The sequence below is a fragment of the Argiope bruennichi genome, chromosome X1, assembly GCF_947563725.1.
Source record: "Argiope bruennichi chromosome X1, qqArgBrue1.1, whole genome shotgun sequence".
Classification (NCBI taxonomy): Eukaryota; Metazoa; Arthropoda; class Arachnida; order Araneae; family Araneidae; genus Argiope; species Argiope bruennichi.
The window spans coordinates 43,402,222-43,474,310 of NC_079162.1; the positions used below are offsets into that span (position 1 = coordinate 43,402,222).

At 27.8% G+C, this 72,089-nt stretch overlaps 1 protein-coding gene across 1 annotated transcript; it reads right to left on the reverse strand.

The window, feature by feature from the left end:
- Positions 1-3,984: 3,984 nt before the first annotated feature.
- Positions 3,985-46,948, reverse strand: LOC129958863 (glucoside xylosyltransferase 1-like). The gene is made up of 7 exons (XM_056071584.1): positions 46,565-46,948; positions 22,359-22,521; positions 15,011-15,145; positions 11,535-11,727; positions 10,409-10,558; positions 7,165-7,337; positions 3,985-4,764 (listed from the first exon to the last, which is right to left on the reverse strand). The coding sequence occupies exons 1-7, from the start codon at positions 46,816-46,818 to the stop codon at positions 4,627-4,629; spliced, it is 1,206 nt and encodes a 401-aa protein (XP_055927559.1). The 5' UTR covers positions 46,819-46,948; the 3' UTR covers positions 3,985-4,626.
- Positions 46,949-72,089: the final 25,141 nt, after the last annotated feature.

Below are 72,089 nucleotides of genomic sequence, written 5' to 3' on the forward strand. Positions count from 1 at the left end.
TGAAAAAAATCCAAATTAATGAAGAGTTTCGCGTTGCGGGCAGATTTTCTTGGCGTAAAGATGCCGACTAAAAAGACCATCTCCAGTAATAATATAATAATAATAAAACACCTCATCTGTCCACAATATCATACTCAGAAATGTCTTTCTTCGATATCTCTTTGCAAAGGTAAAATGTTCCCCGCTTTTGGAAGTCTGAAATCCGTAATTCTTGCAAATGTGTAAAATGGCATGGGTGATACTGGTTTTCATGCAAGATTTTCATCACTGTACTTTGTGAAGTTCCAACTTCTCTAGCAAGTGTATAGGAACTATAGATGACGGATCGGCGATTCTTACTTTTTTCAAATATCTTACTAAGCTAACCAGTTCCCCTTTGCCTCTTGTCAACTGCGGAAAATAAAGCAGGTGTATAACGATTTGGGTAAAGTAGACAATACTCTTCCTGCGTACACAAAATGAATATCTGCGTACTTTGTTTGTAAAAACGAGACATATCCGTTTTGAGGCAAGTAGAAATGTGCACAACATAAAAAAAAAATCGATCGAAAAACAAACACCAATATGTCAATCAACAAACATCTAAAAGGTTGACAAGCTAATAAGATTGGTTGTCAGTGGTTGTCATAATCAGTGGATTGTCCGGCCTTTTGTATCCGCGTGTGAGATGAACACATCTGCATATCCGAAAACGCTCGTAACCGCGTATTTACATACTTTCCATATATACGTTATTGTTTTGCTTGGTGAATTTTTGTCGAATGTCTCTTTCATTAACACTGATTTCCTTAATGTAATGCCAACGAGACTTAATTTTTTCTGAAATATATAACACTTATATAGTGTAAGGTGGGCTCATTCGAAAGTCGATGGTATGGACAAGTTTCGGGTAAATTTGACAAATTGTAGCTTGAACGGTATCTTCTTAATTCAGAATTAAAAATGTTGGCGACAATTCGATTTTGAATTTTGTCAGCGTGTCGGTATTTATTTCTCGGCTTTAAATCCATGTATTTTCGTGAAACTGGTGTCATCTAAACGATTTGAACTGTTTTTTTCAGAAAAAGTGCTTACCTTTCGTGAAGATGTGGCCCCATTTTTTTTATTTGGATTTTTTTCAAGAACTTGTGCAAAATTATTGTATTAGCCATATTTTGCAAACGATTGGAGAAGGAATTGGAATAAAAATAAGTAAAAATAAAAGTGTTGAGTAATTCTAATGTTTAGACACACATTCTGACAAATATTTTTATTGAAAATAAATTATTTTAACCTCTCAAAGAGCATTGACACATACGAGTTAGTTTTTTTAAAATTTTATTTTAAATAAAGTTTAAACTTTTAAAAATTCATTGAATAACAAGTTAGAATAATCAGTCCAATGTTCATGAAATATTAATAATAAAAAATTAAAAAACGAAAGTGAACAAAAAACATTCTTAAATATTTAAATGATTTAATAAATAAGTAGATTTAATAATTAAGTTTTAAAGATTGAAAAGTAAGTAACTGAAATGATTTTTAAAATATTAGAAACAGACACATTCAGCACAATATTCTACTTTCGATATTTATTTAACTAAATCAGGAAGCATTCGATCATAAATTTATTTCTACACAGTATTTATTCAGCAAGAGGATATAATAGGGGAAAAAAAGCATTCACAACGAAGAATTATCTAAATAATCAATGCAATTTTTTTTATCTTGAGAATTCTGCAGTTTGATAAAGTTAACTGGAATTAAAATACTGGAAAGTTGGTATTCAGCCAAGAGCAGCAAAATATTCTATTATTTTGATATTTTAACTAAGTTTACATTCATTAATTAAAAACAGATGTGAATACCAATGAAATGATAATTCAAAATAAAGAACAAACGAATAGTAAAAATTTATGAGAACAAATATATATTATTACAAAGAATAAAATACAGATGAAAAAAAAATGCTTCACAGATTTGCAGTCATGTGTTAAGCTGAAAAATATAATTCTATTATTTAGTCTATAGTATTATTAATAAATAAGATAAATCAAATGGAGAGTCAAGATAAAAATAAATTCTTTTTATTAACAAATTTATAAATTTGCAAGAGAATTAAAATATTTTGCACATAGGAATGCCTCCTTTCTTAATGCTTGCATTTAGCCATATGAAACATAAAATAACTAAGGAAAGTATAATATGATATTACAACTAATTCATCAACACTTTTTCAGAAAAGTAAATAAACAAGATAGCCAATAAAACTATTTTCACATAGTAAGTATAGTTATTTAAACATGTATTTTAAAACTGCCCAAAAATGTTCATACAAAAAATATACGCACACAAAACAGAGGCAGAGAACAAATAGCAATGCAGGCATTCTGATTAGATAAATCTAAAAGAATCATTTAAAATGTACGGAAAAAATAATTATATTTTAAATATATTTGAACTCGATCGCATCAAAAGATAGAATATGATTTCTTTTGAGAACAGATAACTATGACGAACTACTCCAACTTGCTCGTACCGGTTATGGTAAAGCAACGCAAAAAGGAGGTATCTCCCATTATCAGTAGGAGGAATCCCCCCCCATACCATTTTTGAACCTAACAGAGCAGTGAGAATCAACCGGTATGCTTAAAGCTTCTCATCTCCATTTTCGAGGAATCCTAGGAGGTTTTGAGAACAAATAAAAAACAAGCATGAATAATTATAATCATATAAAGTGTGCTTAACTTCATATTGACACAAATACGTTGAAAACACAAATCGATAAAGCTATACAATATTTTCATTCGTTACGGAAGGTTTACAATTATTTTTCTGTGTGCTTTTGCTTTATTTATTTCAAAACTAAAAACATATTAACAACTAATTATAGATTTTTTTTTCGTTTTCCAGGAAATATTCTTACACTTTATAGATTATAAACTGAAAACCGTGAAAATATTAATTTAAACATCTTAAAAAACTATCTGCTTGGTTTAAACTCTATATTTCTTTTAATATCATTAAATGATTGTTCACCCCAAGGCACTTTTAAGTTGTTCATAATATTTTATGCTTATTTTTATGTATTAGTTGTAGCTTTTTTAAACTTAAAATTGAGCTAAGCCACAAATACAATTGCTAAATATATTATTTCAGGGATTAAGATGAAGCTCATGAAATACATAAGTGCTACCTTTCCATAATATTCAACTGGTTCTCAAAAGAGTAGTCTTAAGCTGCTATAAATGCATAAGTGTACACACAGAAAATAAAAGCTACAGTACATTTCCAAGGAAGTAAATAAATTTATTACAGATGCATTGTTTATTGGAATGAGTTGGAAAATATTGATTAATTTTATATCATATTTAAATAAATTTTTAAAGTGTTTGATTAGGTTAATATAAGTGAATTGACCTAATATTCAATTAACTTGATTAAGGTTTAAAGAATTAAAAAAATTCAAAATCTTAAGATGAATAATCATTTATAATTATAAGTAATACAGATGAACTCCCAAATAGAAGATTTAAATATATCATACATTAAAAAAAAACATAAACATACATACAGTAAAACATATAAAACATACATACAGTAAATTTTAAAAAAACATCAAATGCACAAAATAAATTGAATTATCATATTACATATATATAACAAAAATTCAAATATTGAATAGAAAAAAAAATGAGAATTCAAAAATACTGCAAATAAATAATTAAATAACTATGCAGCATAATATTTTTTTAAAAAAATCTTGTTTCATTCACATTAGTGGCTTTTGATATTTACATATTCAAATTATTCATATAATAAACTCTATAATGCATCTCATAAAAAATTAATTTTTACTAGCAGATACCTCATAATATATTTAAATTCTTTGTATCTGACAGCTATATCATGAGTTAAAACTATAATATAATAAAATAGTATTATTTCAGATCTTGAAAAATATTTTTTGAAAAAAATTCTACAAGGAAAATAAAAATAATCAAGTCTAGGTCATAAAAATAAATTTCCCAATACAGATTCTATGTATTTTATAATTAATATATATGAAAATTCATTATATTTCAAATCCTGGATTATAAAATTAATTGCAACTTTCTTTAATATTAAACAAAACACATTAGCATCATAGAAAAGTTTTATAAACGGTACAAAACATAACTCTACATATTTGGCAATGTGTGAAAAAATATTTAATTAAATCTTCTTGAACATTTAACAAAATAGAACCCAACTATATACAAGAAAACAATGAAAATGCAAATGAATGTAAATACGATGGATTTCAACATATTAATGAAATCATTGCTTCAATGAACACAATCTTTTACAGATTATCAACTAGGTGGGGCACAAATTTATAGAAAAAGAAGAGGTTTATGAGATTAAATCATCAAAGCATGACAATATTACAAAAATTATTGTTTTACCAATCAGAATTATAGAGGAATACTGTCATATCTTCACTTTACTGCCAGTAGGAAGACATGAAACAGGAGAATCAAACAAATAGTCACATTTTTTGTGAATAGACTTCTATACTTTATAGAAAATATTATTAATGTATTTGATATTTAAAATATATACAATCCACAACTTCTATATAAACTATTCGGCAAAGTACAGTAGTCAGCTGTTTCTTATCCGCTGTTCCATCTTAGATAATATAGAAAATAAATGTTTGCCACAGTTGGTATTCAGTGTTTCTTTAAGTGACGATTTCACTTGTTCAATAAGCTTAACCTGTATATCTCCACCTAAATCATACTAAAAGAAAAAACCTTAATTAAAAAAAAGCAGTAATATCTTATTATTAAGAAACACTTTTTCCCATTTTTATATTATACAGGGTGTCCTAAAAAATGGAATAAGCAATTTTCTTAACTACTGCAATTAGATATATACTCTCATTGCCAAAATTTCTTCAAATAAAATACCCAAATATATGAAAAAACTTTGTTATCTGTAGTGGTTGAGGATAAAAATTTAAATTTTACATTGCCTCGATAGTGGAAAAATGTCAATGAGTAAAATGTTGTTTATTTACTCATTTATAAGCGCCACAGAGTTTCATTTTTCTCTATATAAAGTTCATTGGTCTATTAAAAGTCAAATTTATTTATTTAAATGATTTTTCCAAGTCTCGAACTAGTATTTGAATGAGGCTTTCGTTGTCTTTTTCTAGAATATCAAAAAGTTTACTAAGAGGGTGGCATTTGCCTAATGATGTATTTACTAACTTTCATTAAAACTAATCAAATTAATCAATTTCTTGAAATAATAATACATTAACTGAAGTGCTTAAAAACTTGCTCAAAATGAGCACCACCCACATATATAAAAAAGTTGCATTCAGTTAAATATTTCTAGACTGATCATTCTCACTGGATCATACAGATTTTTTTCAACTTTTGGGTGGGATTTAACTTTCCAATATAGGACAACAGATCATTATCGGTCACTACATGCAGACTGTTTCATGCATTCTTATCTATTTCCTATTTGGTATAAACTTTTAAATATTTACACAAGTATATGCATCGAGTAGCATTGAAAATTTTCAGATAAATCCTTAGAATCCAGACCTATTAGAATTGTCTTTCAATTACAAAATTCTCGCTTGCCGAAATTCTTTAAGCATTATGCGAGCTCGAACTTATATTTCTAATCTTTATCATCAGTCCTTTCCCAAAAGGAATTTACTGAAGTGAAGGGGAAAAAAAGTAAACCGTAACAACTGCAGCAGAAATATACGGTGAACAAAAGGAAATTACAGTCAAAAATTCATAACATGGAATATAATGCAAAAATTCGTGATTTGTGCAAAAGGAAATTAATAAATGGTAATCTTTTGCAAAGAAAAAAAAAACTATTAATACATTATGACCTATTGAGGGAAAGCTACACATTCAGTCAGTACCCTTAATACATTAAAATGCAAATAATCAAGTTCTTTGTAAGGTAAGTCAAAACCAAAGTTGACACGGTTCAAATCAAAATAATTTGGTAGCAATGCCCATACAGCATTTTATCCAGAATATCTTGCATTGTCAATAATAAGGGAAATTCTACACTATAAACATCAAATATCCTTATAATCTATTGATCTTCTGTAAAAATGCGTAATATCAAACACATTTAAGGACACGTTATATTTTTATCGCATAATTTAAAAGATTTATTGATTTTAACGCATTCAACATATGTGCTACTTTATCACAACTAAAATGTCCCCATACACTTTAAGATTCTTATTATTGAGCAATTGTATAAACACAACATATTTATAATTATATATGACATACAAGATACCCAATTAAATCCCTTAACTTCAGTACCACAATAGTTATAGTCATTAAAGTAGCGTCTAGGTATAATAATATGGCTATGAGTTACGTGAAGAGATTATTTACAGATCACCTTGTGGAAAGTTTTGGAGTTTGCGTTCCTATTTCAAAAAACGTACAAGACAGGGGGAAAATGTCAATTACAAAGAGACATCTCGTATACATTAATACTAGAAACAAAGCGCACATTTGTTTGTTCACATTTTCCCACATTATAAAGTCAAAAAACATGTATAAAAAGATAAATTTTATTTTTCGGATTAAAAAAATGAAATCAATCTACTTTTCCATAGGGAATAACTCAAACAGCAAGTATATGCAGCCTTTCTACAAAATGACTTTTCATGATGTACTACTGTTGCGTGTGCTAGCATACGAACTGATATGCCGAAAGGTACGCAAAGTGAAAATCAACCACTGGTACAAATATGCATTATAGATGGCGGTGAGAAGTCTGAACATCAAAAATCAAGATGTGATAACTAGTTGCCTTTTCCCTTTTCACCACGTTTTGTGATGTCACGACAGTTTCGAAAAGCATGAAAAAACAAATGTATACTCTGAGAGTTTTATTCTCAGCATTAATGCGTATCAAGCGCTTTTTGCATTAAATCAAAAAGCCTCTATAACTTTATAATTGACATATCCTCCTATATTGTACTGTTTTTTGCCATAAGAGGGCTAACTCCATAATTTTCGTTAGGTGGAACTGTAGGCGGTACCATAGTAAATACTGTCACTCGGGAAGTTAAGGGAGAATATAAGGAATTTAAACGGCATTCTGTACATATTTATAAAAATATTTTTAAAATGTAGCTACCTGAGTCATGGCTTTATAAATAGCCTTAAATGCCGGTTGTTTATTGTTGTGAAATACACCTCTGTTACCATGAATGACGGATATGCCATTTTTTTCAGCTGTTTTACAAACACTAGAATACATGCAATGGTCTGGACGATAATTCCATTCACAAGGAAGAATATACAGTTTTTCTAGATAAAAATAAGAGAAATGGTCACATATATTATTGTGTATAATAATAAGGAAATTAAAACAACAACATTTTCAAACAATATAAGAAAGAATTCTTTTAAATAACACAATAATAGTAGATGCAAAGCCTTTTTTTATTGCCAACTCAAGCTTTGCTTTTTAGAGTAAAATTTATAAAACACCAAACAATCAATAATTGTAAGCCATCATCAATATTAAAACTGACATTTTAAACTAAGTTTTAAGATTAAAGCTGAATATATTCAAGCAGTCTTTTACCCATAAACATAAAATGTTAAATCCATGATTGAACTAGAAAAGTAACAAGCTGATTATTAATTTTTTTTCTGTGTTCTATATTTTTAAAATTTAGATACATATAAAAAATAAATGTAGCACATGGGCAAACAAAGCGCACTTGACAAAACTGTAGAAAAAATAGTGCAAATAGCAACATAGGCTTTCAGAGTTTTAAATCACCTGACTACCTTGGCCTTTACTACTGCAGAGAAGACTGGTACTCTATTTTAAATGTCCAGAAAATCTTACTTCAGAACACCAATAAGAAAACAACATATTTTCAAAGTTAATCAAAAACAAATTGATATTTTTTCATTTCATCATTTCGCGAAGTTATGCATTTTATTGATTTCTCAACATCAAAAGAAAATTCTTAGCAAGAAAGAGAATTAAGTAATGGGAATTGTTGTATTAGTATTTTTATCTGTTAACTGAAAACAGATTATGATCAGCAAGACATTCTGATACGTAAACTGATTTTTATTTTGTACTTTAGTATTAAAGCCTGAATTATTCATATTAATCAAAGCTAGAGATGGAAAAAACAACAACCGATAGCAGGAAGAGAAGGGTGCATAAAATGAAAATAATTTCGACAGCAGACCAGCTATTTCTACCTGTATTACATGCTAAAGGTGGATGTAAGTCTTATTAATAATAAAGAATCATGTATTTTTTTTGCAGTATGTCCATTATTTTGATAATCATATTAATATAAATATATTAACATGCATTTACTTTTTTTACAGAATTGTAAATTAAAATACAGAATATCTATAAAAAAGGCAAATACAGAATTTTGAACTTGCAGCTGGAAATATCTGCTCAAATTATTAAATTTGAATTTTAAAAAAGAAAAAGGAAGCAATTTTGAAATATACAGGGTCAAATCACAACTTCTAAAACAGAAATTACACATCTTTTTTCATTTCCTTTTTATTAAACAAATATAAATTGATAAAAAATGCGCTAATTAGAATTAAAAAACAAATTCTGAAGCATGAAATCAATAAATCATAACACTTTTTAAAAACAGCCTACATTTTCTTTTTCGTACCATTTGGGTTAGTAAAATTTTATAAAAAAATGTCAGGTTTTTTTTTTATTAATCTTAAAAAAAAATTAATTCCTTTTAAAGCTATGCCAAATGATCGTGGTTCACAACTCTAAGGAGTTCTAAAGAGCTGTCAACACAGAGGAGAAAACAAAGATATGAAAAATATTCTTTTAATAAAAAAAAAATAAATGTTATCCTAGAAAATAAGTAAAAATATACATAAGTGATACAAACCAGGGCAAATAGTCAAGTTTTATCTTAAAAAATAATAAATAGCACAATTAGAGAGAGAGAAAAAATTGAAACCAATACTGAATATTGCAATTTTAATTGTAGAACTAGGTATCACAAGAAAATTCGCTAAGCGGGCAAGAAAGTATTCATCTTTGAATAAACATTGAATATTACCAGTAATTTATGAATATTTTTCACTTTAATTGAAATGGAGATTTTAAAAATATTTTTGTGTAAATTTTTTATGAATAATCTTAGGTATTAAAAAGCTTTCACTGCAATCTAAAAGAACTTTACAAAATTATAGTAAGTTGTATATAAGAAGGTTAAGAGCATAAGTAAATATTGGGATATTAAAATCTGCAAATTTTATTGATTAGGGAAACTAAGTTTCCTGTTTCCCTTCAGAAATTTTGCGACCCAACTTTTTCAATACCTCAGTTTTTACACTAACAGTTTTTCCAAAGACAACTGATCTTTTTAATAAAGACAAATCTCTGACTTGTTCCTATTTCTGAAAAAGTGCATCAGTTTTACATTCAATTCCAGCAATTTCCTTTTTTATACATAGATCAAGAATTTAAATTCTAACTTTCCTTCCTTTATGATATTGATAGGAATATTTTTAGCCCTCTGTTCCTCAAAAAGTAGCTGATGAATGGGCTGATATTGCTGACGTTTACAATTCTTTAATAATGCTTATTTTTAATTTTTTTTCCAGTCTTCATCATTCAGTGAATTTACTACTGAATATCTATACCAAATTGAATACTAATTTTCCCAATATACTAAAAAAGTTCAAAAGATTTTGCACAAAAATTACTTGCATTAAAAAAATACTCAAATAATATTAATGTTGAAATATATTATATAAAGGCTGCAAAAAGTTATCACATGTAGAAAAGGAACAATGTGGTGAAGTCACTTAAAAACAAAGTCACATCATTTCTGGGAATACATAAAATTATCCCTGGAATAAACCTCCTTCTCTCTACTTAAGACAAGCAAAACGCGATAAAAGAAAAGTCAATTTAATGACAGGGATATATTTACTCCATAATATTATCATTCCTCTAAACTGAGATGAAATTTTTTACACTGACCTTAGGGCTCACTGGCATTTCGCGAAATATAAAAGAATAGACAACACAAAGAAAATTCATTCATATAATTTGACAAAGCGAGCGCGGGGAAAATGCTTTTCTTAAAATTAAAACCTTGAGAAAGGAAACAGGCACCAGGATTTAAAAAAAAAAAAAAAAATGCACTTTAAAGATCCTTATCTAAGACCTTTTAATAATGGTATGCACCAGGCAAAGCACTTTGGTATAAGTTGTTTACTATTCCTAAAACTAGTGGTTTCCTCAAAGTTGATCATATAGAACAAATATTTTTTTTTTTCTTATTTGAAAGTGGCATTACAAATTTCAGCAAATGATAACTAAAGTGAAAATTAAGAAGAAAAAAAAAATTACCTACCTGCATGAAAATGAAAAATTATATTTATTATATCTTGATCACCCCAGACAATATTCAATTTATATTCTTTCATGATTGGAGTCAGATATTTTTCCCACTGAAATGCTCTCATTCTTGTCAAATTCATAAGCATTACTCCAGAATTGACACCTATGAATACATTCAAGTTATATATACTAAATAAATCAAATATTCTAAAAACAGATCTAAATCTATAATCCAATTTTATTTATTTTCAGAAATGTTTAGGACTCTTTTTGGAACTAATATTAAAAAAAAACCTACAATTACAAACCAAAAAGTCAAATTTCTATAAGTAACAAAAGGATTTTAAATCACAGAAATTTCTTCAATTGCTTTGCACTAACTTCCAGATTTAATGAAATTCTCCTATTTTCACCCTATTTCTAAGTTTCTGGCAACAAATTATAGATAATTTTATGATAAAAATAAAAGTTAATCTTTAATTTTATGAGTAAATTCATTTAAATGGGTATCATAAGAAGTTTCTGCACAAGCTAACTGAATATTCCGATACAGAATTATTAAAATGCCGAATCATTATATGACTTAATTTGTTCAATTAATTTTTAATTTGAGGAATTAAATAACTGCTGGGTAAATTTGCAATTTAAATCTAAAAATTCAAGCACTTTGTAGAAGCAAAAAATAATTACCAAACACACTCGATTTATCATTTTAGCAAATACATAATTATTTTGCAAGAAATGGTTAAATACAAGCTCTTAGATGAAAACAAACAAACAAACATATAAGGTTGAAAAATATCACTAAAGATTAAAAGTGCATATAAAATCTAAAAATACATACAAATAAAAAGTTAAAGCAAACCAAATGTATTAATAATAACAATTTACTAACTAAAAAATGTGTTTATTTTAACAAATCTTTTTGGCAACACAAAAATCTCTAGAAAAGGCTCTGGAAGGGTAGTCCCCATTTTTTTTACACATAAATACAATAGTTTATAATATTTATTATTAATTATGACTTTTGATAAAAAAATGGCATAAGCCATCTTATGGACACAAAATTTATTGCTTCTTAAATGTCATGCTATTATAAAACATTTTAATATAAATTTTGAACATATTTGTTTACTTACCAAGGGGTTCATAGTAAGGATGTCTAGCAAACCGATTATACCAGCCAGTAGCAAAATCTTCGTGTTCAGGGCATAATGCTGCTATATGACTATTATTCATTTTATAAAAATAATGCCAGAGATCTTCAACAGGTCTCATGAAAAGAACATCTGTATCAATGTACATCAGTGAATCAATGTGCTGTAACACGGACTAAGAATGGAAAATAACAAAACAGTTTTATTTTAGTAAAATAAAATAAATAAATAAATAAAACGGTTCAATTAGCAATTCAGTAAACAAGCCACACTTTAGAATATTAAAAATATTCTTGTATTAATGATTTATTTTTATTTTTCTTCAACATTAAGAAATTTTATGCAAAGAAAGCAATTATCTATGACATTTTATTTCACTGAGTTCATTACAGCAAGAGTTCTTTTCCTTTTTATAAGGAGGGTAAATGATGAAGTCAAAGATAAAACAATAACAATAAGCTTACCTCCAATAATACCACTATTTCCCTTATTCTTAGGGAAGTACCAACGAAAGTGGTATATTTGTTAAATTACATACTAGAACCATCCTCAAACTTTATCACTCAGAAAATGAAAACATATAACTGTATAGTGATTCAAATCTCAGAGAACAAACTTTCAGTGAAATTATTAAACTTAAAAAACGAAATAGGGAATATACAAAGGAATATATAACTGGATATCCCAATGTGATCAACTGGAAAATAAGCGAAGCAGTATCTCCACAAAACACAGAAATGATACGCCAATAATGGAAAAACTCTATTTAATGATACTTTAAACTGGGACAAGTTAAGTTTCACAACAAGAATTCAAAGTTCTTATTATCCACTGTTATGCTTGCCTCACAAATGATAGGGCATGCACTGTCTAGCCTATTCAAAAATACTAAGCATTTTGCTGACGTTTGCAGCCATGACGGAGATTTTTACAATGAAATTGGTGTCAGAATCAACAATGGTCGTGCAGATTACGGCTTTCAGGATCTCCCACAAAAAGAAATCCAGGTTAGATAAATCGGATAATTGTAGTGGCCGTAGAATGGATCTACTGTGCTAGCTCCATCGAAGTATAAATGTTCTGCTCAAGTAATCAAGTACAGCAAGAAGAAAATGAACCGGAGTCTTATTTTGTTGGAATCACACTACATACCAAGTGGATTCCAGAAAAATGCAAGTGATTCCTGTAGTATCTGCAGCAGAAAAATATATTTCCGGCCATCCAATCGGGGTGGTTAAGAGATATGAACTAATTAGGTAATCACCAATAATACCCATCCATACGTTCACATAGAATTGTTACGCAACATGTGGGTGTATACTTTGTGGATTGCCAACACTACACACATGAGCATTGTGCTGAATAAAGATCTCTTCATGAGAAAAATCAGCTTCATTTATGAACAGAAGGAAGGTTGGAAACATCAGTTCACATTGCATTTTCCTAAGTACCAACACACAAATTTCATGGATCAAGGATAATCCGCAGGATGCAATGATTGGACTTGTTGAAAATAATATAGATGCATACATTCCATGTGCAATGTGCATTACAGACCAGAATGAGATGCCGCAACATCACGTCCAGTAACTTTACTCAAAACATAGGCACTTCTTCGAAACAATTTCAAGGTAAGATTTTCTTTCACAGATATTTTATCTTCAAAGTCTCTAGTATTCTACCGTATGTTTTCCATGTTTTTTTAGGAGGATTGAGGAAGGAGGTTGACAAAAACTGCATCTTAGCAATCTATGAGCAGAAGTCAGTGAATGGAGAGAATCAGAAATTATCATTTATATTTATATCAGAAATTTATGGCTAATGTTTTATTTCTTTAATTATTTAAGTTAAGGCCCAAGTCTCCTCCTGGCAGCAAGTTATGTTTTGGTTGCTAGGTAGAAAAAGTGGACTGAAATGAAGTGATTTTTCAATTTTATCTACATTGCTTCAAAACACACTCACTGGTTTGTGAAAATAAAAATCTACATAAAATGGATATAGTAACATTACATATTTTGCAACAAAAATATAAGTGCTATTTAATATCAATTTTATAACAATTTTCCAGTTTTTTTATTATTTATTTATTTTAATATTACTACTAAATGATGGCACATGTAGTTGAAGAAGAAATTTAAACAAAGATTTTTGCAAAAAATGTTTATTTTTATATGTATGTACATATGATGGTGGACCAATTATAGAGTATGAATAAAAAGACTGACTGGTTTCAGGTAAGATTACTTCCAAATTAATTGATCACAGTTCAAAAATATGAGATAATTACAAACAAACTATAACAAATTATCTTCCAAGTAGATTCTGAATGGGGTATTAATCTAATTATATTAAACTAACATCAGACAATCTTAGCAAATTCTCGACTGTTTTTTAATTTGAATTGAAAAAAAGTAAGGGGACATAAATTCGCTTAAATGTTTGTGAATTCAAGTGAGAGGAAGTGCGATGATCATTGAGTTTTTAGAAAAGAAACAATTTCTTTAAATCTTCAAACATAAAAAATAGTTCAGATGTATGAGAAAACATATTGAAATAAAATAGTTAAAGCAAAATCTCTTCTAATTAAAAGTGTAACATGATTGCTTTAAAAAAAAATCATATCTAATTATTAGAAATATATATGTTCCATCTCTGAAGTTTGATCCAGGCATATTTGCCATAAATTCAAGTTGGTTAGGTGATTCATTCTTTAGTCATGGGCTAACAATAACTAAAATGAAATCTATTTATTTAAATAAAATTATATACAAGATTTAACATGCATTGCGATAATCACAACAGAATGTTTCATAGATTTTATTTGATCCAAATTAAAAATTCAGGGAATTTTTACAATTCCTATCTATCTCCCCCCCCCCCCCATCCAGAACTACTTTTAGAAAATGATAAATTTTAAAAGTTCGAAATAGGTTTGAATTTATATTTCTCTGCTTCAAATTGAATCAGTCTTACCAAACTGAAAAGATTTTGCACTTGCATAGTGTTGAGTAAGAGGTGAATCTGGTTTGTACTAACCTTCAAAATGGTCAGATTCCAGAAAAAATTCATTATAATTTTAAAATCCTAAATACAGAAGAAAAATCTTAAAAAAGAATTCAAATTTTGAAATGTAGAAGAAAATTACCATGGTATGTATGGAATTAAATATACCCTAAATTGAAAGATTATGAAAGCACGCTTTTTAATTCTAATTAAAATTATTTCATTTTTAATTCATTAAAAGCACCTTACAAAAATATTTTTAAATTTTTCAAAGAATTGTCTAAAAAATATCCTCTTAAAATAAAGAGAAAAAAACAATTTTATAACGTAGAGATATTATAATGACTATTTTGAATGAAAAATGTTCTAGTATAAATTTATAAGAGTAATTGATATACAAATTCAATAACAAATAAAAGCTTTCCTTCTGTTCAAAAATATAAGGCCAAGCTTACCGGCAAAAACAGCCTCTGGCAGGCACAAAGTTTAAAAAGCTTCTTCCACTCCTCACCTTCACTACCCTCCGGGAAACTGATTGGGTGAATTTCAAAGGATAAGCGATCAAGAACACTGGTGGGCCATTCCAAAATCTGTAATTGATGCAAAATATCAGAATAAAAATTAAACTATAGAAATTCATTAACATCAGGGTGCATAGTGAGAAATTACTGCAAATGTAGTAAATGTAGCACCTTTGTACATATATGCATATGTAAATTTGTGTATTTTCTAAGCAAAAGATGTTTTCGGCTTTATAATAATACATAGTTTTTATTGAAAATTTAAAAAAAAAATTAATTTTAAATATGTATTCTTTAAATTGTTATGTTTATTTCTGTAATTCCACAACGTTTTCTATTGTAAAACAAATGGTGCCTTTTTGGTTTTGACAAAAACATAAAAATGATAAAACTATCAATACCAAAACTTGAGTTAACTTATCTCTTCCCACATTTCTTAAAATTAACAAATTACCAGTTCATTTAAAAAACCCAATTTAATTACCAAAATTTTGTATTAGATTTTTATACATGCAACAAAACACAAAATTTGACATGATTCAGATGGAAAATATAAATTTCCTCCTGCACTGACTCAATATATTTCGTAATTTTATTTGCAGCCTGATAAAGCTAACAACTAAAGCATTCCGGAAAGGCTACCTTGATAAGACAGGTAAAACTAACACGAAATTGACGACAGAACAATGTCATGTTCTAAATGAGTTCCTAGGGCTATTTTTAATAGAAAATAACGGCGCTCAGAAATGATTAAACAATAAAAAAAATTGTCTTATCGCTCTTTACTTCTAAAGTTTAGTGACGGCTCTTTTTTTTTTAATGCTTTGAAAATAAATAAGATTATTATTTTATGTTAAAAAGAAGTCACCTCTGCAGTTAGAAGTAAAATGAAAAATGCCAGTCACATTTTCAATATATATATATATATATATATATATTAAATTAAATACTTAATGGAATTATATTTAATTAAAATTAAATTAAAGGTAGGAAAGCGTTTTTGTTTCCTTTATCAGGACTTTAGCAGCGGTAAAATAACATGACTCAACGAATCAAAAAAACAATGATGATGATTTGAATTTCATTATAATAAAATTCATTGTTACAAATTATGCTCAAAACTAATTTTCAAAAATTACTAAAACTAAAGGAAAAAATTCATGTTCCAAACTTCAGCGGTTTATGCTGCGTTTTGCTCTGTCAATTTGGACATACTTTTATACGTACAGACATATTTCAATGGGAAAAAAATTTCTATAAGAGTTATAAAAGGAAAAATGGAAAAATCCTTATAAAATGATAGAATCTAATCCCTGAAGAATAAAAATTTCGAAAAACCCTTTTATTTATTTCTTTAAAGTCTTTAAGCGCCAGATCCAGCTGGGTGTTTTTCCTCCTAAGTAAAAACAGAAATTTGGCGAAATTGCTCCAACAAATAATTTTCAAATAAATGGAGACATTAAAAAAACAATGCGAAAGAAATTACGATAACTCAAAATTTATGATTGCACGTTAAAATCTCATCATACTAGATTTTATGCGACCGACTAACGTAATTACATATCGCAATTAAATACAATTCAATATATCACAGTAAAATTCCTTTAATTGGTCGTTCAAAGGATTCTCCAAAACGAAATATTAATAAGAATGATGATAGAAAGTATAACAAACTATTAAGAGGCTTCACTGTAAGTGATTTTAGAGAAGCTTCTCCCATATTCGATAGATTAAATTAAAAAAAAAAAATAATAGTCGCGTTCACAAATGATCAGACAAAAAAGAAATTGTCTTATCGCTTCTGGATGGAATAAAACGAAGTTAAAAATTCAAAATGTCATCTCTGTCTTCGGCCACAATTCTGCTTAAAAAATTATCTTTATATATATATATATATCTTTATATATATATATTCTAAAGAACCCCTCTGTTTCCCTTGTTAAGGTCGACACGTGTGGGAAATTCCAATCCATAACGACACGTGTTAGAAATCTCATGTTATATAAGACCAGGTACAAAATGTTCAGTTGGCCTTCATTTTTTTTCTTTTCGCTATGTGTCGTTCTATGTTGTGAGAGTGTTCATCGTTCCTGCTTGTACATGATTTGTGCATCACCTGGATAAAATAAAACGACGTCAAAAAATCGAAAGTGTCTTTCTTCTCTATCGTCGAGCCTGCCTTCTGCTTTTGAAAATTATTATGTTGACATATATATATATATATATATATATATATATATATATATATATATAATGGCTGATGCTGCGCGTTGCTGAGGACAAACCATTCTACAGGATGTTGCCGAATTCGACCGACAAATTCAGAGGGGTGATAGTAGGCATCAAGAGGATAAAGAATCACCTTACAACATGGGGGTCCATAACGACGTCTAAAAGGTGAAAATCGCAAAAATATAGAGAATCGGAGAACTATTGCAAACTATTAAAAATTAATAAAAAAATAAAAAATGGTGCTTCAACTATGAATTTTTTCTATGTGAAAGCACATTCTTAAAAGTTTTTTTTTTTTTTTTTTTTTTTTTCATGCTGGTAACATGCGGATTTGATGATCTAGAGTGACGTAAATTACTGAAAACGAAAAAGTAGTTTAGAACTCATATTCGCAAAAATATTAAAACTTGAAGAAAAATAAAATCTTGAAAATGTAAGGAATTTTATATTCTATAATTTAAGTGTGAGAACTGGGAGTGTAAAAAAAAAAAAAAAAAAAAAAAAACCTAAAATGGGAACCAGAAAACATTGCAACATCAGCACCAATGTTTGCAGAGGGCGTTGTCAAATTCGAAAGACAAATTCAGAGCAAGGATAATAGGCATTAAATAGATGAAAAATTACAGGAAAACATAGGGGCGCGGGTAATATTTAAAAAAAATCACAAATCGGGTGGAGTTCACACACTAAATGTTTCATGCCACACAGGAAGATGCACACTTTTCTGCTAGAGTTTTATTCTCAGATGAAGCTTGCTTTACGAGAAAGTGTCTTCAACACGCACAATGCGAACATTTGGCCATTTGAAAATCCCCACATCACGTTCTCATCGAACGTGCAACACACATTTGATATTAACATCCGTGCAAAGGCGTCTATTTGGACCGTATCTTCTGCCCGAACATCTCAGCGGCACAAAGTACCTTGTTTTTTTCCAGCACGTTCCTCCGGATTTACTGCAAGGAACATCGACAATTGTACGACAGAACATTTGGTTAATGCATGATGGAGTGACAGCACATTTTAGTTGCATCTGACTTGTTGTTTGCGAATGAAGTTTAACGACCACCAATTCTACAATGCTCATTAATGAATACTTGCTCTCTGCTTTTATTTTTCTCGAACGAATGAAAAATTTATATACGAGAAGGCTTCTACTCGATTACCTTGTTTCTAATCCTCGCATTCATAGGGCCATTCTATTCACCAGACTCATTGTCTTTTCGACATCTGTTTTTGCGATTTTCACTGAATTAACGTTACCGGCGACCCTATGTTTTCTGGTAATTTTCCATCTACTTAATGTCTAATATCCTTCCTTTGAATTTGTCTTTCGAATTTGACAGCGTTCTTTGCGAATATCATTACTGATGTTACAGCTATGTTTCCTGGTTCCCATTTTAGTTTTTCTTGAATATCTTCAAAACTCCCCAGTTCTCACATTCACACCCAGTTCTCACTTATATCAAATTATAGAATATAAAATTCCTTACATTTTCATGCTTTCATTTTTCTTCAAGTTTTAATATTTTTGCAAATATGTGTTCTAAACTACTTTTTCGTTTTTCGTAATTTACGACTCCCAAATCATCAAATCTGCATGTTACCAACATGAAAAGAAACTTTTAAGAACGTACTTTCACTTAAAAAATAATTCATTTTTCAAACATTATTTGTTATATTTTTATTATTTTTTTACATTTTCCAACAGTTCTCGGACTCGCTATATTTTTGTGATTTCCACCTACTAAACGTCGTTTGGGACCCCATGTTGTATGGTGATTCTTTATCCTACTGATGCCTACTATCACTCCTCTGAATTTGTCGGTTGAATTCGGCAACACCCTGTATACTAAGAGAAATTTCATTGCAAAAAAATTTCTATAAGAATTATAAAATGAAAAAATATCGTTATAAATTACAGAATGCAAACCCTAAAAAATAAATGTTTTAAAGAACTTTTTTTATTCTTTAAAAAAATTTTAAACACCAGATACAGCAGCTTTTTTTTTCCTTCCCCCCCGTTGGTCAAAACTAAAATTTGGCGAGATTGGTCCAACAAATAAAAAATTTCAAATGGATGGAGACATTCAAAAAATACCTCGAAAGATATCACGATCACTGAAAATTTATGGTTTCATCATTTTATCATACTAGATTTTATACGATTGACTACTGTAATTACATACTGCGATTAATTAGAATTCAATATCGTGCAGTTGAATACCTGCAACAAGGCGTTCAAGTAATTGCTCCGAAACGCCATATTAATGAGAATGATGATGGAATATGTAAGTCTTTTTAGAGCACTTTCTAACATGTTCGATATATTTTTTGGCGCACCAAATTTCCCTTGCGGTTTTCTTATTTTTTGTTAATCGGACCCATCTACATATTATTCTTTAACAACACATAAAAGTTGAAATATATACTTATCAGGCTTAATTTAAATAAATTCTTCAACATCTAAAACATTAAACATTGAATTTCGAATGTTTTTCGAATCGCAACAGGCATGACAGAGAACGTATTTCTACTGCCATTTCCGGATTACTATTCTAGTATTTTAATAAATGGTGATGCACATTGTTGAAGAAAAATTGAGCAAAAAAAGAAAAGAAAAAGAATCATTAAACGTTATCTTAACATTTGCTGGTACTCCTTGCTTAGCAATGCTGAGTTAACTGGGCTATCAAAAATTAGTTGAAAACAGATCTCACAAATTTAATAGTGATTCCTAGTTCATGCCAGATTCCATCCGGTTCATCGACAGAATTTTGTATTTATTTATTTCAAATGAAATTGCAATTGTTATGCAACTATGCTGCTGACCTTCATGATGTTTTACTATGAGCATATGCAAGTTTTATACCATGCTTCTTTCAACTCAGAACTCAATCAGCTATACACACACGTGAGGTTATCTTGATCTCTGTCAAGCACGTAAAAATAATTCAGCCTATTTATTTTGGTATAAAATACATGAATTAAAACTTGTAAATTCATCCTTTTAGGAATTTGTTTATTTCTAATTTGAACTACAATTGTAGCGTATTTTTTATATTTTATTTCTTCTTAGTCATTTCTTTCATATTTTCTTGCTACAGATAAATATTTAATTTCTAATTATTAAAATTAAAAATTATTTCGAAATTAATTTTTGTATTAATTCTTAACAAAAACACAATAACAAGTTAACTTGGGATAATTCTTTAATATTTATTTGGCATTATAAAAATATTAAAAAATAAAAAAAAATTATTTGTAGGATCTATTATGCCTTACTGCACTAATTAACAGTTCACAGGGGAAAAAAAAAAAGGTAATTTTTACATGGAAATTGAAAAATAAAAGGTAAACAAAGGAAGTAAAAAGTGTTTAAAATTTTAAGAGCTCCCACAGTTTCATATTCTGAGGTACAAATCGTAATGCCCTTACAGAACAGATGTTTTTTCCTAAAAAATAGCTCCAATTTTAACTGAAGAAATTATTTAAAAACATACAAATAAACAGTTGGGTATCAAATTAAGAGTTAAAAAAAGCTGCAAACTTATTCTTCAAGTCTTTGAAACATTTTGAAAATATTGTTAATTTAGATATCACTGTCAAAATTGTAAATTTCATTAGCAACATTGTGATTATAAACATACGATGTACACGAACAGACAAGACACTGGACGAAAAACAATTTTTTCATTAATTCTCCAACATTTTTTTAAAAGTAATTTTCCAAATGCATAGCAGTTATTCACTCATCTACCTAGTTACTTTAATAAAAGAAGAGCGGATCAAACCTGAAACTCTAGTCTAAAAGAATAAAAATTAAATATTATTTTTGAAAAAAAAAAATCTATTTATCACAAGACAAATCTTGCAAATAAGACAGCAATTTTTTTTTTTTTTTTTTTTTAAGAAACACGGTTTGATCTGAAAATTTTCTTTTTTCATTTCTTAGCTTTCTTTAGCTTCTAATTTCTCAAGAATTCTTCAAAAGTCACAAAAATGTAAGCCTTTGACAAAGCTTCATGGGGTTTTGATTGTTATGAGCAGTAGATATTCTCACATACCTTAACATTTTTCTTGATATATCAAAGTAAAGTAGGCACATAAATTAATAATAACTACACTTTTATCACATTATCATAACTACACATAATAACTTTTATCATAACTACACATTAATCAATTATTATTTTAATATGATACAGCTGGCATTAAGCTTTCAATGGCTGAATTTATGGACAATGGAATAACTTTTGTAATACTAGAATGATTATGGGCATGCCACATTTGATACTATACATAAGAGGCAAAGCTAAGGAAAAAAAGCAAATAAATAGCAATTTAAATGAATTTTTTTGTTACATGAATTAAATTTCTTTCTAAAATGCCCCAGTCTTAGTCCGGAACACTGTAGGAGTAATGAAATCACATTTGCAAAAAATATATATAAAAAACTTATTATTTACAAAACTTTAAATTTAAAATATAACTTTGAATTTAACTGAATTTATTGAATAAATTACTAAGATTTTATTGCTTAATTATTTGAATAAATTACTAAGAAATTTAACCTGTTAATATCCAAATTTATTCAAGACATAAATTTTAGTATAACTCTAAGATTAATATAATTATGAAACAAAATTTTTGTCTAAAAAATCTTTTTAAATGGTTAAAATTAATTAAAAATCACTTTAATGTATTTTTTAAGGACATGCATCAAAAAAATTTCAAAATATAGTAAAATATCAAAAATTCGATTACTTATGAATTATTTTCTTTCTCTCTCTCTTTCTTTTTTTAAAGAATTATTTTGAAAATAAACCAAAAGAAAAAATAATTTCAAAATATGGCTAATGAGTATATTGAGAATGGTATATGACCATTAAAACCTGCTTAAGAGTTTTAGAATACAAATCAAATTTTTAGAAAAAAAAATTAAAAAACAATGGAGTGGACAGACTTTAACTACAGAAATGCTAACTGACATGAAATGAATATTTTGGACATAAAGGGGTTAACTTATCTATCAAGACCTTAAACAAACCTTATTTTTTAGGACTTCATGGTTATTGTCATCAACCACTAAAATAAAGTGAAGGCTTTCTTTTGAGAAGACTTGAGCAGATTTCAGAGTAACAAGTGTTTGATTTAATCGGTCACCACATAAAACTGCAGCAATTTTTATCTCTTCTGTTCCACTTCCAAACCTTAAATAAAATTAAACAGAAAATAAATGTACTTAACTTAATTATTCAAAAAACATTCAATTCTTAAAAATAAACTATATTACTTAATACAAAAAGAAATCTGCATTTATTGATACATTTTTTAAAAAATTTAACAAACCTCTATGTAATTAAATAATAAAATTTCTTTTCAATTGTTCAATGGTTGAAAATCATTTGATAACAAATAAATTAAAGAACACACTACTAGCTTAACACACAGCAGGAAAGAATTTGAACTATTTGTTGCTCTAAATGTTATTTTTTTTATATCTATATGGATTTAGCAAATAAAGCATATGAGCTTTTAATTTAGCACATAAAAAAGTGTTATATCATCAACATATTTGAAACAATCATCAATACATTATTATTGGCTAACATGCTAATTTCAAAAACTTAAATTACTGCAGAAAACATTTCAATAATAAACAAATTTTATTAAGGGGTAATTTTTTTCTTGGGAGATGTTCAGAATTATGTGTCTCCCCATAAAGCATGCTAATACTTTATATATTGAAATGGCATATAGTATTTCATAATACAATTATCAGCTTCAAATTAATATAGAAAGAATACAAAGAAATTATTTTTTTAATGTTTATTAAAATAAAGATAAAAAGAAAAAATAACTATATAGCATTACAAATCTTTAAAAAGCTTTTATTTTCAAATTAAAACAAAAAATGGATGGAATTAAACTATCTAATACAGAACTTTTCATATGTTAAACCATCCCAGCTTAAATTCAGAAATAATCATGAAATAGAACATGAAAAGAGTTCTTGAGCACTCTATGCAACTTTATTATGAAATACAAATATTCTATGTTTAAATTACCATGCAAACAATTAATAATAAACAATAAATTGTTTAATTTTTGAACTGCAACACATTAGAAGTTACACAGACAATAAATAAAATACTAATCCAACTACATGGCAATGGAAACAATGATCAAAGACTCAAAGTAAGCAGGACAGAACATTATAAATTTTTATATGAACCTGAAAGGAAACATTAAAACCCAAATACTAAGTATTTTTCTTAACATGATTATATAGAAACCTATGCAATAATATATATAATGTTTAGAATATCAAAATAAGCTAATATTATAACCACTATAAGTTAGATTAATATTAAAATCATTGGTGGATACACTAAGACCTCCTCTCCCCCCACACACACTCAAATCTTAGATAATATTTTACAGTCTGGAAGAAATTTTGTTATAAGGCTGATTGCATTTGAACAGTTAATTGGGCTTTATACAACTGCTTGAATTTAAAAAAAAAAAAAAAAAAAAAAAAAAAAAAAACTTGATCAATGAACAGTCAATTTGCCGTTGTAAACGTTAATGTAAAGTTACTATTATGAATACTAGATGTAATACATTTCATACAGCTGAATCAAGATGGTGTGTCTATAAAAGAATATCATATATTACTATCAAGAAAATAATATATTCTATATATTACAAATATATACACTATAGAATATTGTATAGTCAAAGCTTGGGATAAATTAATAGTTTTCTGGCAATCACAGAAGTTTAATATAATGATTTCAGCTAATATTAGTAGTATATAAATGCCTGTTCTGGCACACCTTAAGAGCCATCAATAATTTTAAAATAACCTCAAAATTTAGAGCAAAAATAGTGTAAAAAGGCCATAATTAGCACACCTTAAAATCCATCAATAATTTTAAAATAACCTCAAAATTTAGAGCAAAAATAGTATATAAATGCCTGTTCTGGCACACCTTAAGAGCCATCAATAATTTTAAAATAACCTCAAAATTTAGAGCAAAAATAGTGTAAAAAGGCCATAATTAGCACACCTTAAAAACCATCAATAATTTAAAAATAACCTCAAAATTTAGAGCAAAAATAGTGTAAAAAGGTCATAATTAGCACACCAAATAACATCAATAATTTAAAGTATCAAGTCAAAATTTAGAGCAAAAATAGTGTAAAAAGGGCATAATTAGCACACCTTAAAAATCCATCAAATAACATCAAAATTTAGAGCAAAAATAGTGTAAAAAGGGCATAATTAGCACACCTTAAAAATCCATCAAATAACCTCAAAATTTAGAGCAAAAATAACATTAACAAATAACATCAATAATTTAAAGTATCAAGTCAAAATTTAGAGCAAAAATAGTGTAAAAAGGTCATAATTAGCACACCAAATAACATCAATAATTTAAAATATCGAGCCAAAACTTGGAAAAAGTTAACAAATTAACCGAAAGGCTATCGTCTTAAAATCAATATAAATTCATGCGTTGTTCACATTATTATACACATAAAAAGAAATAAAAATATAAGAATAAAAATATAAAAAAAGAAAAAATTATTCATAAATACTGCACGCACCCCATTGAAAAAAATCTTTATGTTCTGTTAAAGGTTCGCCGTTTAATTTTATACATTGAAATCTAAAACCATATCGATCTACTTCTGTTATTTTAACAATAAAAGGTTCACCATATTTACAAATAGGTGTTACAGTTATTACAGGATGAATTCTAAAAGTTTCTGTAAAAATAACGTTTATTCGATCACTAGTACAACTACCTGTTGATATCTTTGTTTGCTTACCACCCATTTATAAAGATTAAAAAAAGAATTATTATTTATTCAAACACGTTCTTGCTATATACCATAATTTCATCCTTCTATAAAGTTTATTAAATTCTTCATCTGAAAGTTTCAGATTTCTCATAACTCTACAATCTGTTATTTTTTCAACATGTTTCATTATAAATTCAGAGGTTAAATTTTTCTGATATGAATAAATTTTATTCCAATTAACAGTTGTTTCTAGTTTTTCGATTATATTCATACTCATTTCATCTTGATACTGAGAAACTAAATCCATATCTAGTTTTCCAACATTTTCAAAAATAAATTTATCACTTAAAGTTTGATATTGTGAAATTGCAGGCCAGTGTACTTTATGATCATGCATTAAAATAAATTTTTCTGTTAATTTTTGAAATTTCGATATGATATCCCATTCAACTAAATGTTCATTTTCACTTATAAATTTTTCTGATAATTTTTGATAAGCTGATATATTTTTCCAATCAACTTTATCTTTAAACTCTAAAATGAAATTTTCTGATAATGTTTGATATCTAGAAATTAAATCCCATTTCACTTCATCTTTTAATTTTCTAATCAAACTTTCAGGCATACCACGTTCTTTTGAAACTTCATCCCAATTGACTTTTTCACTCATTTATTATAGGATGAAATTCTCTAATTAAATCTTCACTTAATTTTAGTTTTCGGGATATATAATACCAATCTACTTTATCTTGAAATATTCTTATGAAATCTTCACTTAATTTTTGATGTTCTGATATACCTTCCCAATCTACTTTATCTTGAAATATTCTTATGAAATCTTCACTTAATTTTTGGTGATATGATATACCTTCCCAATCTACTTTATGTTGAAATACTCTTATGAAATCTTCACTTAATTTTTGGTGATATGATATACCTTCCCAATCTACTTTATGTTGAAATTCTCGAATAAAATCTTCACTTAATTTTTGATTTTCTGATATAAGTTTCCAATTAACTTTATATTGAAATTCTCTTATAAAATCTTCACTTAATTTTTGATATTCTGATATAAGTTTCCAATTAACTTTATATTGAAATTCTCTTATAAAATCTTCACTTAATTTTTGATATTCTGATATAAGTTTCCAATTAAATTTATCTTGAAATTCTCTTATAAAATCTTCACTTAATTTTTGATATTCTGATATAAGTTTCCAATTAAATTTATCTTGAAATTCTCTTATAAAATCTTCACTTAATTTTTGTTTTATTGGTTTTTTATAGTCGGAAAGACTATCGTCTTTAAAATAGTTAGATGAACTCATTTATTTAGAAAAATTTTATAAGTCGAAATCTAAAATAAAAAATCAAGTTTATCTTGAAATTCTCTAATGAAATCTTCACTTAATTCTCGATATTCTGATATATAATACCAATCTACTTTATCTTGAAATTCTCTTATAAAATCTTCACTTATTTTTTGGTGACATGATATACAGTCCCAATCTACTAAATCTTTAAATTCTCTTATAAAGCTTCACTTAATTTTCAAATCTAGATTTTTTGACTTTTCTGCTAATATTGGTTTTTTATAGTCTTTAAAATAGGTAGATGAACTCATTTATTTAAGACGATAGTCTTTCCGACTATAAAAATTTTATAAATCAATTTCAGCTAATTTCTCAATATAAAGATAAGATTTCAATAACATATTAGACGTATCTTGATTATTATTAAATAATAGACGTATTATCAATTGAGAGTCAATTTTACCGTATGTTATAAAAATAATAGGATTTAATTTACCAATTTTGTCACCATATATGATATCAGTTGATTCATAATTTTCAATACTGATTGATATGTAAGGATTAAAATTAAATCTCTTTAAACAAAAGGTAATTTTTACCAGCATATCTTTCGTAAATCTCAGATCAGGAGTTAATAATGATGAAGTGAATTTATCAAAAACAATTGTAAAACTTTCGGGATAAGTATGATATTTATATTCTTGAGTTGCTAAGAATGTTTCAATTTTATTTAAGTTAGGAACATATAATCCATCATGGTCTCTAGTTAACATATTGTCAGTTTTTTTATCATTTATTTTTGTTTTTTTATCAACGTATTGTTTAGTAACTGCATCGTTTTTATCTTGAGGATTAGAAAGATTTTTATAGTCGGAAAGACTATCGTCTTAAAGAAATACCTTTCAAATCATAAAATTCTTCAGGTGGAACAGTATTCTTTTGACTTAAAGTTAAAGCATTTTTTTCGAAATATTGCTTATTGACAACATTCAAGTTTTTTATAGGATCTTTCACATTTCCGATAATTTTACCTTTAGCATCAAAATCACCATGTTCTGAATGAATTAAACTTCTTTTTTGCAATTCTACAATATCTTCTTTTAGTGATATTTGATTCAAATCAACATAAGATTTAGTAGCTGCATCACTTATATCTACAGGTTCATCTACATTTTTTAATTTCTTCTTTTCCATATCATAATCACCATTATCTGTTAATTTAGCTGAAAGCTATCGCTTAAATCCAATTCCTGGAGGTCCTATACGTCCTTCTGTCATTTCATCATCAAAAAGTGGATAATAAGCAGCCATTTATTATAGGATGAAAAGCGACTATCACTCTGAATGATCTTTTATACTAAACGTAAATTTATTCTCATACATATTTAAGTAACATTTATTCCTTTCCTTCAAAATAAAATAAAATATATAATCTTTTTGGGTATTATTTTCTAATTTCCAATGAAATATTAATTCTCTGGAAGATACAGAAGTAAGATTCTTATGAGCAGATAAATCTATACAGAGAAATGGATATAATTCTCCAAAATCTTTATATCCAATCATGCAACCTGTTTCTGTATTATTAGCATTATATCCTTCTTTTAAAAGAGCTGTATATGCATTATTATAATTTTTATCCGAAAAATTTACTTTATAATGATATTCAGGATAATCTTGTCCATTTACAGTAACCCAATATTCAACTATCCCTAAATTATCAAATATTAGATTATTTTTAGTATAATCTCCATTTCTATCATTATATTGGGGAATTGCATAAAATGCTGAGACTTCATCCCATTCAGTTGAAAGTTTATATGATCCATATTTTACTTTTAAGTTTATACCAGATTTTTCTATTCTATAATGATCCCAATATATATCTATATATGAATTTAAAACTTTCAATTCTGTAAATTTCAAATTTGCGGCATTTCTAAACTTTACATAAGGTAAAAATAATGATATTTTCTCAACTTTTACTTTAAAATCAGGGTTTGCATCATCTGTAATAATCATATCCTTACTAGTATTTCTCGTAAATTCCATTCTAACATGAAATCCAGTCAATACTTTTCTGTATTCATTAAAGAAATCGAATATATATTTCAAAGGAATCCATATATTAACGGTTTTACTATTTTTTGTGAAATAATACCTTTTATCAAAGCCTTTGTTATAATTCTCATTTATTTTTAACTTATTAAAAAATTCAGTTATTTTAGTTGTATCTGTTAAAGTTCCATCATATTTTAATATATTTATATCCTTCGTATCTGCTGTATCTGAGTAAAAAAACATATTTTGAGCTTCAGATTTTGAATAATCACTTGTAAAATGAATATGTCTTAAAACTTGATCTAGAATTGAACAATTTTCATTAATCGATTCGAGTGTAGTTGAGCCAATTTGCAGTTTTTTACCCTTAAAAAAACCTCCTCCATTCTCAAAAGTTGCTTTTCTATTTCCAATATTTAAATCATTTTTATCAGTAATTTTCATTTCCAGATGAATATAGGCTCCTGAATAAAATATATTATCATTTTCACCTCTAATACTAAACTTATACGTTGCATTTTCATCATAAGCATAACTTGGATTTTCACATTCTTTTTCCTGATATTCAAATTGTTCGAGATCATTATTTTGAAAATAATGAGTATCTGTCAAATCATAAATCTTTTCCATTTATTAAGGATGAAAAGTGTAAAGGTCACTTGGAATACTTTTTAAAGCCTCCTCCAATTTTATTCTTCGATAAAATTTCTTCTACTTTATCATGAAAAATTTTCTTTGTTTTATCTTCTAATACTGGTTTCACTCCTTTAATAGCTGCTAGAAACAAATCTTTAAAAAATCCTTTTCCTTGAATTTTTTCTCTTTTAGATGAAAAGCTATCTCTTTTACTTCTACGATATAATCTATGTTTATTCATTTATTATAGGATGAAAAGACATCTAAGTGGATAATCTTTCATGCATCAAATTGTAAATTTTCTTTAAATAATTTCCCTCTTCTTCATCATATACAGCTACAAAATTATATTCAACTCTTCCTTTATTCAAATCTATTAGTTCATTATTTTGATTAGTAATTCTCATTCTTATTCTATATATATTCTTCTTTTCCACAGCTGAAAATATCCAATTATTAAAATCTTTAGTTATATTACCACCATGAGGAATTTTACTAACGAATGAATGAATAACATCTGAATCACAATTATTAATTAATGAACCTTTTACGATGTCACAATGAATATAAATATTATCGATTCCATGTGTAATATCTGCAATATATTCACCAAATTGATTTTCCTGATCTAATATTTTAGATTTAAAACCTAATAATTGATGAAGATTTCCTTCTGTTAAATCCATTTTAAAATTTTTCTTCAAATTAACAGAAATTAATTCTCTTTCTTCAATAATACCAAATTTAATGGGTGAATCTATTCCGAATAGTTCAATCATATAACGATTTAAACTTTTAACAGTATAACTACCATTTGGAATTTTAATGATCCTTTCATTGTTTCCTTCAATCAATTTAAACTTATTATTATTAAATTTTTCACTTATGTTATGCCAAGTCTTTTTAATAGAAAACGACTCTAAAGCTAACTTTTTAATCTTCAAAGGAGGCGAATATTCAACTGTAAAGTCTTCAGATTTTTCATAATTATCTGATGTCAATTTTAAACGACTCATTTATTATAGTCGAAAAGACTATCGTCTTATGGATGAAAGTCGACTAATTTCTCATTATAAGCACTTGGTTCTTGAGTAAATGAATATAAAACTTCAACAGGTGATTTTCCTTTATTTCTTTCAGTTATGTATTTCATGCAAAATAAACCACATTTTACAGAAGTAGGTTGTTGTAAAAAACTAGAATTATATCTGATTTCTTTCTTAGATGTTTTAAGATAATTTACAATATTTTTAGGAATATCACCTTCTTTGAATTTGATCCCTTCATATTCATATTCACCAAAAGAATCAAAATATTCAACAAATTTATATTTAGGATCATTATAATAACAGACCCAATGAGTTCCAGATCCAGTTGAAATATCAAAATTAATTATCCCATTTTCAAATTTTCTCATTATTTTGGGTAATGTATCTATTGTAAAAACTCCTCGAAATCCTTTCTCTTTTATCATATTTTCATTAATCATTGCATCGGATATTCCCTTGGTAGATATACTCCCTTTCCATTCTTTGGTTTTCGATTTTTTTTTTTAGGGTGCCAACCCTTCAGTCTAGGATTACCAGAGCCTGTTACTTTATCTAATACTTTTTTAGTGCCCCAAGCTCCTAATCCTGTTGCTGCACCAGTTAAAAGAGGAATAAGAAATTGTAAAAATCCCCCATTTTTATTCAATTGAGCTTTACTGATTGTAATTCTTTTACCTTCATTAATTCGATTAATATTTGTTTTTGTTAAATACAATTCATAATTCGGTGATTTAGATTTATCGATTTGTAAGGTAATTTCCTCATTTTTTCTATAAGCCGATTTTAATTTATCTTTCTGCCCATCACTTAAAAAGACTTTCTTTTTAATATAACTCATTTATTAAGGATGAAAAAAAGCGTAAAGATGTTAATTCCTTTTATAAGAGAAATTTATGATAATATCGTATTACTTGATCATTAGTCATAAATCCTTCTTTATGTAATCTATCTATTAATATAACAACTTGATTATATATTTTTGCAGGAATATCACTTTTAAATTGACAAATTTTATCTGTTAATTTATCTAAAAGCATCTTTTTATCTTCTAAACCTTCTCCAATATAATCTTTACCTAAGTTTATAAGACTCAGTGCTTTTATGTATTTTTTCATATTATTCATCTTTTTATCTGCATCTTGTATTTGATCTGTTTTCCCATGTTTAGACGCATTTCCTTTTGCTCGTTTATATTCATCTCGTCTATCTTTTGCTTTTTTTATTATTGTATTCAGTTCATCTGCACTTTTATTTACTAATTCTGACGGTAATTCAAAACCTTCATTTTTAATAAAAGATGTATCTAAATCTTTATTAAAATGCATCTTAAATATATCGTCAGCTCTCTCAAACATATTTGTAATATCTGACGAATAATCAGGCTCAATTTCTAAAGGAATTTTGGATGATTCATGCTGTGGAATGATTGAAAAATCACTTACAATATTTTGTATAGCTCGTATTTGCTCTTTCGTATTTATTTCTTGTTTCTGAAATTCTTCTAAAATAGGCTTATATTTTTTCTTTAAAGATTTTTGTATTCCAATTTCTTCTTCTAATTTTTCTTCATTTATTCTTCTTTTTTCTTCATCTAATTTATTTATATGTAATAAATCTCTTATTTCTGAACTTTTCTTTAAAGGGGTAATCTTTTTATTCGTTCTATTTAAAGGTTTAGATACCTTTAAGGTGATAACCTGTCGGTTTAAAGCTTCTTCATTTATTCTTCTTTTTTCTTCTTCTAATTTTATGATACGTTTTAAATCTTTCAAGTCTTTTTCATTCATTTATTATTGTTGAAAAACTTAAGATTTGCAACGAGCAAAAGAATATTTGCAACGAGCAGAGCCATATTTGCAACGAGCAGACCTTTACGCTTTTCATCCTATAATAAATGATAAAAATCAAAAATTATAGTGAAGAAGAAGAATTTACAGATGAAAACCAAAATCCATATATACCAAAACATCCATTTCGTTTATTAATTACAGGAGCATCTGGTTCAGGAAAAACGAATTTATTATTGAATTTAATCTATGATTATTTAGATTTTGATGCTTTATACGTATGTGCTAAAGATTTATTTGAACCTAAATATTCTAAATTGCAAGAAAATTATACATTGTTTCAAGATCTTCAAAAAGAAGATATTATTAGCAATATTAAAAATCATAAAAAAAGGGAAAGGTTATTAAAATTGTACAACAAATTCAAAAAGAAAGAAGTCTTATTTTCATCTGATTTGAATGAATTTATTACAGTGGATGATTTAGATCCTGCTATTAAAAACTTGGTTATATTTGATGATTGCGTTACAGAAAAAAATCAAAAATGTATAGAAGATTTATTCATAAGAGGAAGGAAAAAAAATGCATCAATTATTTATTTATCACAATCTTATTATTCTACACCAATCAATATTAGAAAAAACTGTAATTATTTCATTTTTTTCAATCTTCAACCAAGAGAAATGAAACAAATTATTAGAGAAATAGATGGTAAATTAAACACAGAAGAATTTAAACAATTATATAATAAGTGCATTCAAAAACCATATGATTTCTTTATGCTAGATTTAGTGAATCCAAAAATGAGATACAGACAAAATTTTGACTATATTAAATGGACGAATATTTAGAAAAACGGATCTTTATTTACAGAAAGAGCTATAATTGCTTTCACAAGATAAGCATTTCTTTATCTGTCAGTAAGTTTATTTTAAGTGGAACAGGCTTATCAGCATTTGTTTTTATTCCTTTAGCAGCATTAAGTTTAAGTGCTGGAATTGTTGAAATTATTGAAAAATCGTTAAATATTTTAGAAAGAAAAGAAGAATATAAGCAATGTTATAGATTTTATAAACAATTGTTAAATTTATGGAAAGCTAAAGCAATTTCTGAAGAAGAAATATATCAAAGAGAACAAGATTTTATTAATAGTTTAAACTATTTTCCTGTCGAAAAATATGTAAAAAAGACTCAATTGAATGGATATAAATATGTTAATAACGTATGATTTTTTATCCTTAATAAATGGTTTGTGATAAGAAAAAGACACCTTGCAGCTGTAAAAAATTTGTTATTGAAAAAATATCAAAAAATGGAAAATTTAAAGGATATTGTCAAAAATGTGAACAACTAATAAGTAATCCGGAATCAGTTAAATATGGAAAAGGATTTATAAATTCAGCTATAAATAATTTACCATTCGAATTGCATTTACCAGGTCATAATTTTACTGGTCCTGGAACTCAATTATTATGGGGAAAACATAGATTAAATCCAGATTTATCATATAAAGATTTGAGTAAACCGATTAATAGAGTTGATAAAGCTGCTTATAATCATGATGTTTGTTATTTAAAAAATAAAGATACAAAAGTAAGAAATGAAGTATGTGATTCAAATATGTTGAAAGAATTGGATGATATTGAAAAGCCAACTATTAGAGAAAGAATTGAAAGAGCAATTGTAAAACCTATTATTAAAACTAAAAAAAGGTTTGGAATGGGAGGCGTTTTCATGATATATTGTGTAAAATGTAAAAAGGAAACAGAAACTAAAGATATGAAAGAAACTGTTACTAAAAATAATAGACCAATATTAAAAGGAATTTGTATACAATGTGGATCTAAAAAGTGTCGTTTTTTAGGGCGCTAGCCCTTCAGTCTAGGGCTCAGTCTAGGGCGCTAGCCCTTCGGTCTAGGGGGCAATCTAGGAAAGGAGAAAAAGCCTTAAAAGGAGAAAAAGCCTTAAAAGCCTTAAAAGTCCTTGAAAAAACATATTATAATCCAGAAACTGGATATTGTGGAATTAACGAGATAAAAAGAAAAACAGGGATAAAACAAAAAGAAATTGCAGATTTTTTACATTCTCAAGATGTTTATACTAGATATAAACCTGTTATAAGAAAATTTAAAAGAAGAAGAGTATATGTTTCTCATATTGATGATCAATGGCAAGCAGATTTATTATTCATAAAAAAATTTAGTAAATACAATGATGGAACTAATTATTTATTAACTGTCATTGATATTTTTAGCAAATATGCTTGGGCTATACCAATTAAAAGAAAAACAGGAGAAGAAGTTACTGAAGCATTTAAAAAGGTTTTTAAAGGCAGAATTCCTGAAAATCTTCAAACAGATAAAGGAACTGAATTTATTAATAAACATACTCAAAAGTTATTCAAAGATAATAATATTCATTGGTTTACAACAGAAAATGTTGAAATTAAATGCTCTATAGTTGAACGGTTTAATCGCACTATTAATACTAAAATAAGAAAATATTTAGCAGCTAACAATACTAAAACGTATATAAATGTATTACCGAAATTACTAAAAAATTATAACAATTCTTACCACAGATCTATAAAAATGACACCTATAGAAGCAAGTAAAGAAGAAAACGAATCATTAGTTTATAAGAATTTATACCAACAAAAAGTGATTAGAAAACCGAAATTTCAAGTAGGTGATAAAGTTAGAATATCTAAATATAAAGAAACTTTTACACGAGGTTATGATCCTACATTTACTGAAGAAATATTTCTAATCTCAAAAATATTAAAAACTGACCCAATAACATATAAAATTAAAGATTTAAATGATGAAGAAATTAAAGGAACGTATTATGAATCTGAATTGGTTAAATATAATAAAAAAGACAATGACTATAAGACTATAAAATTAAAAGAAAGGAAATAATCCGAAAAGATTTAAATTATTAGAAAAAATCGGAGGAAATAAAATTAGTTATGGAATTGGAGATAATATATAGCATCAGAGAAGCTTCTGGAGCGATGATAAGAAACCAGGAAGTTACGTAAATATGAATGAAAAAAGGCGTCCTTCAAGACTTTGAAGGACTTTTACAAGGTTCGTCAAAAGCTTTTGAAAAATATTCGTCTTTGATAAGAGTGCAATGAATGTAACACTGTTTAGTGGCTTCATCTTTTGGACTTTATATTATTTCTTTTTAATATCTGATAGGTTCAAAAAATTCCACGTACACTAAAACAGTGAAAACCTAATAAATGAATACTAATTTTTTAAAAGACTTGGAAGAAGATATTTCTTCTGAATTATTTGAAAGTAGTTAAACAAATAAAAAATAAGGAAATGTGTTATTTTAATCATATGAAAAGAAAACACAATTTAAATTTTACTAACGAAGCGGATGAATTGTTTTTAAAATTTTTAGAATTTGCGAATTATGCAATATACCACACACTTTAAAGATGACTAAAAATGAAAAGATCTGGAATGATTTTATGAAAAGCCTTAATAAAAATGTGTCGTAATAAATGGAAGTGCTAAGAACTTGTACATACTGTCGAATTGTAAAACCATTAGATGATTTCTATAAACATCGTAATTATGGTAAATTTAATCGAGATAATATATGTAAAACATGTAAATCTGTATATAATTATACAAAATATGATTGTGAATGTGGTAAACAATACTCTATGGGTCATAAAAAAAGACATGAAAGTTCAAGATATCATATTAGTCGTCTAGCGCAAAGTCCTTTAAAAAATGTTTCCTAATAAATGGAGGTGCAGTTTAAGTCAAAGACTATCGGTGAACTTAGAAAAGCTGTAAAACAGTTAAAAATTAAACAACCTAGAGGTTGTAAGAAAGATGAATTGATCAGATTATTAAGGAAATACATTAAAGAAACAGGTGAATATAAACCGGTTTTGGTAGATTTATTAAACTTGGATGTTACTGATTATTTGAATAAATGTAAAAGAGATAGCTTTTCAGCTAAAAAAATATTTAACAAAAAACCAGAAAAGCGTGATAAGATTAAAAAAATATTTGATTCTTTCGTAAAAAATTTATATGATTTTGATAAAGGTGAAATTGAAGGCCAGTTTAATCTTGATAAGTTATTTACATTGGAAGAAGATAGAAAATGTCATATATGTGGAAAATATTACAAAATCGAAGATATAGAGGAGCATATAAAAAAAGACTTAATGAATAAAAAATCAAAAAAGAAGAGAAAATGTATGATTTGTGGTGAATATTATAACATAGCACATTTAAGTAATCACATATCAAGTCGAAAACATCTAAAAGCATTATCAAAAATAAAAGATGGAGAAATTATAGAATATGACACTGCTTTTGAATCTAGATTAAGATCTTATAGAATTAATAATTATAATAATATTATAATCCCCTTAGAGTTTTTACAAGAGAAAAGAAAAATTGTAATTGATAAAATAAGACAAATTTTGAATGAATTTAATGGAATAAAAGTCAATTTAAAATTGTTTTGTTTGTATAGGTTAGATGATGAAATTCAGGAATTTTCATTCAAAACTGAGAATCAAATTATATTAAATTCTAATGATTTACATACTTTTTATGATAATGCTATTGACAAATTAATTAATGAATCTGATGAATTTATAGCAAAAGGCTCTGGTTGGAGTCTTGAAGAAATTAGATTTTTGGAATTGAGAATAAATAAATATCAACCTTTGAGTGGATCAAGTTATATTGATTTACCTGATGAAATTAAATCTAAAAAAGCTATAATAAATGTTAAAAATACAGATAATAAATGTTTTATGTGGTCTATATTATCAGCGATTCATCCTGTAAAAAAGAATCCTCAAAGAGTGTCAAAATATGAACAGTTTAAAGATGAATTGAATTTTAAAGGAATTAATTTCCCTGTTTCATTAGATAATATTAAAAAATTTGAAAAACAAAATAATATATCTGTAAATGTTTACAGTTATGACAGTTCGATTTATCCACTTAGAATAACTAACAATAAATTACAAAATCATGTAAACTTGTTTTATATGAAAGATGAGCAAAATGATCATTATTGTTGGATTAAAGATATAAATAAATTGGTCGGATCCCAAATTACTGTTGATCATCGAATATTTTTATGTGATAGATGTTTAAATCATTTTTATTCTGAGGAAAAATTAAAAATGCATGAAGAATACTGTAAAAAGAAAGAAGCTGTCACAATTAATATGCCAGAAAAAGGTAAAGTTATTCGATTTAAAAAATATAATCATAAAATGAGAAATCCATTTACTATATACGCAGATTTTGAGTGTCTTTTACATAAAATGGATACAAGTGAACCAGATCAAACTAAATCGTATACTATGAAATATCAGAAACATGAATCTGATAATTTTTGCTATTATATCAAATATGAAAATGATTATTTTAAACCTCCTATTCATTATAGAGGACCTGATGCAATAAAAAAGTTTATATCTATGTTAAAAGAGGATACTCTCGAAATTGAAATTTTTATAAAAGAGAAAACTGAAAAATATGAAAGTCTTAAATCAATGATAGATTTCGATAAAAATCATTACAAAAGAACTAATATTTGTCATATATGTGAAAATGAAATCTTAAAGGATTCTCCTGTTGATGGGGAAAAAAAAGTAATTGATCACTGTCATTTAACCGGAAAATATAGAGGTCCAGCTCATAATATTTGTAATTTAAATTATAAAATTCCAAAATTTATTCCAGTAAAAATCCATAATTTAACAGGTTATGATTCTCATTTATTTATAAAAGAGCTCGGATTTGATAAATCAAAAATAGATGCTATACCTAATACTGAAGAAAAATATATATCTTTCAGCAAAAAAATAGGAGGAATGAAATTGAGATTTATTGATTCATTTAAATTTATGTCATCCAGTTTAGATGAATTATCAAAAAACTTGAGAAAGATGCCTGAAAATGAGTTGAGTAAATATCCGTCAAAAATAAGAGAAATGAAATATATTAATTATTTAAAATCGAAATTTAGAGAGACATCATTACATTTTCCTGATGACAAATTAGATCTCATAACAAGAAAAGGTGTATATCCGTATGATTATATGGATTCTAAAGATAAATATGAAGAAACAAAATTACCTCCAAAAGATAAATTTTATAATAAATTGAATGAATGTCATATAACTGATGAAGAATATCAACATGCTCAACGTGTTTGGAAAGCATTTAATATAAAAAATTTGGGTGAATATACAGATTTATATGTTAAAACAGATGTATTAATTTTAACAGATGTATTTGAAAATTTTAGAGATGTTTGTTTAAAAACTTATAAATTAGATCCAGATTGGTATTTTACTGCTCCTGGTTTATCTTGGGATGCAATGTTAAAAATGACAAAAATTAAATTAGATTTATTAGATGATTATGATATGATTCTTATGTTAGAAAAAGGATTAAGAGGTGGAGTTTCGCAATGTTGTAATAGATATGGGAAAGCAAATAATAAATATATGAAAAATTATGATGAAAGCAAAGAATCCAATTTTTTAATGTATTTAGATGCTAATAACTTATATGGATGGGCAATGAGTCAATATTTACCTTATGGAGGATTTAAATGGATAAATACAAATGCAATACAAAATGCAATACAAAATATTCTTAAATGTCCTGATGATTCAGAAAAAGGATATATATTGGAAGTTGATTTAGAATATCCAAAAGAATTACATGATTATCATACAGATTTACCATTATGTCCTGAAAATAGAATTCCTGAAAATTCTAAACAAGGTAAGTTATTAACAACTTTATACGATAAAGAGAAATATGTAGTTCATTATAGAAGTTTAAAACAGTATTTGAAAATGGGTTTAAAAATTATAAAAGTACATAGAATATTGAAATTCAAACAATCGAATTGGTTGAAAAAATATATAGATTTAAACACTGAAATGAGAAAACGAGCAACTAATGATTTTGAGAAAGATTTTTATAAATTGATGAATAACTCAGTATTTGGAAAAACCATGGAAAACATAAGAAAACGAATAGATATAAGATTATGTTGTAATTATGATCAAGTTAAAAAATTAATTGCCAAACCTCATTTTAAAAGTCGAACTATTTTTGATGAAAATTTGGTTGCTGTTCATATGAAAAAGACAAAAATACTTTTTAATAAACCAATCTATGTTGGAATGAGTATATTAGATTTGTCTAAATATTTAATGTATGATTTCCATTATAATGTAATGAAGCCAAGATATAAGAATAATATTAAATTATTATATATGGATACAGATAGTTTCATATATGATATTAAAACAGATGATTTTTATGAAGATATGAAATCTATGATTGATTATTTTGATACTTCTGATTATCAAGAAAATAATCTATATAATATGCCGAGATGTAATAAAAAAATATTGGGTAAAATGAAAGATGAAAATAGTGGTGTTATTATGGAAGAATTTGTAGGTTTAAGAAGTAAAATGTATGCAATCAGACTAGAAAAATGTGAAATTAAAAAATCGAAAGGAGTTAAAAAATCTGTAGTTAAAAATAGAATATCATTTGATGATTATAAAAAATGTTTATTTGATAAAATTCATCAATATAGAACACAGAATTTAATTCGAAGTATGAAACATGAGCTGTATTCAATTCAAATAAATAAAATAGCTTTATCAGCAAAAGATGATAAAAGATATATTTTAGAAGATGGAATTCACACTTTAGCATTGGGTCATTATAAGACGATAGATTCTTAAAGGAAATAAATGGAGGATCTAGAACAACTTACACAAGAACTTATGAAACTAAATTCAAAATATTTAAGATCTGACTTGCATGAATTAATAACGAAATATGTCAAAGAAATAATTAATTCATATACAAATAAAATATCTAATGCATTGGAAAATATCGATTCAAACACACAATTAATCAACTCAATTGAAGAAATAATCGATTCATAAGATTTTTTATAGTCGGAAAGACTATCGTCTTAAATAAATGGAAGCTTTCAATAGACTTAAGCCACTTGTAACATATAGATTAAAAGATTTAAAGAATGGTGAATACACTCTATTATCTTTGAAAAAAATTCAATCTGCTAAATATGGATATATAGTTATTGCAAAATTACAAGTTGAAGGGCAAGAAAAAGAATATTTTCTCCCTAAACATAAATCTAATATATCTGATGAAGCAATTGATATAATTAATGAAGGCTCATATATTTTTGGTTATAGAGGTAAGGTTGATGGTAAATATGATGATTGCTATATCAAGAAAATTGAATAGTGAAACCTTTTTCTTTTTATATTTTTATTCTTATATTTTTATTCTTATATTTTTATTTCTTTTTATGTGTATAATAATGTGAACAACGCATGAATTTATATTGATTTTAAGACGATAGCCTTTCGGTTAATTTGTTAACTTTTTCCAAGTTTTGGCTCGATATTTTAAATTATTGATGTTATTTGGTGTGCTAATTATGACCTTTTTACACTATTTTTGCTCTAAATTTTGACTTGATACTTTAAATTATTGATGTTATTTGTTAATGTTATTTTTGCTCTAAATTTTGAGGTTATTTGATGGATTTTTAAGGTGTGCTAATTATGCCCTTTTTACACTATTTTTGCTCTAAATTTTGATGTTATTTGATGGATTTTTAAGGTGTGCTAATTATGCCCTTTTTACACTATTTTTGCTCTAAATTTTGACTTGATACTTTAAATTATTGATGTTATTTGGTGTGCTAATTATGACCTTTTTACACTATTTTTGCTCTAAATTTTGAGGTTATTTTTAAATTATTGATGGTTTTTAAGGTGTGCTAATTATGGCCTTTTTACACTATTTTTGCTCTAAATTTTGAGGTTATTTTAAAATTATTGATGGCTCTTAAGGTGTGCCAGAACAGGCATTTATATACTATTTTTGCTCTAAATTTTGAGGTTATTTTAAAATTATTGATGGATTTTAAGGTGTGCTAATTATGGCCTTTTTACACTATTTTTGCTCTAAATTTTGAGGTTATTTTAAAATTATTGATGGCTCTTAAGGTGTGCCAGAACAGGCATTTATATACTACTAATATTTCCTTTTATTTCCTATGAAATTGATTAACTAAAGTTTGAAAATATCAGCTACAATTTTGCATTTAAAATAAAGTCATAAGATGTATAAAGGCACAGTTTAGTCCCAAACACCTTATTCCTGACCAATCTGGTGCTTCTTATTGACATCCAAACCTTTTCAGAAAATATATGTACCCAAAACTATATTGTTGAGTATGATCCACCTCAAAGTGTTATTTTGCCCCAAATCATGACGATTAAGTTAGGATATTATACTCACTTTTCTGTAGTTATGATATCAACTTAATTTAGTAGTTATAAATCAAATATCCATTTAAACAGGGAACAATTGACAGGATAACCTGGATAATAAATGTACTGGAATGAAGAAGCTCTAAGTTTGCAAAAGTTAGAAGTTGAGATCTTACTTGTTAAGAAAAGATTTCAATAGAAGAACTTCTTAATTTTCAGTCAAAAAAAAAAAAAAAAAAAAAACTATAGTGGTAAACCATTATAATACCATGGTCTGGAGGAATAGGCACATCACCTCAAGAAATTTAAAAATATATGCTCAATTATTAAAAATGGCAATGGGAAAGTGATAATGTGGAAGTACATAGATTTTTTTGAGGTTGATAAACTCAAAATAGTAATATGTACAGTTTCGTGGGGGGAGGGGGAACCCACCCAAACTTTATTCTGCTGCTGATCATTGTATATGAAAACTAAAAATACTACTTTAAAACTAATAATGCAGATTAAAAGTTGATGTTCCTAAAATGTTGATAGGGAATTGTGTACACATTTAAAATTGTACAAACTTTAAAACTTTCTAAGGCAACATGCTTTTTTGATGTCATTAATAAAATCTGCATGGAAAAATCATCTAGAGTATGCATTTTGGTTAATATATCATGATTTCATTGTGAGATTTGACATTTTTCTGTTAATTGGCTGTTCCCATATTTAAATGTATAAGATTTATATATTTTCTTGACATCAAGTAAGAGTATTTTTTATTTTTGTGACACTTTAAAAGCATTGGGGAAGTTAGAATCTACATGTTAAATTTGACTGTTACATCGTGAATGTTAAAATAATTACCATGGAAATTTCTGGAACAAATTTCATTCTTTTCTGTAAAGAAATATTCAACAGCATTGAAATGTTTGCTTAAATTACATCTGAGCCTGAATCATCATTATGCTGATAGCATCAAAATGGAAAATTTTGTTGTGTGTGCGAAAGAAATAAAACTGAATACATATTATTTTTGTTTAAAAGAAAAATTAATTTTAGTGTTAAAATTAATATTTTCCCAATAGAGAGAAAAACAATTAACTCATCTTTATTCTTTTTTTTTTTTGCTTTATTTCTGCATTTCTTTATAAGTATATATTATTCTTCGTCATTGATTACTACTCATAAATATGATACACCACTTTATTTTACGAGCACATGAAAAAAGCATTGTCTCTTATTCATTGATAAATATAAATCAGTTCCCCCCCCCCATGCTTCACTGGCAACTTTCAGTTCAAACAAGCACATTTTGATTATAAAGGAATTATAATATAATGACATGTATACAGGGTACATGATTGTCACAGACAAGGAATATAAATCACAGATCATCATTTTAAATGCTCATTCATTTATTTATTCTACATATCTTTAATTTCCATTCTTGTTGCATTTTTTAAAACTATTATTCATCCAATATTTTGCTGATATGAATAGAAATTTAAAAGCAGATATAATTATAGAAATAATTATAATTTATATAATTAAAAAGAATAATTATTTTATTTTTATAATCATGAGAGTAATTAATCCATAGAATGTCTTTAAGAAGTATCCAGTTTAATAATCAAAAATTTATATTAGAATGTGTGCAATCTTTGCATCTCTTCTTAAAGTTTTAAATTCTATCCAAAAGGATAAGCTTTAAAGTATTGCAATAGAAGTATTTGTCAAATTAAGATTTTTGATATATTTGAGTCCAAATAAAAAATAACTGCAAATATTTAATAAAAAAGTCTCTTGCAATTTCTAGTTTTCTTTTTAAGTATAAAATCTTTAAAAAAAAAGTACTAAATTAAAAAAGAGTTTTATCCAAAACTTTACATAATTTCTTGTCATAAATTATTTTTTGCTTATCAAGATAAATTCTATTTCCCTTATTTCCAAAAAGTGTATTCATTTTGATACTGAAGTAAACTGAAATTTATTGTTTTAAAATTTTATTTGATCTGCTTCTATCTTTTGATTCATTTATTCAGCAAAAACTGCATAATTTTACACAGATAAAAATAGTGGTAAATTAAAATTTTAATTAATATATGAATCATTAAAATTATTTGAAATTCTTTGTTTTTGCATGTGTAGGGAATAAATGTATGATATATTTTGCACCCAAAAAATGAATACAAAATGCACTATCCAATAATGTTTTGATACCTGAATTTTTTACTCCATTTATGATTATATGCAATAGAAGAAATATCAAGAGTATAAACATATTTCAATAAATTTAATTAAAACAGACCATAGTCTGTTTGTCATGCACTAATTATAGATATAAATAATAAGGTTAATATGTTCCTAAATTTAAATAGTTACAACCCTATAAAGTATTTACTAGGAAATAAAATTTCCATTTTTCAGTAATTTCTTATATTCTGTAGGTGACATTATGTGAGCCCAAAAGTAAAAACTACAAGGAAAGAACCTATCCTCCACATTTAAAAGCAGTGACTAATAATAACATATTATTGTAAAGGAAAGCATTTTTTTTTTTTAAAAAAAACTTTGATTTCATTTGTCTGTTGCTGATGTATACTTTTACATTACAACAACATGGAAAATGACATTTGATTTATGAAATTTATAATCAGTTATATTTGACTGCCAAATAAAATAATACTGACATATTGAAATTTGCGAATATACCATTACATGCATTGTTTTAGAGACAAAACAGAAAACTTAATGTAACAGAAAAGCTATTAGTAGAAATGGGCTGAAATTTTACATGCCCCCATAAAATGACCTTTTTAAACTCTAATTTTGAATACTCACATATAGAAAAGTACTTTTTAATGATTAATATGTATGCAAAATGTGTTGAATACCTTATAATTTCACAGCAAAAAAACGTTTAGGTCAATAACTATATTATTTTTAAAAATGTGAATAAAAGTTCAAAATTTTATTTTAAAATTAGTAGTTTAAAATGTTGTTAACTCATAATTTTGAAATGCATAGACCTAGATTAATAAAATTTGGTTCCTGGGAAATACTTTTGATGTAGTTTAAAATTTGATGAGAAAAAATGATCTTGCTTCTGGAAATTTTGAAGTTTGTTCTTGTTTCAATATACAGATAGCCACTTATAAAACTTTTGATTCAAAAACCTTTAAGAATATATTAATTCCTTTCAAATTATATCCTTTTTATGACTGTATGATAAAAAATGCCAGAATAAAGTTGGGTGGATACTTTTTCCCCCCCCCTGCAACTGCACATATGTGGCAATGTTTTAGTACGTTTTTAATATGCATAATATGACATAGTAACATATTTTATCCTTCAACTTAACAATGACTCCAAAGGTGACTCCAGCATAGCTTTTTTAGTTATCGATACTTCACAAAGCATTAAATGACTGCAGTCACCGCTGATCTCTCAACTTGAAAGCAACAAAGAACTTTTGAAAAGTAATTGATTATTAATTCAAAGATCATATAAAGAGAAAATTGTCATAAAATAAGTAGATATTATAAAGATATGTAGAAGAAAAACATATATTAAAGGCATTGTTTCCAAAGATATTTAGAGGAACTGTTGAAACATGATAAAAATACATGATGCTTCTAATCAATCTGTGGTCAGTGCTTCTATGCATTCAAAAAATCACACTTGGAAAAAGCAGGTGGAGATTAACAACTTACGCTGGAATTTTTTACTAACAAAACTTTGTATAAATAGTTTGTAGATAGTTGAATCCAGATTACATGAATATAGTAATATGAAAATCTTTAAAGAATTAAAATAATAAATTTTTACTATTAACATTTTGTGAAAATAGATGGTTGAATATTGGTTGTATGAATATAATAATATGGAAAACTTTAAAAGAAAATAAACTTAAAAATTTTAAAATAGTAACTGCAAATAAAATTTCCACATATATTCCACCAATAAAGATTTCAAATTCAGCTCTTTTCGGCATGTTCAAATACATAAATCACCCAATGAAAAGGATATAGTAAGATATCTGTTAATTTTAATTTTCTCAAACTTTGTCCCATTTCTCTCTTATATGAGTCCCATACCTCTCTCATATAAGAAAGATGTGGGACAAAAATGTTACAATTTTTAACTATGCAAATAAAAGCTAAATGTTTATATTTTACCGTTTTTGTATTTTTTAAAAAATAAATTAAAAAACATGCGGCTAGATTTTTATAAACTGTGTTCTTAGTAAAACTAAACTGGTGAATAATTTTTCTTTTCTTTCTTTCTTTCTTTTTTTTTTTTTTTTTGTGAAATATTTCCCACTCTTCCTGACTTCCTATAAATTTTTTTTAATGCTTCATGTGACAACCCTGCTTTAACTATCAAAGGAATTTGTAAGCAGTAGTAAGAGAGACTTAATAATTTCATAAGTAATTTCCAAATATTTTTTTAAGACTGATTTCAGGAACACATAATTAACTTTGGATATAATGCAGGACACTTGACAGTTAAATAAAGATCTGGCTTAAAAATTAATAGCAAAACATTTCTCTTCCTAAAAACAACGAAACATTAAAATGCTCATTTTCAGTGAAAAAATGTCAGAAATTTAATCAGATATTAAAAAACATTGTGAATACAAATAAAATAATGTATCTTAAAAGTAAGAATAAATGATAAACAGGCTAAGATAATTAGTGTAAGTCCTGTCTATACTAGAATGAACTTTGATTTTTGTTATAGTTTTGAAAGTTTGGAATGTTAAGAACTGAGAATCATCAAAGTAATTTTAAGATCTATAAAAGAATTAAATACAAAACAAAAATTTACAAAGAAAATTTGAATTTGCCAAATGATTCTAGTTACAAAAATAATGCATTTAAAAGGTTAAAATTTAATAATTTTCAGGCTTTTTGCAAAAAAACCATTTTTTAATACACCATAATAATAACATAATGATTTTTTTCCTTATTAGTTAATGTAGCTAACTGAAGTTTAACAGATGAAAGAACCCAGTTCAAAACTGTAAACAAAAGAAAACTTTAAAAATATAAGTCAAAATTTACACAGATCGGATATATACAGTTATACAAATTCCCTCATATTTTCACTTTAACAATAAACAAATATTTCTAATTACGGAGAACCATACAAAATATGCTAGCATCAAAATGTAAAAAAAAAAAATAAAAGAAACCTTAAAATTCAAATGGTAAAAACCATGAAAATATTACTAAGAAATAAATAAACCTTACCTGTAAATTTTACCATCATATTTTTCTAGCCTTTTTCTACGAAATGGAGATGTCTTTATCATATTTAACACTGTAGAATTCTGTAGCTTATCAGAAATTTTTACTTTATTTTGTTTTGTATACCTTTTTAAGGAACGTGGTTTTAAATATTGTGTTTCTTTTTTAATTGCTACATAATATAATAGAGCTGTAGATGTAATTAAGAATAAAACTGCCAACCTGACATAAAAAGCTTTATGTTGGCGTATTAGCATAATTTTTCAAGAGTAAATAATTACAGACAAAGACATGGTATTCGGATCTCACAATGTTAACCGAATTTCGCATACAAATTGTGGTACAATCTCTTTTGTCAGTTGTCAAAATTGCGGTAAATTTTGATAGGAAAACAATAAATACAAAAGAAGGTTACAGTTTCAGTGAACTTTTAGTTTGTTTCGGTTTCATTAGTTGAATTATTTTCAACAAATTAGGAATAAAATTTGCAGCGATTTTTTCAATAATAAATATTTTTGATATTATTATGAAGGAAGAGAAATATTTTTGTCATCATCATCAGGGATGATAAATATTTGAAAAACTGTTAATTTGAAACCACTATCTAAAGTCACAAATGTTAGATATTTATTAACAACAATTTTTTGGATTATAAATATGTTTTTTATTATTATTTTTAAACATTTGTTTCAAATAACTATTATTTCCATTACACACATAATTTTAAAACGTTTTATTAAGTACAAATAAAGTGTTTTCTTAAAAAAAAAAATGAAATAAAAATTGTCATTTCAATTTATACTTTCTCCAAATTTTGTGTTTTTATTTCTCTATATTGTGAATAGATGGCACATTAAGTACGAATGCTTATAGAAGATCATCACAGGATAGACAGAGCCTGATTAAGGCAGTGGCATTCGGGACAGATGCCCCGGGACCCCACATCAGAGGGGGCCCTCAAATCGAATAGAAAGTTTATTTTACGTTTCCTTCTTTAATGAGCATTTTTTTAAAAAAAATTGTCAGAAAATCAATAAAATGGACAGAACGATATTTCGTCTGATCATTGGAGGAGGGGGGACTTTATAGCTATTTTAGGTTTTAATCAATTTTCTTCTTATAATGCGGGGAAAAGTTCCATAAAGTTCGGTTCTTCATTACTGAAGTAGTGAAGCAGAGGAAGGGGAGGCAAAGAAGTTTTTGCCCCTGGCCCCAATTAAGTTAAGTCGGGCCCTGTTTATATATTTAAAAAAATTCTCTATCATTTATTATTACTAATTTGAATTTTATGAAAAATTTCTCTTGAAAGAGTTTTAAACTGAAATAGCTTGTCGATCAATTGAGCCAATCAAACACAACCTGGTAATTTGCATTTCTTATAAATTGAGATTTAATACTTTCTTTTATAAGATTATTTAAAAAAATACTTTGAGAAAGAGGTTTAAAAAAGTATTAAAAGAACTATCGATAAATAATCTCTATAAATCTCTTATAAAATTCAGAGAAATTTTTTTTTCTGTTGAATTAAAAAAAAATATATATATGTTACGGCCAAAGCCCGAAATCGGCCAGTTCGCGAACTGGCCAACGTTGCTGTAAACTTACCGGACAATGTCCGATCTTTTCTTGATTTCGGGCTTTGGCTGGCCAATTCGCGAAGTGGGTTGGGACGATCGGCCAAAGTAGGAAGAAAGGAACCAAGAGCAGATTGTTTTACACACTATTAAAAATCAATTATTTAAAAATGAGTACTACTGTGTACTGTTTTTTTTAAGTACAATTGTTTCAAAAACGAGTTCAAATATAAGTGACACCTCTGAGTTAAAAATAGGCTTTTAATATATAAAAATATGATCTCGTGTTATTCTGTTCTCATATTAAAGTCATAATAGAAATTATTCAGTGAACGTATATGCTGTAACAACATGATAGCGTGAAGATTAGATTTACGCCCTTCAAAGTGAACGAATTATATCTTGAGCAAAGGCGTTGCGTATCGTGTATGAATACGAAGGCAAATTGAATACTCAATTTTCAAGTACCTTTAAGGATGATCATTAGTTTTTTTCTGCTCCATGGACCTAATGTTAAAGATCCCAGATCCCAGATTTTTGCAAAGGCAAATAGCAGATATAAGGGCTAATTAAAACAAATATGAAGGAAAAATAGTTTTGTTGTTAATATCATTTAAAGACATTTCTTTGTTGGCGCCATCTGTCGAATTTCCCCTACAACATGTCCTTATTTATATTTTATACATAAATGTCATTATATTTATTTAATACTAGTCGCCTTTGGCGACCAGCCGGTTCGCAGTATTAATGATCGCTAACATTTTCAATTAATGTAACTTGTTCTCTTAGTAGCTTTTTCTGCAAAAGATTTTTGAGCTTCATATTTTGGTAGTTATATGATTCAATCATACTTTTATGTAGGCCTTAAACAGTTCTGTTCATTGTACTACTTATCACTTTCTCTAATGTTTTATCAGCATCCATAAAATTTCTACTTTAAATTAAAGTGGAAATGTTAAACTACAATCAATATAAAAGCTTTTTATACTGAAGCTAACCATGTCTTTTTTTTTAAATATGAAAATTGAAATCAGAATCGTTCGGCAGTGAATTTATATGTGCACTGCAGAATAATTTATATAATATCTTAAAGAATTATTCAACAAAAATTTCTCTGATTCATCGTAACATTAATTTTTTACTTTCAAAAGATTTAAATGATGCAAATAAAAATATTTTATTTTATTTCAGTCAATAAATAAACTTATGAAAAAATTAGGAATTTTAAATTTTACAGTCTTATTCTGCGAAATACTCTTGACACTTCAACTTTTAAATAAATAAATAAACATCCCTATCTTCTGCGATAAATCTGACCGATTTATGAAGTTTTTATGTATCAGTTTTAGAACAGTCAACAATTTTATAATCACAGGCCAATCACTGTCGAGAAACCTTGGCAGAAGATAAGCGTATCTTCATTGAGACAGTCGGTGAAGTAGTCTAAAATAGCCAGTTTTTATAGAAAAGTGATATTGAAATTTCATAAATCAGTCAGTTTTAGTGATTGATTTAGTTGATTGGAGTTCAGCAATTTTTATTTAAAATATTGGTGTCTCAAGAATATTTTGTTAAATATGATTCAAAGGGCAGAGGACCTATATAAAAATTTAAAATTCACCGGAGCATTTATTGACTAAAGTTACATTAAATATAATTATTTAGTTCCTTTAGACCATTTTCTCCATTCCATTAGATTCATTTTATAGCAAATGTATGCCCCAAATTAGCTGATTAGAATGATTATCCTAAGTATATTAAACCATGTTTGCCTTAAATTAAATTGTTTTATTGAATTAATAATATAGGTATTGTCAAAGCTCACAGAAAACTTTTCCTCCTTTTACTTTTCAGAAAATATCTTATTTCATATTTTTTTTTTCATTTTATACAGACACCTGCCGAAAATTACAATTTTATTTATTAAATTTGCAATAATAGTTAATTTATTTTTTAATTTAAATTTCTACAAATGTGATGGAAAACATTGAAAAAAGCCAATTTTTTTTTTAATTTGACATGCTCGTTTAGATTAAATTTTATTTTTATTTTGAGCGAAATATATTATTGAAAAATATGGTTAAAATATTTCTTTAAAAATTCGTTACAGATCTAAGCATAATTTATAAATTAAAACATTGGTATCATTAAAAAGATAATTTTTTGAGCTTTAATTTGATGCAAAAATCGATTTTGTGCTGTAATATTTTCTGAAATAATAGCGACAAAACGCCGAAATTACGCTTAATTTTTAATTAATTAAAATTCTAATTAAAAATTTTAAAGAATCGCTTCAAGGTGCATATTCCCGACCTCCAAGGTATATATATTCCAAATTTGATAATTGTATGTCAAACGGTTTGAACTGTAGAGCGAAAACACACACACACACATATTGAGCTTTATTTATAAGTATAGATTGCCACATCGGGCTTTGGCCAAGGATTCCCAGCCATTTCTCGAAATGGCCAACCAAAGTAGAATATACAATATTAATTGCAAGCACTTCGGACTTTGACCAAACTTCTTGCAAAACGCGAATTGGCCAGCCAATTCGCGAACTGGCCGAACTTCGGGCTTTGGCCGTAACATATATGTTAACCCTTAATGAAAATAAATTAACAAACAATGGCGAAATAAGTAAAATAAGTAGCCTTATTATTTACCTTGTTTCGCTGCATAACTCACCTTATCGTGGTATTAACTTAATTCTCTGGAATTTTCTAAAAGAATATATTATTGTTGCTTAGTTTGTTAGTTTCAGATTTTATTTCGAAGAACTCTTTCAATCAGAAATCCTTCTGCGTCTTTTCAAAAACTCTAAAAAATGTAAAAAAAGTTTCTTTAATTCCACGAAACGAATTTTTTTAAAAAAATTTAAAACTTAGAATTTATAGGTTTGTTTTTCTTTATTCCAACTTACTTTTGCATCTCTGTCTTACACGAAATTAATTATAAATGAGCTGTACCGCTCTGAGGCGGGCCTTTAAGTTTTAATGTAAGAGAACATTTTCATTTATTAATTAAAGAATTAATAAATGAAATTCACTTTAATTAATAATTTCATTATTAATTAAAGTGATAGTAAAGAAGATAATTTAAATGAATAAACCTCGAAAATATCCATACTTTTTTACTATTCGAAATTTGTGTTTGGACAATCACTGAACTTTTATAACACTATGAAACGGAAATTGTTCAAATCCATTGATTAAAAAAAAAGGCTTGCGCTTGTTAATAATAATTGCATAATAATAAAACAAATTCACAAATAATATCTTGGATGTAGCTTTGGGGTGCAGCGGCCAAACAGGCGATAAATGACTGTTTGTTTCGCCAGCTGGCGATAAACATCAATCATACCTATGGAGATGAACTTTGCTCTCCAACAAATACGAGTGACTCACTTCCTGCCTTCGCCGGCTTGCTCCGAACTTCTGCCTCGTGCGGGTCGATGGAATTACGGCCAATGTATCATCATATATCTATATTTGTCAATTTAATTTGTAATTAAAATTTATTTTTGTTATCTACATGGCTGGCAGTTTTCATTAAGTAAAAATGTTATAATACTTTATTTAAAGTAAATTTGGCAATTCGTGTTAAACCACGCACCAAACTGGTGACCCGGTACTTTCGTTTTTACTCTTCTAAAATTTGCGAAGTCCAGCCACAAAATTTCTAAAATATGCTCAAATCAGATTTTGGTGATTGAGCTTCTCAATTACTTTTCGTAATGGATTATTTTGGATTATTATGCCGAGAAGTAATGCATCAAGGACCAGGTATGTGTTCGAATTTTCTTTTCATTTCTCTGTGATTGGTGAATATTTCATTTCCCCATTATTTTGGCTAAGAAATCGTATTATTTATATTCAGTATTAATTTTTGTGTTATTTATCGTATTCGAAGTATTAATTTCTTATTACTTTCGTTTTGGTTACCATGTTTATTGTTATGATTCTTAACTCCTAAATTTAAAAAAAAAATGTATTTTTAAATAATCATAACTTTTTCTGATACTCGTAAATATTGTAAAAATTATCGGTTTTCCACATCGAGTAACCAAAAATGCTTAATACTGAAAACGAAACTGTCAATGCTGACGCTCCGACAGAGTCGAAGGTGTCCCATCTTTCGGTGAAAATACCGCCGCTGTGGTGGAACAATATAAAATTATGGTTCATCCAAGTAGAAAGCAATTTCGCTCTAGCTAAGATAACTAACGATCTTACAAAATACAATCATTTGATTGCAACTATTGATCCGGAAACTTTATCTGCGGTAGCTGATATTTTACTCGCACCCCCCGACACTAACAAATATGGTGCGTTAAAGACTCGACTTATAGCCGAATTTTCCGCGTCGGAAAATGAACAGATCCGTCGACTGCTTTCGGAACTACATTTAGGCGCCGATAAACCATCGCAGTTACTCCGAAAGACGCTTGAACTCGGTGGTGGCACAGGCATAAAAGACGATTTTCTCAAAACTTTGTGGCTGCAAAGACTGCCGTCGGAAATGCAGGCAATTTTATCAATTAGTTCTGAACCTCTGGACAATTTGGCCAACATGGCCGACAAAATTGCCAAGGTCCGTATTTCCTCAGCAGATAACAGCGTCTTTGCCGTCAGCCGAGGCGCGGAAAGTACTGCCATGCGGAAAGCTTCCACTCTGGATGAGTTTACTGCACTCAGAAGCGAAATCGCCGCTTTAAGTAAGCAGGTGGAACGGAGCCCCGTTCCATCGGAAAAATAGACAGCGCAGTTTTTCGCGTGGGCGTTCCGGTGATCTTGGGAGAAAATTCTGTTATTATCATTCGCGTTTCGAAGAAAAGGCACTGAAGTGCGTATCGCAGTGTTCATACTCAACTAAAGCGGATCAGGAAAACTCGCAATAGCGGTTGTCGATCAACCTACATCGGCGGCAGCCGCGCAATCGTATCGTTTGCATGTTTTTGATAAGAGGTCACATTTCAAATTTTTAATAGATTCTGGCTCTGATGTTTCGTGCATACCGCTCGATAAAAACCGAAAAAATCTAAAGCCTGATTCTCTGCAACTTTTTGCAGCTAACAACTCCAAAATTTATACTTATGGATCTAAATTATTAAATGTGGACTTAGGTCTCAGGCGAAATTTCCCATGGAAATTTTTAATTGCTAATGTGCCTGTTCCCATAATAGGGGCGGATTTTTTACAAATCTTTGACCTATTAATAGATCTCAAAGGACGCAAATTTATTGATAATGTAACTAAATTTACCCAACCCGGAATAATTTCAAAATCAACAGATTATGCGTCTCTAAAACTTATTTCTGGTGAATCAATATACCATAAAATTTTGGAAGAATTCCCAGAATTAACAAAATTAGCATTTGGGTTAAAACCTGTTAAACATAATACGGTACATTTTATTGAAACAACCGGTGCGCCTTTCCATAATAAACCTAGAAGGCTAAATCCAGAAATGTATGACGCCGTCAAAAAAGAGTTTCAATTCATGATGGATCAAGGCATATGCCGACCATCAAAATCATCTTGGTCATCTCCCCTTCATGTCGTTACCAAAAGCTCAGGCAGCATTCGTCCTGTTGGTGATTATAGGAGATTGAATGCCTGTACTGTACCGGACCTTTATCCCATACCCCATATCCAGGATTTTTCCAATGCACTCCACGGGAAAAACATTTTTTCAAAACTTGATATAGTCCGTGCTTATTTTCACATACCAGTGCATCCGGATCATATACAAAAAACCGCAGTTTGTACACCATTTGGACTGTTTGAATTCCCATTCTTAAATTTTGGACTATGTGGGGCAGCACAAACTTTTCAGCGATTCATGAATGAAATCCTGGGAGACATTAAATTTTGCTATGTTTATTTGGATGATATTTTAATATTTAGTTCCAGCCAAGAAGAGCATAAAGCTCATTTACGAATCGTACTAGAGAGATTAAATACATATGGACTAACCATAAATGTTTCAAAATGCATATTTGGCGTCTCAGAAATACCTTTCTTAGGTCATTTAATTACTAGTTCGGGAACTAAACCTTTACCCGATAAAGTCCAACCAATTCTTAAATATCCACAACCAAAAACAGTTAAAGATCTTCAAAGATTTTTAGGTTTTTTAAATTTTTTCCGTAGATTTTTACCGAACATAGCAAAACATCAGGTACATTTAACTTCATATTTAAAAGGCGCGAAAAAGAATGATAAAACGAAATTGGACTGGTCAGATAAAGCGGAAGAAGAATTCCAAAATTGTAAACAATTAATTGCAAATGCTGTTTTGTTAGCACATCCAAAACCAGATGCCACATTAATTTTACAAGTCGACGCTTCAGACTTTGCAATCGGAGGGACATTGTCTCAATTAGTTGATGAAGAATTGCAACCACTCGCATTCTTTTCTCGGAAACTCTCCCCAGCAGAAAGAAACTATAGCGCTTACGACAGAGAGTTATTAGCAGCTTATGTTGCCATCAAACACTTTAGGCATATGTTTGAAGCTAGAAATTTCTCTTTGTTTACGGATCATAAGCCATTAACATACGCTTTCCAACAACGCTTAGACAAATGCTCTCCGAGACAGGCTAGACAATTAGACTTTATATCCCAATTTACTACCGATATTCAACACATAAAGGGCTCTGAGAATATATTAGCAGATGCACTTTCTAGGATAAACGCTATAAGCATGCCAAATCCCATAGATTATAACGAAATTGCACAAGCACAACAAATTGATTCTGAATTAAAAAATTTAATCGATAATTCTGAAACATTACAATTTAAAAGAATTGCTTTTGCAAATTGCAAAACTCCCATTTATTGTGATGTATCAACAGGTACAGCCCGACCTTATATTCCTGAATCATTTCGTCTACAAATTTTTGCATCACTTCATAATTTATCTCATCCTAGCATTCGCAGCACTTCAAAATTAATCCGATCGCATTTTATTTGGCCTTCCATTCGAAAAGACTGCAACAATTGGGCTAAGCATTGCATCCCGTGTCAAAAATCGAAGGTAATTCGCCATACTAAAACCCCAGTAGGAAAATTTGTAGACCAATCACAGAGGTTCGAACATGTGCACCTGGACCTTGTAGGCCCTCTACCTCCTTCTCAAGGAAACTATTATTGTTTAACAATGATAGATAGGTTCACGAGATGGCCAGAAGCCGTACCAATTCCAGACATGACAGCACAGACAGTAGCGCAAAATTTTGTTCGAACCTCAACCCGCACAGGGGTAAAAGTTTGTAAATTAAGATTGTTCTTTAGAAACTATAAACACGAATGTTAACATTAATCCAATTTAATTTAAAATTCGTATATTTTATTAAAAAATAAATTACTGAAATAACCAGAATTATTAAATGAATTTAAGATGAGGAAATCAAAGTTTACATAACTTTCTAACTTGCAGCAATATTCATGAGTCCCATCTTTGTAATTTCCAAAGCTTTGATTCCTGTAACATTGAAAGTCAAAAAAGCACTTTGTTGTTATTTGAACTCTCATGAATTTAAAGCAAAGAATATTTTTTTCCTTTCATTTTGCCCCAATATTATCTTAGCTTTATACACCGTTGGTATTCGAAATCGCCTACACTATAGATTCATTTATCGATTAATTTGAACTTTCCAAAGATTGTTTGTAAATTTTTAATGTAGTCTTAGAGTTCTTTTTAATTAAAATTATATGTGGTTTTTGCTTGCTGGTATGGCTTTTTTTGTTTACATAGACAGAGTTCGCTTCTAAAAAAAAATGGCTATTTTTGTTGATATAGTAAAGTTTGTTAGAGTAAATTTTGTTCAGGAAAATTGTGCACCAATTTTCAAAAGCCGATAAAATATCTTCACTGGATATTGTTCAGAGTTTATCTCCCACATACAAAATAGAATTATTATTATTATTGATACAGCGCAAATTGAGTAGTGTATTTCCAAAATTAGATTTTTTAAGCACTAATATTTTTCTATTTATTAATATACACATATAAAATTAAAACTAAATACTTGGTACATTTGTTTGGACTGACCCTGAAGAACATGCTGCATAAATAAATCAAACTATATGAATAAAATTTAAATACACACAGTTTTACTATTTTAACAAATATTAATACTGTTTCTATACCAATTTTAGGTATTAAAATTTAATTACCTTCCTATTATTTTATGACAAAATTTTAAAACCATATATTGACTAATTTTCAATTTAAAGGTTTTAAATCTATTTCTTTATTGGAAATAATTATCCTATTGAATTTGAATTCATTTTGAATGTGCAATTGTTGTGTGATATTTAATGTAATTTTTTTTACATGGCACATTAGTTAAATTACAAGAATTTTTTTTGTAAATATTTAACATATTTTCTAATAGAAATTAAAATTTATGTGTATTAAAAAATCCATAAAGAATTAAATCTTTTAAAACTAGGTACATGTGTCACCTTTTTTTATATAAATATTTACACTCATTAAATAAACTATGTGATTCTTTCATAGTTTGAATGTGCATTTTTGAGATCGTAATTTCTTTAATAATACACAAGGGAATGTACTTAATCTGAATTTAACTTGGGCAATGTCCTTTTTTCTACCTTGCTACTAGGTATATTGTTTAGAATTTGTGATTTTTTGTTCAAAAATTGTGGTAATCGAAAAAAAATTACAAATGGTTACAAAAATTTTATTATTACATTCTCTAAGGCAAATTTATATATTCTCTTTATAACAAAACATTGATGGTGGATGTGGGACACATACAATGTCCTCAGCCTTATCCAAGCCCTCTGCCATTGCAGTAACATGCATTAACCATAATAAGGAAATTATTATAAATAATAATTTAATAAGGAAATTACAATTCTTATCCTATTATTACAAAGATGGTGTATATTTTTACTCTATTGTTTGATATTCTAAATACAGTATGGCAATGTAGTAATATAGTAATACTGTACAATATCATTCATTATAGTAGCTTTTTTTCTCCAATTTCACATAAAAATATTGCATTATTTACTAACATAATTAAATATAGTTGTTAAATTGCTTTTGAAAGTTATATTTTATAAGAAAAATATAAGTATTATGTTAGATTGTGACAAAATGAAATATAAATGAATTTAAATTTTTGTAGTTAATACTCAGCGTGGTGTCAATAATGTGTTGAAGATGAGTGGATTTTAATTATTATCTGTATATGTGTATCTAACTTTGTCAAAGTAATTCTTCAGTGATAAAAATGTTTTTGTTGTATTTTAATAAAAAGAGGTAAACCAAAGCTGTCCATCAAAATGTGTGTAGAATATTTGTGATTCAAAGAATGTTAATTATTGTAATATAATGATTTTGAAATAAAAAAGTTTTATCTTCTGATAAATGTTATTGATTGTATCATTTTTTAATATTCTATTAATTATAGATCACTTTTTGTTTTATTAGAATGAAAACTATGTATAGGATTACATTACAAATTCCTAAATTCATTATATCCTTTTCAAACTTTTAATGGAGCATATCTGTAATAGCAATTCGTAAAAAGAAGGAAATTTTTTTTAAAGACTCACAGTAATGTAAATGGTGCAGTCTATATGCAAATATTTAGTATAAATAATTATTAAAAAAGAGTGAAAGGAGTAATACATTTTACAAAACTCTGAAGAAATAGTCATCATTTGAGTTGTTTATACTGTAGAATATTACTAATTTGATGAGACATCAATCTTTTTATACGAGTTATCTATAACATACAGTTATGCTGTTTTGCTTTCTAGTCAAATTCTGCTTTGAAGTCTATTTTTTATATGTGCAAGTAATGAATAGGAACATGAATAATAATTAGTATTAATGATATACGCTTTTCTAAACATAGCTGGAATATTCAGCCAACCAGTGTCTTCTTTCATATTATTTGGGTGGTGTAGAGGTTTTATTATATTTAGGTAATTATATGCTTAAATTTTCTGTCAAAGTTAGGGCATACTTAAGATTAGAATTTACATCTATTTTGTATGATCATGCAGCTTGTTAAGGCCCAATACACACATGCGGGCTAAACAAGTAATTAGGGACAAAAAAAAAAAAAAAAAAAAGGTTGTCAGAAGATTTTAAGTACAATTCTATCAATTTGGATAGTATGTGTCAGATAACATATATACTTCATGTGAATATTCACTAAAATTTTTTTTACTTAAAGAATTTTTGATTAATCATATTCACTGACAGAAATAATTTCAAAAATGTGTTTTTTTCAGATTCATGGAAAGGGGGGGGGGTCTGAAAAGTGGACATTCGTCCAAATTCTTGAGCTTGAATTTTTTGACAATTACAATATCTTCTCTTTGTACATGAGAGAGTAAAAAAGTTTTTTTAAAAAATAAATAGTAAAGTGACGAAATTGGACGTTTCCATCTCTCTGACTTGTAAGAAATATTATAGATAAAGATTATTTTTGAAACTGACGTGTGAATCAGAAATTTTAATCTTATGTCGATGAAAATTTTAAAGTGATGTTCTTGTAATTTAACTATTGTTGGAGACTTTTCTCTAAGCTAATCATAACTATGAGTCAGATTTTTAAAAAAAGGCACCCTATCATGAACATTGGAATTGGCCATACATTATACCTTAAATGATATCAAGGCCACTTTGATTAAAAGGAGCTGTCATATTTCCCTAAGATCATAAGTAGATGATACAGGCTAAAACAGAGGAATTAATCACGGACAATAAAAGTTCTTAAACTATGACCTTGATAATCAAGATTTAAATAATTATTAATTATAAGAATTTCTTCTTGCATTTATTAATTTACAATTCAAAAATGTAACAGCTAATTGATGTAGTTGAACAATGAACAGACTAAATAAAAATGTATGGTATTCAATTCCAAGAATTACAATTCATTCTACATGATTTTGGTAGAACATAACAAACTTGAGCAATTTTTTTATTGATAGGCAGCAGTGGAATCCTAGAGATTCCAAGTTCGGGGATATTCTGTGGCGAAAGAAAGAAAGTATAATAGTAATTACGAACTATGAATGCTTATCCCAATAAAATTTTGCCATCTTTGTCAGAGTCTTATTTATTTGAGACTAAGTGGTTTCTTCTTCTTGTGTACAGCCGACCATCTCGCACCACTGAATGAGGCAATATCAACAGGATTTCTTGTGGTCGCCTGCTGTCTTTAACAATCCATCCACATTACTGACAAATTCTCTGAACTAGCATTCTCTTCAAGGCAGTTGGCCTTAATCTACTGGTGGTCAATCACAGACCTTCCTCCTCTACATTTGAGACTAAGTGGCTAAAGGATAAATATATGTTTCAGACTTTGGGTATCAGCTTTGTCACATTTCAGCAGACATTATCAATGTAAAGACATCCACACCTTTTATTTCTATTTCCAATATTACGGAACATTTTATTTCATGTACTTAGAAGTTATCATCGAAGTTTCTTTCAATGCAAAAAGGGATATTTAAAATTTTTAATTGAAACATATTTAAAAATATCCTTAAAATGTAATCTATATACTGAAAGGTGATTTTTTTAACCCTTGTGTATTATTCTGATTATATAATATTACTGAGAAATTAATAAACATATATCCCAAAATAATTTAAAAACAGTAAGGAATCACAATCTTAAATTATGTAAAAACTTTAACAAATTAAAAAGCTGAATGAATATTTCAAGATTTAATTCTTTAGTTCTCATTTTAGAAATTACTTTAGACCATCACATGTGTAAGAGATTTATCTATCTATATATAATCACAATATGAATCCTAGAAATAAAACTGAGTTAGAATTTGTAAATTCTACATACAGAATTATAAAAAGAATTATCAAGTGAACTAATAAGGATACAAATGTGGATATTTTTCCATCTAAATTAAGATAATTATATTTCAACAACAAGCTTCTCATAATGATTTCTACAAGACTATAGTAGTACAGCATAAAAAGTGTGATATTGTAATAGACTAATATAATAAATAAACGCTTTATAGCATGATTATTTAAAAAATTCTGTAGATTTTATTTGAAAATCGTGCACATACATCTTTATAAAATAAAGACAAAATGAAAGAACACATAGAATCAAATGTTCAATGACAAATTGCTATTCTTCGGTTTTCTCTGGAGGTGGACCACATGGCGATGACATTTTTTTTAGTAGGTTAAATTGAATTCGAGCTTTAAATTCATTTTGGGCAATGGCAAGAAAGTTAATCACACCATGGCTAGGAATATTAGTTGGACGACTATCTATGTACCTGTTTACAAGCCAATCAAATTTAGTAGTATCGGCATTTCCAGTACCATTGTTTTTGGACTGTAGTAGTGAACGAATGTTGTGACGTTCTCCGATTTCAACTGAATATATATATATATATATATATATATATATATATATATATATATATATATATATATATATATATTTAAAGTCAACAAAAACAAAAAGGCTTATGTTAAAATTCGGATTAAACCTACAGTGAGAGTCAATAGAAAGTAAACACTCATGATTGATTTAGAAAATGTGTTATTACAAATATATTATTGATTTATAATATAAAGTAGATATATACAATTATTAATTTATGCAAGAAGAATCGAATTACTTATAAACACTCAATTAAAATAAAATATATAAATAAAAAACTCAACCAGAACCGAACAACATCCAATTATATGCGTCAAAAAAAGTAAACACTCGTATATTCTTATATATATATCGTATTCTTCGTATATTCTTATTATATATTATACTTCTTCAAATGTTTTAATTTAATGGATATTACCGCTTTTTCTTAGAGGATCATGATATAACTTAAAGCTATATATTCTGTCTCAATTTATACAAATTTCTAGAAAAATCTGAGAGATTTTGAGATGGGAAAACAAAACATAGTGAATCCTTACATGAAGCAGAAAAAATTGTTTAAAATAGCCATTGCACAGTCAAGAAAATTCTTGACAAATGTTTCAAATACAGATTAAAGATTTTCAGAGAACAGAGAGACCAAGATGGCTTACTGATACAGAAGTGAGAGAAGTAGTTCGAGAGATCAAAGCTAATTCAGCTGCAAGTGCTGTTAAAATATCTCAAAGTATCTCACAAAAATCAGCAAAGACAGTAAGTGCAAGCACAGTAAGGAGGGCTCTTCATGAACATCGGTTACATGGCAGGATTCCACTTAAAAAATCATTCATCACGAAATCGAGCAAGAAAAAAACGTCTGCTGTTTGCCAAAAAGTACCTTACTAAGGATTTAGATTTTTGTAATAATATTTTATTTAGTGAAGAGAAAAAAAATTGAATTATTTGGCAGAAAGAAGCTCGCAAAAATATGGAAACCAAAAAAGGAAGAATTCAGTTAAGACAATTATACATGGGGGTGTATCCGTTACGAAATGGGTGTGTATGGTGGAAGCAGGGGTCTGTAATTTAGTATTTATCGAATCTACAATACATAAAATGGACAACCTAAATATTTTAAAAGATAATATTGCCCCTAGTGTTGTGACTTTGGAATTGTCACAAAGCTAGATCTTCCAGCATGATAACGATTCCAAACAAACATCAAAGATTTTGAAAGAATAGCAAATCTATTGTGTTGCAAAGATTTTGGACCATCTTTGACAGTCACCTGATCTATATCCCCTTCAAAAGTTATGGATATATCTTTAAAAAATGTACGTCAAAGAACCATTTCTAATAAGCAAGATTTGAAACAAATTGTCAAAAAAATGGCAAAAAAAAAAACCATCCTTTATGAACTAACAAAAAACTTGTCAAAGCTATGCCTAGACAATTAAAGGCAATGATAAAATCAAAAAGATTGCAGACAAAATATTAATATTACAGCTTTCATTGTTTTTGTCGATGAATGTGTTCACTGTTTACTTTTTTTTTGACGCATGAAATTTGATGCTTTTCTACTTAAGTTGAATTATTTCTTTTTGTATTATCATTTAATTAAACATTTACAATTGGTTACATCTAGATATTGCAATATCGGACCAAAAGTTCAATACCGGTATTCGGTATTTTTTAGATCTTAATACCGGGATACCGGTTTTAATACCGGCAGTAGAAATTTTAGAAAAAGGAAGAAAAACACAGGTGTTTCTTTGTTTTATTTGCCAGTTCTATTAGAGTGTGTAAATATCACAAAAAATAATTTGTAACTTATAAATTATAACAGTATATAAAGAATCACAAAAAAGTAAAGGAGCATCTTATTTATTTAAATCACAAAAAAGTATAAATATCACTATTCAGTATGTGGTACTATTAGAAATTTTTGAAATGTGATCTTAAAAAACATAATGCATCCATTGCAATGTCATTAAATCTGGAACGTAATTTTGTGCAAAAATTACCAGCTGTCGAAAACGCTCTTTCGGAATCTACACTAATTGGTGGTACTGTTAGCAATGCGCGATATACTTTTTCCAAGTATTTACCTCTAAATCCCTCATCTTCAAATAAATCGATATCTCGTTGGATGGTTGTGGATATAGTGATTTCTGTATTGTATTTTGGTTTGTTGAAAATTTTTTATTTATCGCTAATTCTAATTTTTGTTCAAGAGACAATTCCTTTTCACTATCGACATTAGTGTCATCATAATCTTCGATAACTGTACCGAATTCTTCTGAATATGGATAGGTTTGTGGGTAAAAAAATTTAAGAAAATTTACTATAAACTTGTTCAGATTTGAATTGGTTAGTCTCTTTTCTTCTTTTTCATTTTCATTTTTAAAATCATAATTAATAAATACCGTAAGACATTTTCTTCGGTGCGATTTTTCAATGTAATATATAATTCTTCAGATAGTGACGTAAGCTGCTCTTTCAGTGACTGCAACCCTAAATTTATTGTTGCATTAGCTGTTAATAAATTAGAATCTCTCCGACATAATGCCTCAACAGCCAGTTTTATTGGAAGTAGAGCTGATACAGTTCTGGATACTAAGTCAACTTCACTATCTGAAAAATTAATTTGCATGTTTAAGTCGATTATTGCTCTTTGAATTGGACTTGTCAGTTTCAAAATTTCGTATTGATATGTGTAGCCAAAAGTGATAAAAAAGCTTTCAGGAATGATACGAAGAAAATTTTACATAATATCATTAAATATTGTGACGAAGAAGCAGAAAACGGGGAATTAAAATATTCCTGAAAAAATTTAATAACATAGAAAAAAGAAACGTTTTAATATAAAAAAGATCATTATTATTTTATAAAAAAGTAATTACCAAATTTTAAGAACAGAAATTTTTCATTTATTCTTCATAATTTAATGTTTATGTTTCTAATATTAAATAAAAATTGCTCTGAAATATTTTACAGTGCTTTAGTACTTTTTTTCCTTCTGTATTACTAATTATCTGTAATGTTTAAGTCTCACAAAACCGCGAGTCTTCATTGTTAAATGTAAACATCTCCTCCTTTCATCTTTCCTCTCACCCCTATTTTGTCGAATTAAACCCATCCTAATGTATGCGGAAAAGCGTGGAGGGTTTTACAATCCGTTGTCAAACAGTATTTTATCACTTCTCTTGATTGTACGATAAAACTTTGTATTCACAGTCTAATTAATTTTGCCCATTAGGGAGACATAAAAACAAAAACTTATACTATTCTTCTATGTTGGCGATCCCTGAACATATAGTGGAGACAATTTAAAAAATTTCTAGTAAATATCGAAAAAAATGGCATTTAAACTTGGGAATACCGGTATTACAAAATTGTACAAATGGCTCAAAATACCGGTATTCGGTATCCCGGTATACCCGTATTGCAATCCCTATTTACATCCTTCATGAATAAGATAAAAATTGTCTATATCTACTTTATATTATAAGTCAATAATATATTTGAAATAAAACCTTTTCTATATCAATCATGGGTGTTTACTTTCTTTTGACTCTCACTGTATATAATTGTCAATTATCTTTTAAGAAGAGGAGAGAAAATAAAATTCTTTATAATCAATTAAAATTTACATTAATTGTATTTTATATTACATAACTTACATTTCTGGTAAAGTTTTTTCTTCAGAAGGAACAATTATCTAAAAAACAACGAGCCTCCTTAACCAGAGGACGCTTGGGGTGGCGTTAACCGGAGGACGCTTTGGAGGATCAGTCTAGGTTTCAATTAGTGCCCGTAGATGGCGCCAGTAGTCTGCAATCCTCTATACACAATGGAAGACACAAACACAAGGGACTGTGTTTGTGTCTTCCGTTGTCAATGAATGTTCTTGTCTCAAAGGCTTTTTATTCTTATTTGGCCGAAGTACACAGCATCGAGTAGATGCAAGCATTATTAGAATTCTGAACTTGAATCTATGTTTATTAGTTTCTCAAACAAGTTCTATCAGAATAAATTTATTTACTTATCATCAATAATTGTTAGCATTCTGTCTGAAAAAAATATATTATTAGAGTTTAATTGTAAAAATGATTCGCATATGACGAAAAGAATTGAACATATTTTACTAAAATGAAAAAGAATCAAATATTTCACTGACGAATTTGATCAACAACTGCAGCGCTAACTACAAACCGAAATCATCGTCATTCCCTGGCTGCTGCACAGTTGAGACTTGCTAAGCAAGATATTATTTATTTTGCTAACTCTTTGACATTTTAATTTTATTTATTCTATACTTGATTTTGATATTTTGCTTAGGTTCTTATTTATTTTCGGTATTTACGGTATTAATATTAGAAAAATTCATAATTTTCAATTGTAACCATATTAATCTGGACATTATATTATTTTTAGAGAAATTATTTGTAGAATTAATAATGTTGGAAGAACTTCTAACCTTACTGTAATTAAAATTTTTGATACAACCATAGTTATTTATTTTAGTTGAAATATACTTTTTAAAGTTATAATATATATAAAAGACAGGAGGAGTATTAGTTCTTTGGGAACTAGTCTTATAGGGCACCATAAAAACATTATGGTGGTTATATCATTTTTTGAAATGAAATAGCACGAAGGGCGAAAAAATAATGTCTCTGGCTCTGTTATATTTACTATACCACTAATAGAGACTAGTCAGTTGGAAAATTATATTATTTCCCTAATAACTGTTAAACTCTTTAAGCCACTGATGTTATCATGCGATTTAGATAAAAGGGTAAATCTGTGTACACTTACTAAGTTTACATAGAAATGTTGGAAATTACGGAGAGTAATTTATAAGAATTTTCTTTAAACAAAAACAATAAAGAAATAGGAAACAATCGTTTAATCTGTTTTTGACCTATTTATAAACTGCTAATTTTTGGAAATTAAATTAAATAAAAATTATTTTTAAAAATATATTAAAATTAATTTTAACAGCCCTAACTATTGTGTACTAACATGAAATCTTTTTATTTGAATTATTTCTACCTTTTTATTATTCTCAAACTCACTACTAGATGGCGCTACTGATCTAGACTTGAACTGTTTTTAATGTTGAACTGATAATTAAATTCTGAAAATATTAAAAGAGTTTATGATACAAAAGTACAGAAAATGCAAATAAAGAAAACAACCATTTAGTACATTAGGAGGTCAATGAGATACTCACTACAAAATTCCATCTTTACAAAAACGAAATCTATAAAAATGTTAAAAAATTAGCTGCCAGTCGTTAAAATTCTGATTATATTACATATGTGATGAATATTTCCAATTAAAATTTTCTTAAAAGGTAAATAAAATGGAAAAGGAAGAGAGAAAGAAAAATTTTATGAAAAAAAAAAGAGAATTTTTCTACTGACCGTTTTATGATTCAAACAAAATATGGCAATTAAATTTTTGGCACCTGGTCTATAATTATAAAGTTCAGATTTATAGAAAAAGGACTGAATTATACGGGTTAATTGACTGTTTACAGTTTCATAGAAATTTCATGTAATATTACGGCTAGTTGGGTGTAGGCTTCACGGTGAAACGGTTTCAGAAAACGTGAGGGCACCTGAACCGGTTTCTCTCTGTCCGGCTTCCATAGTTTGACACAAGACTTCTGTGCATCTAATGGACCACACACACACACACACGCGCACCCCCCCCCCCCGCAAACTACAAACCGAAATCATCGCCATTCCCTGATTGCTGCACAGTTGAGATGTGCTAAGCAAGATATTATTTATTTTGCTAACTCTTTGTCATTTTAATTTTATTTATTCTATACTTGATTTTGATATTTTGCTTAGGTTCTTATTTATTTTCGGTATTTACGGTATTAATATTAGAAAAATTTATAATTTTCAATTGTAACCATATTAATTTGGGCATTATATTATTTTTAAAGAAATTATTTATAGAATTAATAATGTTGGAAGAACTTCAAACATTACCGTAATTGAAATTTTTGATACAACCATACTTATATAGGTAGAATTCAATTTTAAATCACTTACTTTGGATGTCTTTAATGGAAGTTCCTGCTGAAATTAATTCATTACAGCATTGCTGAAGATACCACATTTATTATAATGGATAAGAAAATTTCGCGGTAAGTGCGCTTAGAAGTATACTTGAAAACCAATTTCATTTATTGGTTTGCTTCATTAATAAGCCCATTAATTTCTTCTGTAAATTGGTGCTGTGTCATTATGGTGCACAAGAGGAGCAGGGTATCAGAAGAACGCTCTTGAAGTTCAGCACAAAAAGGGTAGAAAAGTTATTCGATACTTTTCTACATCGTGCATTCAATCTTGCTGAAGAAAACACTACAGAAAGTTAACGATGGATGTCACTAGATGGCAGCACGGAGGTGCCAATAGTTACACATACAGAGGAGGTTAGGAAAAAGGATAATCTTCCTACACGGATTTGAGTATGCATGCCGTACAAAAAGTCTGCAAAATCAGATCTGTCCTAGACTAAATTTTCAAAATAAGCAAAAATTATCATTAGAAATAGTTTTGCCTGTAGAAGAGTCACTAATTTAAGGAAAAAGTATTTATATTATTTTCAGCATGCACAGAACCAGCCATAGAAGATTTGGGGCTTAATTGGGGGGGAAAAAATGTTCTATAGTACTTGGTTCCCAGCCAATTTTCATCTAGAATATAAATTAAATTTAATAAAACTAATAAAAAAACACCTTTTAAAACGTATGTTTATTAGTTAACACAGAAATATCAGTCCTTCTGATTTTAATTGTTTTCCCCATTTTTAAAACAATTTTTTTTTCCATTTATCAGATTAATTATTGATAAATGCATTCTAAAATCCCAAAATAAGTAAATAAATAACAAATTATTAAATTAATGATAAATAATAAATAAATATTATTAAAATGAACAAAATTTATTTATTTATTTTTTTCAAATCACTATTAAATAGTTCCACTAAGATTGAATTAAAATTTAACTAAAGTGGTAAATCAATTCATAAGTTAATTCTGGAAAATCTAAAACTGTATATAGTCATAGAGAATACAAACGTGTGTATAATTTCTAACTCTACCACATCAAAAAATAAGGGAAAATTCCATTATGTAGAAAAACATTCCATTGATTACACCTATAGAGAATTCATTACAAACTACATTAAAAAGAGAATAAAGTAATATTTATCAAATGCCTAAATTATAAAAATAAATATTTTCAGATTTAAATCAAAATATTTCTTATTATTTAACTAATTTTGTAGAAAAGAATAAAAATCAAATCTTGATATTTTAGATTATCAAAATTAAAATAAAGGATAAATTTTGATTTATTGATTTTATTATGAACATGCAATGGTAGTAGATATCTATATACATTTACAGATGTTTTTGTAAGCAAATAATGCAAAAAAAGTAGTGCGGAATAAGAAAAACAGAATAATTTGATTAAATCGTTACTGCTACAAAAACTCGATTTATCCAAACATTTAAACCAAGAAAAATTTCTACTAAAAATGCAAAAAGAGAAAAAGGGGAATTTTAAACTAAAACAGAAAAAAAGCTATATTTAATAGTTTTGATAAAGAGTAAATAATGAATAAATAAACAGAGACGTTTAAAAAATATTGGAATAATATTTATTGATAGAATTTTAATGATTTTATGAAAACAATTTCAATAAATTTATTCCCATTTTTGAAAAATTAAAAAAATTACGAAAATTTTTATTGTTTTTTATTAGATTATTTTTTTATTGAATACACTGAATAGCAATCAAGTGCAGGAGGGAATTAAGAGCTTTAAAAAGTTATTTATTTATGATCACTGTGGGAAAAATACGGCTTTATTTAACTAATGAACATAATTCAATTTATGATCACTGTGGGCAAAAGTACGGCTGTATTTAACTAATGAAAATAATTCAGAATTAGAGAAAATTATAATTTGTAGACTTCACTTTAATCTAAATAAAATAAATTCGTCTTGGAAAGGAATTTTATCCTTATGTTAATAAGAAATTCAAGGGAGCCAGCGAAAAAATTCAAATTACCGACAAATTAGAATTAAAAACGTCCAAATTAGCCAAGTTATCCACTTTGGTCATAAATCTATTAGAGCCCTTCTATTTCGAATTCTTTATTCACAGATTTTATATTTCGGAGGCATTATCGAATTTTATCAATTATCGAATGACCGTTTAATAGCTAACCCGATGGCAAGTAAGTCCCTTTACATATAAGATAGTATGGATCTCACAGGATGTATGTGGAAAGAGAGAAAGGCAAGAACTTATTCTTGCTGAGAATTCCTAGAATTTCCGGTGCCTTTTCTCAAGGAAATTGACCAATTGTTATCCTTTTTATGTTACAAACAACCTCTTCTGTGCAAACTCTGGCTGACAAGGCCATTCAGAATTTTTTATGGCACTGAAGAATTCTGATCTCGGATGAAATGTAAACTAATATGATGCCTTTTAGAATACTTTGATTTGCAATAACTCATTTTATGTTTTACTTTTGTTCACTTTATTTTTTGCAATGAAAGCAAAAATCCTTATCTTTCATAAATTTATACTTCATTAATCTTTCTCGTTAACAGACTTTTTCATAACATTAACTCATTAATTAATTTTCTCATTTACAAATAATTTATTATAATTAGAACACATATAGAGGCGATGAGCATCATTACATAGAATGCATTTTGAACTCTTTACATCGGATAAAAAGGTCTTTGATACATTTCTCACATTATAATTTTTATTATAAGGAACAACACTCTTTGATAGGAATTTTCCTCGAGATGACAAATATAAATCAATTTCCTTCCCAACGTAATTGGATCAAACCAGGTATCTGCTTGTTTTACACTTAAATGTGAAGAGGTTTCCCTATCCAATGTTTGAAATAGTTTATCGGAAATTATGAGCTGGTTTAATGTTTTGAAATTCCTTAATTTTAAGTAATATTCCCAGCTAGTGGTTAAACGGGAATCGAGCTGAACATACGTCTCATTTAACTGACGCGTAGTCATTCTGAAATTCTCTAGACAGGACTGAGCTGTTGGCTGAAATTCTCTGAGCACAATTTTTTTTTAACTTTCTTATATTTATTTAGATTATTATTATCTATGTATGTGATTATATTAGACGATCTTTCACCAAGAAGGTTAAGAAAAATCTCAGATTTATATTTCTCTGGTACGTTCTTTACCATAAATGCTTGATCTAAAGATGAAAAAAAGAATCCCCAATTTTCGGGTTTGCTTGGTACTTTAATTGTTGGAGTTCTAATACTCTTTACTAATGAGTCTAAGGAATCATTAGGCTGAAATGATTCTGCGTTATTTTCTTTAGCCTCGGCACGAATTTTGCGCTATTGCAAGCTCAGTTTTTGCTCTATCTAACTTTAACTTTTCAAATTCAAATTGTTTTTTATCTTCTGCCTCCCGCTCTTCAACAATTAAACTTGCGAGGTTACTTACAGTTTCAGGGTCAGTTTTTAATTTGTCGCTTTTTTAATCATATAAATTAGTTCTTAAATTGTCATTTTATCACTTATGTTCAAACGAAATTCTCTGGCAATCATCCTTTCTGCAAGTTTTAAACATTTTGAAATGAGGTATAGTCAATGAAAAAAACAAAACAATTCAACCTCTAATGAAGAGTTATTATCCACAAGATATTTCAGTCACTCTAGAATCTCATTATAACACTTGATAGTGAATCGAAACTGTTTCACTCCGAACAAGCGGACCATATGACGTCGTCGCTCATAAAAAGAACTCATAAATAGAGATGCATAATCCACGATTTTTTGAATAACAAATAATTTTGCTATTGTTATTTTTAAATATTTGTTCCAAATATCTGTTATTTCAATCATATTATAAATAAAAAATTATTACTTAGTATTAAATATAAAATTTATTAATTGTAATTAATACTTAATTTACTAATTTAAGTAACGTGTGATTGAATTAATTTATCTATTTCAGCTTACTTCTAAAATTTGACTTTTTTTTCAAAACTATTTCTTTATTTCTTTATTGGAGTAAACCATTTTCTGAAAAATTTGAATTACATATATGTGTCATTTCTTTAAAATGCTTACTTTAGTTCAATATTCTACCAATAGATGGAGCCACCAGTAAACAGAATATATGCAAAGTTATGTCAGAAGCAATTAAAAATGATTTGTATGGAATATTGCATCATCAAATGCGAATATCGGAAAATCAAGGTCACTCTCATGAAGCGGCGACTTCACACTTTCCAGTGAAGTCACCGCTCCGATAAATTTCAGTGATATGCAATTCAATGATACTGTATAGAATCCAAGAATAACCGGTCCGTTCACTTTTCAACCCATTCACAGATTTCTCCTTTTCTGTTTTTTTCGAGAGCTTCCATTGGACAGATCGTATCGATTGTTACTTTCTATCGTGATCCAAAACCTGTAATCGAAATGCATCTGATTTTTCTTTTACTGCCATGTAGTCGAATTCTTTTAATGGATACATGAACTGCGAGGTTTGCTCTTTCTTAAGCTCAGTGTAGTTATATTTAAGCCTCGATTTGAGATTATTTTGGGAAAGAACTCGTGAGTTGGGACCGAGGTCAGATGACAAGGGCGATGCCTAAGATGGCGTTCCTTTACAAATATCCTCGTCACATTAGGGGGAAAAAGTTTGGCTTACTGCATTGCACTCGATATGCATTAGGCCTATATACATGATAAATCTTTGGTGGAATCGAATCTCGAACCCGGAGCTCCTCGGTTTTGAAGCCGCGGCCTTTCCATTAGTTACAGCAGTACTCTTGCTCTTTTTTTTTCAAATATCCTGTTAGTATTTACTTTCCAGATGAAAAAATGATAACATCATCATCTGTTTCATAATTCATTTTGAAAATTATGCAGAATACAAAATATTTTTCCTTTAAATAAAGATTCAATTCTTACATATTAGGTTAACCTATTTTAATATATCGCTTATTGAGATGTTGTTCGAATCTTTCTAATGGATTCCAGAATGGCGATGTTTGCTGTTTTTAAAATAAAGCTATTGATATTCATCTTCCCAGGTAAAAAAAAAAAAGGAATCTAAAGAATGATCGCAACAACTGAAATTCAATGTCCAACAGCAACAAAAGCTTTTTAATGGATAAGGGAGATAACTCACTCTTTTTATGTCAACAAAACGAAATACATGCTGGTGACGGGCAAATAATACTACTTTTCCTAAGTTTCATTTCTCAATAAGCTACAAAGATGAACTCTTTCCTTCAAAAAAGGAAAGAAAAAAAAGTACTTCATCTATTCCCAGAGAATGACAGATTGTGTCGATGTAGAGCTTTGAAAGGCAGTGAGTAAAAATAAAAAAGGCAAAGCTCCGCCCCGAATTCATCATTCCTCTTTTTCTTCGATTAATTTTCGAAGTGGTAAGGACTTGTTATGATTTATTGCAATGGCAATTGCTTGTGACCTGTTTGTTACACTAG

What these genes read in the sequence shown, in the direction of transcription:
- LOC129958863 (XM_056071584.1), bottom strand. Translation starts at nt 46,818, where the DNA reads ATGCTAATACGCCAACATAAAGCTTTTTATGTCAGGTTGGCAGTTTTA. An exon ending in ATGAAGTCCTAAAAAATAAG is followed by an intron (nt 15,146 to 22,358) that starts GTTTGTTTAAGG and finishes CATCAATTACAG; the next exon opens with ATTTTGGAATGGCCCACCAG. An exon ending in TCCTTACTATGAACCCCTTG is followed by an intron (nt 10,559 to 11,534) that starts GTAAGTAAACAA and finishes ATGTATTCATAG; the next exon opens with GTGTCAATTCTGGAGTAATG.